This window comes from Muntiacus reevesi, chromosome X (genome assembly GCF_963930625.1).
Source record: "Muntiacus reevesi chromosome X, mMunRee1.1, whole genome shotgun sequence".
NCBI classification, from domain to species: Eukaryota; Metazoa; Chordata; class Mammalia; order Artiodactyla; family Cervidae; genus Muntiacus; species Muntiacus reevesi.
This window is the reverse complement of record NC_089271.1, coordinates 47,148,796-47,220,884: the sequence shown is the minus strand read 5'-3', so window position 1 is coordinate 47,220,884 and position 72,089 is coordinate 47,148,796.

Sequence of the window (72,089 nt, the reverse complement as noted above, 5' to 3'; positions counted from 1 at the left end):
CCAAAACCTGAGAACACTAGAAAATTCCTGAATACATGGAATATTAAGTAATAAGAGACCGTCCAAAAGCCTCCATACCTACACTGAAACCAACCATCACCCAAGAGACAATAAGGTTTAGAGCAAGACATACCACACAAATTCTCCAGCAACACTAGAACATAGCCCTGAACGTCAACATACAGGCTGCCCAAGGTCATGCCTAACACATAGACACATCTCAAAACTTATTACTGGGCACTCTATTGCACTCCAGAGAGAAGAAATCTAGTTCCACGCACCAGAACACCGACACAAGCTTCCCTAACCAGGAACCCTTGACAAGCCAATCGTCCAACCCCACCCACTGGGTAAAACCTCCACAATAAAAAGGAACCACAGACCTCCAGAATACAGAAAGCCCACTCCAGACACAGCAATCTAAACAAGATGAAAAGGCAGAGAAATACCCAACAGGTAAAGGAACATGAAAAATGCACACCAAGTGAAACAAAAGAGGAGAAGATAGGGAATCTACCTGAAAAAGAATTTAGAATAATGATAATAAAAATGATCCAAAATCTTGAAAACAAAACGGAGTTACAGATAAATAGCCTGGATACAAATATTGAGAAGATGCAAGAAATGTTTAATAAAGACATAGAAAAAATAAAAAAGAAGCAATTAAAAATGAATAATGAAATAAATGAGATCAAAAACACTCTGGAGGGAACCAAGAGTAGAATAACGGAGACAGAAGATAGGATAAGTGAGGTAGAAGATAAAATGGTGGGAATAAATGAAGCAGAGAGGAAAAAAGAATCAAAAGAAATGAGTACAACCTCAGGGACCTCTGGGACAATGTGAAACACCCCAACATTCGAATCATAGGATTCCCAGAAGAAGAAGTCAAAAAAGAAAGGCCATGAGAAAATACTTGAGGAGATAATAGCTGAAAACTTCCCTAAAATGGGGAAGGAAATAACCACCCAAGTCCAAGAAACCTAGAGAGTCCCAAACAAGATAAGCCCAAGGCGAAACACCACAAGACACATATTAATCAAATTAACAAAGATCAAACACAAAGAACAAATATTAAAAGTAGCAAGGGAAAAACAACAAATAACACACAAGGGGATTACCATAAGGATAACAACTGATCTATCAATAGAAACTGTCCAGGCCAGAAGCGAATGGCAGCACATACTTAAAGTAATGAAAGAGAATAACCTACAACCTACATTACTGTACTCAGCAAGGATCTCATTCAGATATGAAGGAGAATTCAAAAGCTTTACAAACAAGCAAAAGCTGAGAGAATTCAGCACCACCAAACCAGCTCTTCAACAAATGCTAAAGGATCTTCTCTAGACAGGAAATGCATAAAGGTTGTATAAACGTGAACCCAAAACAACAAAGTAAATGGCAACGGGACCACACCTATCAATAATTACCTTAAATGTTAATGGGTTGAATGCCCCAACCAAAAGACAAAGACTGGCTGAATGGATAAAAAAAACATGACCCCTATATATGCTATCTAAAAGAGACCCACCTCAAAACAAGAGACACATACAGACTAAAAGTGAAGGGCTGGAAAAAATATCTCACCCAAATGGAGAACAAAAGAAAGCAGGAGTCGCAATTAGACTTTCAAATAAAGGATGTGAAAAGAGACAAAGAAGGACACTACATAATGATTAAAGGATCAATACAAGAAGAAGATATAACAATTATAAATATATATGAACCCAACATAGGAGCACCACAATATGTAAGGCAAACGCTAATGAGCATGAAAGAAGAAATTAATAGTAACACAATAATAGTCAGAGATTTTAATACCCCACTCACAACTATGGATAGATCAACTAAACAGAAAACTAACAAGAAACACAAACCTTAAATGACACAATGGACCAGCTAGACCTAATTGATATCTATAGGACATTTCACCCCAAAACAATCAACTTCATCTTTTTCTCAAGTGCACACGGAACCTTCTCCAGAATAGATCACATCCTGGGCCATAAATCCAGTCTTGGAAAATTCAAAAAAATTGAAATCATTCCAGTCATCTTTTCTGACCACAGTGCAGTAAGATTAGATCTCAATTAGAGGGAAAAAATGTTAAAAATTCAAACATATGGAGGCAAAATAACACGCTTCTGAATAACCAACAAATCACAGAAGAAATCAAAAAAGAAATCCAAGTATGCATAGAAATGAATGAAAATGAAAACACAACAACCCAAAACCTATGGGACACTGTAAAAGCAGTGCTATGGTGAAGGTTCATAGCAATACAGGCTTACCTCAAGAAACAAGAAAGAAGTCAAATAAATAACCTAAGTCTACACCTAAAGCAACTAGAGAAGGAAGAAATGAAGAACCCCAGGGTTAGTAGAAGGAAAGAAATATTAAACATTAGGGCAGAAATAAATGCAAAAGAAACTAAAGAGATCATAGCAAAAATCAACAAAGCTAAAAGCTGTTTTAAAAAAAAAATAGACAAAATTGACAAACCATTAGCAAGACTCATTAATAAACAAAGAGAGAAGAACCAAATTAACAAAATTAGAAATGAAAATGGAGAGATCACAACCGACAACACTAAAATACAAAGGATCATAAGAGACTACTACCAGCAGCTCTATGCCAATAAAATGGACAACTTGGAAGAAATGGACAAATTCTTAGAAAAGTATAACTTTCCAAAACTGAACCAGGAAGAAACAGAAGATCTTAACAGAACCATCACAAGCAAGGAAATTGAAACTATAATCAGAAATCTTCCAGCAAAGAAAAGAGCAGGACCAAAAGGCTTCACAACTGAATTCTACCAAAAATTTAGAGAAGAGCTAACACCTATCTTACTCAAACTCCTCCAGAAAATTGCAGAAGAAGCTAAACTTCCAAACTCATTCTATGAGGCCACCATCACCCTAACTCCAAAACCAGACAAAGATGCCACAAAAAAAGAAAACTACAGGTCAATATCACTGATGAACATAGATGCAAAAATCCTTAACAAAATTCTAGCAAAGAGAATCCAACAACATATTGAAAAAATCATACACCATGACCAAGGGGGCTTTATCCCAGGAATGCAAGGATTCTCTAATATCTGCAAATCAATCAACATAATACACCACATTAACAAATTGAAAGATAAAATCCATATGATTATCTCAATAGATGCAGAGAAAGTCCTTGACAAAATTCAACACTCATTTATGATTAAAACTCTCCAGAAAGCAGGAATAGAAGGAACATACCTCAACATAATAAAAGCTATATATGACAAACCCACAGCAAGCATCACCCTCAATGGTGAAAAATTGAAAGCATTTCCTCTGAAATCAGGAACAAGACAAGGGTGCCCACTCTCACCACTACTATTCAACATAGTTTTGGAAGTGTTGGCCACAGCAATCAGAGCAGAAAAAGACACAAAAGGAATCCAGATAGGAAAAGAAGAAGTGAAACTCTCGCTGTTTGCAGATGACATGATCCTCTACATAGAAAACCCTAAAGACTCCACCAGAAAATTACTAGAGCTAATCAACGAATATAGTAAATTTGCAAGATATAACATTAACACACAGAAATACCTTGCATTCCTATACACTAACAATGAGAAAACAGAAAGAGAAATTAAGAAAACAATATCATTCACCATTGCAACAAGAAGAATAAAATACTTAGGAGTATATCTACCTAAAGAAACAAAAGACCTATACATAGAAAACTATAAAACACTGATGAAAGAAATCAAAGAGGACACAAACAGATGGAGAAACATACCGTGTTCATGGATTGGGAGAATCAATATTGTCAAAATGGCTATTTTACCCAAAGCAATCTATGCAATCAATGCAATCCCTATCAAGCTACCAACGGTATTTTTCACAGAACTAGAACAAATAATTTCACAATTTGTATGGAAATACAAAAAACCTCGAATTGCCAAAGTAAACTTGAGACAGAAGAATGGAACTGGAGGAATCAACCTGCCTGACTTCAGACTATACTACAAAGCCACAGTCATCAAGACAGTATGGTACTGGCACAAAGACAGAGATATAGATCAATGGAAAAGAATAGAAAGCCCAGAGATAAATATACGAACCTATGGACACCTTATCTTCGACAAAGGAGGCAAGGATATACAATGGAAAAAAGACAACCTCTTTAACAAGTGGTGCTGGGAAAACTGGTCAACCACTTATAAAACAATGAAACTAGAACACTTTCTAACACCATACACAAAAATAAACTCAAAATGGATTAAAGATCTAAATGTAAGATCGGAAACTATAAAACTCCTAGAGGAGAACATAGGCAAAACTCTCTCCGATATGAATCAGAACAGGATCCTCTATGACCCACCTCCCAGAATATTGGAAATAAAAGCAAAAATAAACAAGTGGGACCTAATGAAACTTAAAAGCTTTTGCACAACAAAGGAAACTATAAGCAAGGTGAAAAGACAGCCCTCAGATTGGGAGAAAATAATAGCAAATGAAGCAGCAGACAAAGGATTAATCTCAAAAATATACAAGCAACTCCTGCAGCTCAATTCCAGAAAAATAAATGACCCAATCAAAAAATGCGCCAAAGAACTAAACAGGCATTTCTCCAAAGAAGACATACAGATGGCTAGGAAACACATGAAAAGATACTCACCATCACTCATTATCAGAGAAACGCAAATCAAAACCCCAATGAGGTACCATTACACGCCAGTCATGATGGCTGGTATCCAAAAGTCTACAAGCAATAAATGTTGGAGAGGGTGTGGAGAAAAGGGAACTCTCTTACACTGTTGGTAGGAATGCAAACTAGTACAGCCACTATGGAGAACAGTGTGGAGATTTCTTAAAAACTGGAAATAGAACTGCCATATGATCCAGCAATACCACTTCTGGGCATACATACTGAGGAAACCAGATATGAAAGAGACACGTGCACCCCAATGTTCATCGCAGCACTGTTTATAATAGCCAGTACATGGAAGCAACCTAGATGCCATCAGCAGATGAATGGATAAGGAAGCTGTGGTACATATACACCATAAAATATTACTCAGCCATTGAAAAGAATTCATTTGAATCAGTTCTAATGAGATGGATGAAACTGGAGCCCATTATACAGAGTGAAGTAAGCCAGAAAGATAAAGAACATTACAGCATACTAACACATATATATGGAATTTAGAAAGATGGTAATGATAACCCTATATGCAACAGATAAAAAGAAACACAGATGTACAGAACAGACTTTTGGACTCTGTGGGAGAAGGCGAGGGTGGGATATTTCGAGAGAACAGCATGTATATTATCTATAGTAAAACAGATCACCAGCCCAGGTGAGATGCGTGAGAGAAGTGCTTGGGGCTGGTGCACTGGGAAGACCCAGAGGGCGGGTAGAGAGGGAGGTGGGAGGGGGTATCGGGATGGGGAATACATGTAACTCCATGGCTGATTCATGTCAATGTATGACAAAACCAACTGCAATGTTATGAAGTAATTAGCCTCCAACTAATAAAAATAAATGAAAAAAATAAGAAAATAAATAAAATAAAAAAATAAAAAATTGAAATATAAAAACCATATGGATATCTCAATAGATGCAGATAAACGCTTTGACAAAATTCAGTATCTATTAAGGATAAAAATCCTTCAGAAAGTAGGCATGGAAAAAACATACCTCAACATAATAAAAACCATATATGATAAACCCACTACAAACATTATCGTCCTTGGTGAAAAATTGAAAGCATTTCCCCTAAAATCAGGAACAAGACAAGGATGCCCACTCTCATGACTCTTATTCAACATAGTTTTAGAAGTTTTAGCCACAACAATCAGAGCAGAAAAAGAAATAAAAGGAATCCAGATAAGAAAAAAGTAAAACTCTCACTGTTTGCAGATGACATGATCCTGTACATTGGAAACCCTAAAGACTCTACCAGAAAATTACTAGACTCTACCAGAAAATTACTAGAGCTCAAAAATTACTAGACTCTACCAGAAAATTACTAGAGCTCAAAATTACTAGAGCTCTAAAATTACTAGAGTCAATATAGTAAAGTTTCAGGATATAAAATTTACACACAGAAATCCCTAACATTCTCATATGCTGACAACGAGAAAACACAAAGAGAAATTAAGGAAATAATTCCATTCACCATTTCGATGCATGGAGTAAAATTCTGAGGAATACATCTACATAAAGAAACAAAAGACCTATATAAAGAAAACTATAAAACACTGATAAATCAAAGAGGACACAAATAGATGGAGATATACACCATGTTCATGGAGCAGAAGAATCAATGTAGTGAACATGAGTATACTACCCAAAGCAATCTATAGATTCAATGCATTCCCTATCAAGCTGCCAATGGTATTTTTCAGAGAACTAGAACAAATAATTTCACAATTTGTATGGAAATACAAAAAAACCTCAAATAGCCAAAGCAATCTTGAGAAAAAAGAATGGAACTGGAGGAATCAACCTGCCTGACTTCAGACTCTACTACAAAGCTACAGTCATCAAGACAGTATGGTACTAGCACAAAGACAAAAAAAAAAAAAATTGATCAATTGAACAAAATAGAAATCCCACAGATAAATCCATGCACCTATCGACACCTTATCTTTGACAAAGGGAGCAAGAATATACATTGGAGAAAAGACAATCTCTTTAAAAAGTGGTGCTGGGAAAAGTGGTCAATCACCTGTAAAAGAAACAAGACCACTTTCTGACACCATACACAAAAATAAACTCAAAATGGATTAAAGGTCTAAATGTAAGACGAGAAAAGATAAAACTTCTAGAGGAAAATATAGGCAAAGGACCCTCCAACATAAATCACAGCAGGATTTCCACCTCCCAGTGTAATGAAAATAAAAGTGAAAATAAACAAGTGGGACCTAATTAAACTTAAAATCTTTTGCACAACCGAGGAAGTTACACACAAGGTGAAAATACAGCCTTCAGAATGGGAGTAAATTATAGCAAATGAAGCAACTGACAAAGAATTAATCTCTAAAATATACAAGCAACTCCTGCAGCTCAGTTCTAGAAAAATAAACAACCCAATCAACAAAATGGGCCAAAGAACTAGACAGACATTTCTCCGAAGAAGACATACAGATGGCTAACAAACACATGAAAGGATGCTCAACATCACACATTATCAGGGAAATGCAAATCAAACTCACAATGAGGTACCATCCCATGCCAGTCAGAATGGCTGGTATCAAAAAGTCTTCAAGCAATAAATGCTGGAGAAGTTGTGGAGAAAAGGGAACCCTCTTATATTGTTGGTGGGAATGCAAACTAGCCCAGCCACTATGGAGAACAGTGTGGAGATTCCCTAAAAAATTGGAAATAGAACTGCCATACTACCCAGCAATCCAACTCCTGGGCATATACACCAAGGAAACCAGAATTGAAAAGGACACATATACCCAAATGTTCATCTCAGCACTGTTTACAATAGCCAGGACATGGAAGCAACCTAGATGTCCACTGGCAGAAGAATGGATATGAAAGCGGAGGTACATATACACAATGGAATACTCCTCAGCCATTAAATAGAATGCATTTGAATCAGTTCTAATGAGGTGAGTGAAACTGGAGCCTATTATACAGAATGAAGTAAGTCAGAAAGAAAGCACCAATACAGTATATTATGGAAGACAGTATACCTGGAATTTAGAAAGATGGTAATGATGACCTTATGTGTGAGACAACGAAAGAGACACAGATGTAAAGAACAGACTTTTGGGTTCTATGGGAGAAGGTGAGGGTGGGATGGTTTGAGAGAATAGCACTGAAACATATATATTAGCATATGTAAATTAGATGACCAGTGCAAGTTCTATGTGTGAAGCAGAGCACTCAAAGCCAGTGCTCTGGAACAATCAAGAGGGATAGAGTGGGGAGGGAGATGGTGGGGGGAGGTTCAGGATAGAGCAACACAAACACACCTATTGCTGATTCATGTCGATGTATGGCAAAAACCATCAAATTTTATATACAAATTATTGTCTAAATAAATTAATTTTAAGAAAGCATGATAAATCAATTATCCTTCAATTAAATATAAGTTTAAACAGAAAGAAAGATAATTTCAATGAGTGGAAAAAAAGAAAGAAAGCCATTAAACTGCAGTGGCTTGAATGACTTAGGAATGTATGTAAACAGACCAAAGCCAAAGTCTGTAATGTCTCAAGGATAACAAACTGAAAACTAAGGACAATGCATCACAAGCAGTCAAGTAATGAAACTGCTTAAACTATAGCCAAGTTATGTTTTTTCTTTTCTTATACCTGCTTTTTCTCTATAAAAGTCTTTCATTTAGCTCCTGTTGGTGGAGCACTCTTAATCATTTTCAGTCCAGTACTGCCAGATTCCAACTAAGTTTTGCTCAAATAAACTCAAAGTTTGTAAAATGCCTCAGTTTATCTTTTAATACTTCCATGCTTCAGAAACTCCAATTCTTCCCATTGTGATTAATGCAAAATCTGAACTTCTCACCTATAATAATATTGTTCTTGCCTACCTCTCCAGTTTTATTTTCTGTGGCACTTTCCTTCATACACTTTGGTATAATAACAATATCCTCTTCAAATCTCTTGAAAATTTTAAGCTTGTTTCTGTTCCGGTGCCTTTGCAAGCTATTTCTTCTACTTGAAGTGCTTTTTGCTCAGGATTTTGTGCAGTTGACAACTTTGCTCCATTCAGGTATCAGCTCAAATATTATCTCTTGTGGTAGTTATTCTCCAAACATGATTCCCCAAGGAATCACACTCTTTCATTATTCTTATTCTTGTATATCTCATCTCTTTAAATCTGAGATGGTCTTATACCTTCCTTGCAACTAATAGAATGCCACAGAAGTGATGCTATATAACTTGTGAGGCTGTATCAGAAGAATATAGCAAGTGTGCGGGACAGTGCTTTGCACAAAGTAGGTCCTCAGTATCTGTACAACTAATGAGTTGCTACACTGGTCTACTGGAATGCTTATTTGAGGTGAAGCTAACCACTGTGTTACTCCACTTGGATTAACAGGCAAATTTGGCCTTCGAGTACAGAATGAAGCAGGGCAAAGTCTATTATAGTTTTGCCAAGAGAACACACTGGTCATAGCAAACACCCTCTTCCAACAACACAAGAGAAGACTTGACACATGGACATCACCAGATGGTCCACACTGAAATCAGATTGATTATATTCTTTGCAGCCAAAGATGGAGAAGCTCTATACAGTCAGCAAAAACAAGACTGGAAGGTGACTGTGGCTCAGATCATGAACACTTTTTTGCCAAATTCAGACTTAAATTGAAGAAAGTAGGGAAAACCACTAGACCATTCAGGTATGACCTAAACCAAATCCCTTATGACTATACAGTGGAAGTGAGAAATAGATTAAAGGGACTACATCTGATAGACAGGCTGCCTGATGAACTATGGATGGAGGTTCATGACATTGTAAAAGAGACAGGGATCAAGACCATCCCGATTGAAAAGAAATGCAAAAAAGCAAAATGGCTGTCTGAGGAGACCTTACAAAAACTGTGAAAAGAAAAGAAGCAAAAAGCAAAGGAGAAAAGGAAAGATATTCCCATTTGAATGCAGAATTCCAAAGAATAGCAAGGAGAGATAAGAAAGTCTTCTCCAGCAATCAATGCAAAGATATAGAGTAAAACAACAGAATGGGGAAGACTAGAGATCTCTTCAAGAAAATTAGAGACACCAAGGGAACATTTCACAGAAAGATGGGCACAAAAAAGGACAGAAATGGTATAAACCTAACAGAAACATAAGATATTAAGAAAAGGTGGCAAGAATACACAGAAGAACTGTACAAAAAAAGATCTTCATGACCCAGATAATCACGAAGGTGTGATCACTCACCTAGAGCCAGACATTCTGGAATGTGAAGTCAAGTGGGCCTTAGGAAGCATCACTATGGAAAAAGCTAATGGGGTTCATGGAAATACAGTTGAGCTATTTCAAATCCTGAAAGATGATGCTGTGACAGTGCTGCACTCACTATGCCAGCAAATTTGGAAAACTCAGAAGTGGTCACAGGACTGGAAAAGGTCAGTTTTCATTCCAATCCCAAAGAAAGGCAATGCCAAAGAATGTTCAAATTACAGCACAATTGCACTCATCTCACATGCTAGTAAAGTAATGCTCAAAAATTCTCCAAGCCAGGCTTCAGCAATACATGAAAAGTGAACTTCCAGATGCTCAAGCTGGTTTTAGAAAAGGCAGAGAAAGCAGAGATCAAATTGCCAACATCTGCTGGATCATCGAAAAAGCAAGAGAGTTCCAGAAAAACATCTACTTCTGCTTCATTGACTATGTCAAAGCCTTTGACTGTGTGGATCACAATAAACTGTGGAAAACTCTGAAAGAGATGGGAATACCAGACCACCAGACCTGCCTCTTGAGAAACCTATATGCAGGTCAGGAAGCAATAGTTAGAACTGGACATGGACAACAGACTGTTTCCAAATAGGAAAAGGAGTACGTCAAGGCTGTATATCATCACCCTGCTTATTTAACTTATATGCAGAGTATATCAAGAGAAATGCTGGGTTGGAAGAAGCACAAGCTGGAATCAAGATTGCTGGGAGAAATATCAATAACCTCAGATAGGCAGATGACACTACCCTTATGGCAGAGAGTGAAGAGGAACTAAAAAGCCTCTTGATGAAAGTGAAAGAGGAGAGTGAAAAAGTTGACTTAAAGCTCAGCATTCAGAAAACCAAGATTACGGCATCTGGCTCCATCACCTCATGGGAAACAGATAGGGAGACAGTGGAAAGAGTGTCAAACTTTATTTTTTTTTTTTTTGGGGGGGGGGGAACTCCAAAATCACTGCAAATGGTGATTGCAGTCATGAAATTAAAAGACGCTTACTCCTTGGAAGGAAAGTTATGACCAACCGAGATAGCATGTTGAAAAGCAGAGACATAACTTTACCAACAAAGGTCCGTCTAGTCAAGGCTATGGTTTTTCCAGTGGTCATGTATAGATGTGAGAGTTGGACTCTGAAGAAAGCTGAGTGGTGAAGAATGGATGCTTTTGAACTGTGGTGTTGAAGAAGACTCTTGAGAGTCCCTTGGACTGCAAGGAGATCCAACCAGTCCATCCTAAAGGAGATCAGCCCTGGGTGTTCATTGGACGGACTGATGCTGAAGCTGAAACCCCAATACTTTGGCCACCTCATTCGAAGAGTTAACTCATTGTAAAAGACCCTGATGCTGGAAGAGTTTGGGGGTAGAAGGAGAAGGGGATGACAGAGGAATAGATGGCTGGATGGCATCACTGACTGAATGGACATGATTTTGAGTAAACTCCGCGAGTTGTTGATGGACAGGGAGGCCTGGTATGCTGCGATTCATGGGTTCACAAAGAGTCGGACATGACTGAGAGACTGAACTGAACTGAACTGAACTGATGGTGAAACTAAAGTTTGATGCTGTAAGATCAATACTGCAAAGGAACGAGGAATGTTATGTGCATGAATCAAGGTAAACTGGAGGTGGTAAAATAGGAGATGACAAGAGTGAACATCGGCATTTTAGGAACCAGTGAACTAAAATGGGCTGGAATGGGTGAATTTAATTCAGATGACCATAATATCTACTACTGTGGGCAAAAATCCTGAGAAGAAATGGAGTAGCCCTCACAGTCAACAAAAGAGTCCAAAATTCTGTACATGGGTACAATCTCAAAAATGACAGAATGAACTCTGTTTGTTTCCAAGGTGAACCACTCATTATCCCAGTAATCCAAATCTGTGACCCAATCACTAATGCTAAGAAGCTGAAGTTGAACGGTTCTATGAAGACCTATAAGATCTTCTGGAACTAACACCAAAAAGTATGTCCTTTACATCACAGGTGACTGGAGTGTAAAACTAGGAATTCAAGAGATACCTAGAGTAACAGGTGAATTTGACCTTAGAGTACAAAACGAAACAGGGCAAAGATTAACAGAATTTTGCCAAGAGAACACGCTGGTCGTAGCAAACATCCTGCTCCAACAACACAAGATAAGATGCTACACATGGATATCACCACATGGTCAATACTGAAGTGAGATTGATTATATTCTTTGCAGCCAAAGATGGAGAAGCTCTATACAGTCAGCAAAAAAAAAAAAAAAAAGAAAAGAAAAAACTAGACTGGGAGCTGACTGTGGCTCAGATCATGAACTCTTTATTGACAAATTTAGACTTAAATTGAAGAAAGGGAAATCCACTAGACCATTCAGGTATGACCTAAATCAAATCCCTTACATTAATACAGTGGACGTGACAAAAAGATTCAAGGGATTACATCTGATAGACAGAGTGCATGAAGAACTATGGAAGGAGACTCATGACATTGTACAGGATGCAGTGATCAAGACCATCCCCAAGAAAAAGAAATACAAAAAGGCAAAATGGTTGTCTTAGGAGCCCCTACAAATAGCTAAGAAAAGAAGAGACATTAAAGACAAAGGAGAAAAGGAAGGATATACCCGTTTGAATGCAGAGTTCCAAAGAATAGCAAGGAGAGATAAGAAAGACTTCCTCAGCAATCAATGCAAAGTAATAGAGGAAAATAATAGAATGGGAAAGACTAGAGATCTCTCCAAGAAAATTAGAGATATTAAGGGAACATTTCATGCAAACATGGGCACAATAAAGGACAGAGATGGTATGGACCTAACATAAGCACAAGATATTAAGAAAAGAATACACAGAAGAACTATACCATAAAGATCTTCATGACCCAGATAATCATGATGGTGTGATCACTCACCTAGAGCCAGACATCCTGGAATCTGAAGTCAAGTGGGCCTTAAGAAGCATCACTGTGAACAAAGCGAGTGGAAGTGATGGAATTCCAGTTGAGCTATTACAAGTCCTAAAAGATGCTGCTGCTAAAGTACTGCACTCAATTTGCCAGTGAATTTGAAAAAAACAGTGCCACAGGACAGGGAAAGGTCAGTTTGCATTCCAATCCCAAAGAAAGACAATGCCCTAAAATGTTCAAATTACTGCAGAATTACACTCATCTCTCACACTTTCAAAGTAATACTCAACATTCTCCAAGCCAGGCTTCAACAGTACATGAACTTTGAATTTTCAGATGTTCAAGCTGGTTTTAGAAAAGGCAAAGGAACCAGAGATCAACTGCCAACACCTGCTGGATCATAAAAAAAAAAAAAGAAAAACAAGAGAGTTCCAGAAAAACATCTACTTATGCTTCATTGACTATGTCAAAGCCTTTGACTATGTGGATCACAATAAACTGTGGAAAATTCTGAAAGAGATGGGAATACCAGACCACCTGACCCATCTCTTGAGAAACCTATGTGCAGGTCAGGAAGTAACAGTTAGAAATGGATATGGAACAACAGACTGGTTCTAAATAGGAAAAGGAGTACGTCAAGGCTGTATATCATCGCCCTGCTTATTTAACTTGTATGCAGAGTTCATCATGAGAAACACTGGGCTGGAAGAAGCACAAGCTGGAATCAAGATTGCCAGGAGAAATATCAATAACTTCAGATAGGCAGATGACACTACCCTTACGGCAGAGAGTGAAGAGGAACTAAAAAGCCTCTTGATGAAAGTGAAAGAGGAGAGTGAAAAAGTTGGCTTAAAGTTCAACATTCAGAAAACTAAGATCATGGCATCTGGTCTCATCACCTCATGGGAAATAGATGGGGAGACAGTGGAAACAGTGTCAGACTAATTTTTGGGGGGCTCCAAAATCACTGCAGATGGTGACTGCAGCCATGAAATTAAAAGATGCTTGCTCCTTGGAAGGAAAGTTATGACCAACCGAGATAGCATATTAAAAAGCAGAGACATTACTTAGCCAACAAAGGTCCATCTGGTCAAGGCTATGATTTTTCCAGTGGTCATGTATTGATGTGAGAGTTGGACTCTGAAGAAAGTTGAGCACCGAAGAATGGATGCTTTTGAACTATGGTGTTGGAGAAGACTGTTGAGAGTCACTTGGACTGCAAGGAGATCCAACCAGTCCATCCTAAAAGAGATCAGTCCTGGGTATTCATTGTCAGGACTGATGCTGAAGCTGAAACTCTAATACTTTGGCCACCTCATGCAAAGAGTTGACTCATTGGAAAAGACCCTGATGCTGGGAGGAATTGGGGGAAGGAGGAGAAGGGGATGACAGAAGATGAGATGGCTGGATGGCATGACACAACTGAGCGACTGAACTGAACTGAAGTGAACCACTGTGTTAAGATGGCTGATTACCCTAAGATCACCATGCTATGAAGAATCCCATGCTAGTCATGTGGAGAAGTCACAGGAAGAGGGAGAGATACCTGTGAAGCCAGTGTGTCTATCCGTCCCATTTTGAGTCTTATTAGTTTATCTGTAGCCCCAGATTAAACACCATCCATGAAAGTAAAGAAGCGATCCTGGACATTTTACTTTCTTCATAGTATGTATCACCATTGAAACTACTCTGGTTTACTAATTATTTTTCATTTCTATTGTATATCTTGTCCTACTAGTATGTAACATCTATGAAAACAAATATCTTTGTATACTCTTATATTCCAAGCAACTAAATCATGCATCGCAGACTTTTTTGTGTGTACAAATCACATAGAGATCTTTAAATTTGGATTCTGATTCAAAAGGTTTGAAATGGGCCCTAAAATTTCAGAGTTTCTAAAAGGCTCTTAAGTGGTACAGATACGGCTGGTCGATAGACCATGCATTGAATAGCATGACAATAGAGAGCTCTAGGTAGAAGTCAGTGAATGGGATCCACCTGAAAGAATTTGTTCCCTTCTGTGTGAGCCTCTGGCTTTCTAGCTTCTCTTGAAAAAACAGAAGATTTAGAATCTCTTGGCTAACATTTCCACCTTGCAATAGTCAACTGGAACTGGGTCCAGCTGCTCTCTTTTAGGGACATAGAACCTATCTTGTAGCTCCTGGTTAGCCCTAGCAGACATCTGAACTTCTACTCTTCAGGGCCCTCTGACCTTCATTTTTACTCTAACTCCACAATTCCAGGAGATCAAAACCAAGAATATCTTCTCCTACAAACAAATGTTTTCCCTAGAAATGATAATATTTGTATATTGTATAATGTGTGTATATTTTAGGAATGTGGTCTCTCTAGAGTAGTGCTTCTCAAACTTTAATGTCCATTGATATTTTTGTAAAAATAAATATTCTGATTAAGTGGTGAGATTGGTGTTCTGTGATGTCAATACCATCGATATGAACCACACTTTGAGGAGCAAGGACCTGGAGCAATTCCTACCACAGAAAAGGACCTCAGTATTTGTTGGACCAGTTAATGTGTTTCATATAATGACCCTATTACAGTAACATTGCCTCAATTTTATAGACAAGGTAACTGAGATTCACAAAATTGAGTGACACATCTAAGGTCACACAGTTAGTATGTAACAGAGTCTACACTCAAAGTGATCCATCTGATAGTAAAGCTGACTTCTAATTTTCTAAAATCTCACCTGGATAACCTTTGAACAATTTTATAATTGGGTATAGTATGATTTTTATAGACAGTACATGGATTGTCAGATTCCCAAACCCCCCTCACTTCCCTAGAGTTTCTTATATAGGCTATAAAATCTTGAACCCCAAGACTAATATTTGAATGCAAATACTTAGAGAAGTTAAGGCCTGTTATAGAAGCAAGATAGCTAAGAACATGTCAGGATCACAAGTAGTCAGTTATATCAGAAAACATTGGGCACAGAGGAACAATATTTAAAATATTTAACAAAATGTATGGCAATGGCCCCCAAATATCTGAATAAATATGTCTGTGATGTTAAAATAATGTTCAAGGAACATTACTCCTTTAGTTGCCATATTCTAGGAAGGATTAGGTGTTCCAGGTGAGAGATTACTGCAGTAAGGGCTATGTAGGGAGCTTAGGGTAGTGACTATTTACCAGCTGGTATAGAAACACTTTAATATTTAAGAGACGATATAACTTTGAATTTCCTGAATATTAGCCCTAAGTATCAGAAAATGAAGGTCTTGCCAGGTGTCTCAGTAGTAAAGAATCCTCCTGCCAATGCAGGAGAAGCAGATTTGATCCCTGGGTCAGGAAGATTCCCTGAGGTAGGAAATGGTAACCCACTCCAGTATTCTTGCCTGAAAAATTCCATGGAGAGAAGAGCCTAGTGGGTTATAGTTCATGGGGTTGCAAAGAGTCTGACATGTCTGTGCACATACACATGCAAGACCCAGATTTTCCCATAGTCAGTCCCTCCCATCAGAAAGGCTTCCACAAGCCTCTTATCCTAATCCATCAGAGGGCAGAAAGAATGAAAACCACAATTACAGAGAGCTAACCAAACGGATTACATCCTTGTCTAACTCAATGAAACTATGAGCCATGCCATGTAGGGCCACTCAAGATGGACAGGCCATGGTGGAGAATTTTGACAAAATGTGGTCCACTGGAGAAGGGAATGGCAAACCACTTCAGTATTCTTCCCTTGAGAAACCCATGAGCAGTATGAAAAGGCAAAAATATATGACATTGAAAGATGAACTCCCCAGGTTTGTAGGTGCCCAATATGCTACAGGAGAACAGTGGAGAAATAACTCCAGAAAGAATGAAGAGACAGAGCCAAAGCAAAAACAACACCCAGTTGTGAATGTGACTGGTGATGGAAGCAAAGTCTGATGTTGTAAAGAACAATATTGCATAGGAACCTAGAATGTCCATGCATCAAGGTAAATTGGAAGTGATCAAGCAGGAGATAGCAAGAGTGAACACTGGCAATTTAGGAATCAGTGATTTAAAAATGGACCAGAATGGGTGAATTTAATTCAGATGCACATTACGTCTACTACTGTGAGCAAGAATCCCTTAGAAGAAATGGAGTGGCCCTCGTGGTCAACAAAAGAGTCCAAAATGCAGTATTTGGGTGCAGTCTCAAAAATGACAGAATGATCTCTGGTCATTTCCAAGGCAAACCATTCAATATCACAGTAGTCCAATTCTATGCCCCAACCACCAATACCAAAGAAGCTTGAGTTGAGCAGCTCTATGAAGACCTACAAGAGGCTCTAGAACTAACACCAAAAAATTTGTCCTTTTCATCATGGGGACTGGAATGCAAAAGTAGGAAGTCAAGAGATACCTGGAGAAAGGGGCAAATTTGGCCTTGGAGTACAGAATGAAGCAGGGCAAAGGTTTACACAATTTTACCAAGAGAATGCACTGGTTATAGCAAACACCCTCTTCCAACAACACAAGAGATGAGTCTACACGTGGACATCCCCAGATGGTCAATACCAAAATCAGATTGATCATATTCTTTGCAGCCAAAGATGAAGAAGCTCTATACAGTCAGCAAAACCAAGACCGGGAGCTGACTGTGGCTCGGATCATGAACTAATCAGGCAGCCATGAAGGCAAAGTGATATTGCTGACTTATGTACAGGGTGGGGTGCTAACACTGTAGCCTCTCTCTCCCACACACCAGTACCAGCAACTGAACAATAGAGAAAGACCGCAGACAGGCTGGCCCTTTAAGCCTCTGATTGGCCGAACAACAGAGAAGGACTCCAGACAGGAGGGCCTTTTAAGTGCCTGATCAGGCCAAGCAAAAAAGAAGGACTAGTCAAAGAGACCCTCTGATCACCAGCTGCCAGAGGCTAGAAAAAGACTCTGACTGGGTCATAGCTCCTGCTGTTGAGGCAGTCAGTGTCCCTACACACTTGGTGCTCCCAGGGTGCCTGTGATCCAAGCAGCTGTGCCACCCCTATACTCAACACTTGCTGGGGCAGAGCTGCCAGAAGCTAGGGGAAAAATCCTAGGATACCACATTTTGTGCTGCTCTAGCTGCTCACTCCTTAGTACCTGGTGCTGCTGGGGCTCTTGTGATCCAAGCACCTGTGCCACCTTCACACCTGGTCCTCACTGAGGCAGACCCGGGTGCTCCAGGGCAGACTCAGGAGCAAAGCCTTTTGGATGACTCACATACAGAGGTGGAGATAAAACCACAGTTGAAACACAGGGACAGTATGGCTAAGGAAGAGGACCCAAATCCTTCCCACTAGCTATACAAGTGGCAGGTTAAATTCAGAAGATCAACTGGGCTGACTCTGTGTCCTGTGGGATGTATAAAAGGACAACGAAAGCTCCCACAAAAGAAAACAAACTGGCTCTGGCACCTGGAGGTGGACATTGGAGGCAAGAATACACAGCAGTAAGACCAGATTAGAGCCTGAACTGCCACCACAGCAGGTCCAGAGACCAGTCTAGTATTGGAGGGCATCCTAGGGAGGAGAGGTGGACTATGACTCACAAAGAGGGAAAAGATACTGACAGCTGAGATTTTAAAAAAAATATACTTATTATTCTTATATTTTTACTTTTTCTTCAGTTGTTTCTTGATTCCCCCCCCCCACTGTTGCTATGTTTGTTGATTTTATTAGTACTATTAAATTCATTTAACCTTCTGATAATTTTTAATTGTACTTTTTAATTCTTTTATATCTTTCTTCTCTACAGTGGCTTTTTGCAGTTCTGTAGTATATTTTTTTCCTTTTTTCTTTTTACAAAATTTTAAAGTTTATTATTTTACTACATTTATTCTTTTGTTTGCCTCTCTTATTGTTATTTTCCTGTTGTGGTTGCTCTAATATATATAAATCTTTATCTACCTCTTTTAACTATGCTTTTCTATTCTTTTTCTCACCATATTGGCTAGTTTATTTTGTTTTCATTGCTTTATTCCCCAGTTGGCATCTTGCTTTGGTTTTGTATTCCAGTTTGTACTTTAGTTTTGTTGTAAAAGGTTGATACTATTTTTGGTTTCCTTTACTTGCCAGGTCAGTCTCTTGAAATTTATTTTCTTGAGGGGGACTGTTTCGGTTTTGTTTATGGGTGTATATGCATATTCCATTATTTTTGTTATTATTTGCCTGATTTTGTATTTGCCACTTGTCTGGGTCTCTCCTTTTGATTCTTGTTCTTTGTTTTTGTGTGTGTGTTTTAATCTTCTTTAATGCCATAACAAACAACCTCTGAAATCTGCACTCCCTGGCCATAAATCAGGCCCTGAGCCTTTAAAGTGTGACCACTGACACCAAGACACTAGATTGCCAGAGAACTCCTAATCCCAGGGAGTGTGAATCAGTAAGAACTCCCACAAAGACCTCCACCTGTGTATAAGACCTGGCATCATCCAACTGCCAGCAGAACTCTGTGCAGGACACATCACCCAAACAACAACAAGACAAAAGCACAGATCCAATCATCAGCAGATAGGGTTACCACCTCACAGAACCCCACCCATCAGAGGAAAAAATAAATAAAAACAAAAACTCATGTTTTTCCACCCTAACACAAGCCCAAGTCACATTGAACGTGAAGCCTACACAATTAGGTCAACCTTACCCACCAAATGGAGAAATCAAAAAGAAAAAGGAATTCAACCTCAAAACCTGGGGAAAGGAAACCTCAAACACAATAAGTTAATAAAAAGAAAATGCAGAGACATACTGTGCAAATGAAGGAACAAGCAAGAAACACAAAACCAGCTAAACAAAAAAGAAATAGGCAAACTATCTTAAAAACAATTCAGAGTAATGATTATAAAGATGGTCCAAAACCCCAAAAACAGAATGGAGAAAATGCAAGAATCAATTAACACATTTAACAAAGACCTAGAAGAAATAAAGAATAAACACACAGAGACAAACAACACAATCACTGAAATTAAAATTACTCTAAAAGAAATCAATAGCATAATATCTGAAGCAGAAGAATGGATAAATGAGCTGGAAGATAGAATGATGGAAATGACTGCTGAAGAGCAGAAAAAAGGAAAAAGAATGGAAGTAACTGAGTATAGTCTCAGAAATTTCTGGGACAATATTAAATGTACACAATTGAAATTATAAGGGTCCCAGAAGAAGAATATAAAAAGAAGAGTTTGAGAAAAAAATTGAAGAGATTATAGTCAAAAATTTATCCAACGTTGGAAAGGAAACAGTCAGTCAATTTCACTAAGCACAGAGAGTCTCATACAGGATCAACCCAAGGAGAAACACAGCTAGACACATACTAACCAAACTAATAAAGACCAAATCCAAAGAAAGAATATTAAAAGGCAGCAAGGGAAAAACAACAAGTAACATACAAGGGAAACCCCAAACAGCTGATCTTTCAGCAGAAACTCTGCAGGCCATAAGGGAATGGCAGGATATATTTAAAGTACTGAAAAGGAAAAATCTACAATCAAGATTATTCTACCTGGCAAGAATCTCGTTCAAAACTGATGGAGAAATCAAAAGTTTTACAGAGAAGCAAAAGTTAAGAGAATTTAGTGCTACCAAACCAGCTTCACAACAAATGTTAAGGGGACTTATTTAAACAGGAAACACAAGAGAAGGAAAGGACCTATAAAAATGACACAAAATAATTAAGAAAATACCAATAGAAGCATATATATCAACAATTACTTTAAATGAAAACGGATTAAATGCTCCAATCAAAAGATGCAGACTGGCTGAATGGATGCAAATGTTGTTGGATGCAAATGCAAATGGATGCAAAAAAAATATATGCTGTCTTCAGACCTAGAGACACATACAGACTGAAACTTAGAGGATGGAAAAAAATACTTCATGCAAATGGAAATAAAAAGTAATTCAGAGTAGCAATCCTCATATCTGACAAAATAGACTTTAAAATAAAGAATATTGCAAGAGATAAGGAAGGACACTACATAATAATCAAGGGATCAACCCAAGAGGAAGATATAACAATTGTAGATATCTATGCACCCAACATAGGAGCACCTCAATACATAAGACAAATACTAACACACAGAGAAGGAGAAACTGACATTAACACAATAATAGTAGGGAACTTTAACACCTCACTTACATCGATGGACAGGTCATCAAAACATAAAATCAATAAGGAAACACAAGCCTTAAATGACACATTAGGCCAGATGGTTCTAATTGATATCTTCAGGACATTCCATCCAAATGCAGACATATACACCTTCTGCCCAAATGCACATGGAACATTCTCCAGGATAGACCACATCACGGTTCACAAATCAAAGCTCAGTAAATTTAAGAAAATTGAAATCTTACCAAGCGTCTTTTCTGACCACAATGCTATGAGACTAGATATCAATTACAGGCAAAACACTGTAAAAACACAAACATGTGGAGATAAAAAATATATATATTTCTAAATAGAAAACAGATTACTGAAGAAATCAAAAGGGAAATAAAAAAATTCTAGAACAAAATGACAATGAAAACAGGACAACTCAAAACCTGTGGGATACCACAAAAACAGTTTTAAGAGGGAGTTTATAGCAACACAATCCTACCTTAAGAAACAAGAAAACCATCGAATAGACAACCTAACTTTACTCCTAAAACAACTGGAAAAAGAAGAACAAAAAAACCCCCAAAGTTAGCAGGAGGAAAGAAATCACAAACATCAGAGCAGAAACAAAATGAAAATGAAATGAAGAAAATAATATTAAAGATTAATAAAATTAAAAGCAGGTTCTTTGAGAAAATAAACAATATTGACAAACTTTTAGCTAGAGTTATCAAGAAAAAATGGAGAAGAATCAAATCAATAAAATTGGTAATGAAAAAGGAGAGTTTACAACAGACAATGCAGAAATACAAAGAATCATAACAGACGATTATGAACAAGAACATGCCAATAAAATGGACAACATGAAAAAAAAAATAGATTCTTAGAAAAGTTCAGTCTCCCAAAATTGAACCAGGAAGAAACAGAAATTATGAACAAGTCAATTACAAGCACTTAAATTGAAACTGTGATAAAAAAATATCTCCCATAAAACAATAGCCCAGGGACAGATGGCTTCCCAGGGGAATTCTATCAAACATTTAAAGAGCTAACGCCTGTCAGAAAACTAAGATCATGGCATCCAGTTCAATCACTTCATGGCAAATAGATGGGGAAACAATGGAGGCAATGAGAGACTTTATTTTGGGGGCTCCAAAATCACTGCAGATGGTGACTGCAGCCATGAAATTAAAAGATGTTTGCTCCTTGGAAGGAAGGCTATGATCAACCTAGACAGCATATTAAAAAGCAGAGACATTACTTTGCCAACAAAGGTCTGTCTAGTCAAAGCTCTGGTTTTTCTAGTAGGCATGTGTGGATGTGAGAGTTGGAATATAAAGAAAACTGAGTTCTGAAGAACTGATGCTTTTGAATTGTGGTGTTGGAGAAGAATCTTGAATATTCATTGGAAGGACTGATTCTGAAGCGGAAACTCCAATACTTTGGCCATCTGATGCGAAGAACTGACTCACTAGAAAAGACCCTGATGCTGGGAAAGATTGAAGGCAGAAGGAGAAGGGGCTGACAGAGGATGAGATGGTTGGATGGTATCACTGACTTGATGGATATGAGTTTGAGTAAGCTCCAGGAATTGGTGATGGACAGGGAAGCCTGGTGTGCTGCAGTCCATGGGGTTGCAAAGAGTCAGACTTGACTGAGTGACTGAACTGAACTGAATGCCTATCCTCCTAAGACTCTTTCAGAAAATTGCAGATGAAGGAACACTTCCAAACTCATTCTAAGAGGCCATCACCCTCATACCAAAACCCGATAAAGATTGCACAAAAAACAAAATTACATACCAATATCACCAACAAATATAGATGCAAAACTCCTCAACAAAATTCTTGCAAACAAAATCCAATAACATATTAAAAGGATCTTACACCATGATCAAGTGAGGTTTATCCCAGTGATGCGATGATTCCTCAATATATGCAAATAAATCAGTGTGATGGACTGTACTAACAAATTGAAAGATAAATACCATATAATCCATTGAATGGATGAAGAGAAAGCTTTTGACAAAATTCAACATCCATTTATAAAAAAACTCCTCAGAATATGGGTATAGAAGGAACCTACCTCATCATAATATAGGCTATATATGACAAATCCACAGCAAGCATTATTCTCATTGGTGAAAAACTGATAGCATTTCCTCTAAGATCAGGAACAAGTCAAGGGTGCCCACTCTCATCGCTATTATTCAACATAACTTTAGAAGTCCTAGACAAGAAAAGGAAATAAAAGAAATCCAGATTGGGAAAGAAGTAAAACTCTCACTGTTTGCAGATGATGTGATACTATAAATCTGTGCATGCACATGCGTGTGTGCTTAGTTGCTTAGTTGTGTGTGACTCTTGGTGAACCTGTGGACTGTAGCCCACCAGACTCCTCTGTCCATGGGATTATCCTGGCAAAAATACCAGAGTGGATTGCCATTTACTTTTCCAGGGAATCTTGTCAATCCAGGGAATGAGTGCACATATCCTGCAGCTCCTGCATTGACAGGCAGGTTCCTTACCAATGAGCCACCTGGGAATCCCAATATTATACACTGAAAATTAAGATATCATCAGAAAATTACTAGATCTAAACAATGAATTTAGTAGTCATAAGATGCAAAATAGAGAAATCTCTTGCCTTTCTATACAATAAAAATGAAAAAAAAAAGTAATCAAGGAAATAATCCCATTCACCATTGCCACAAAAGAATAAAATACATAGGAATAAACCAACCTAAGGAGACAAAATACCTGCATGCAGAAAATTACAAGAGACTGATGAAAGAAATCAAAGACAAAAACTGTAAATACATCGTGTTCTTGGATTACAAGAATTAATAATCTGAAAATGACTACCCTACCCAAAGCAATCTATATAAGCAATACAGTAGTCAAATTCCTACTGGAATTTTCACAAAACTAGAACCAAAGCTATCACAATTTGTATGGAAGCATAAAAGACCCCAAATAGCCAAAGCTTTCTTGAAAAAGAAATGTGGGGCTTCAGGAATTAACCTTCATGACTTTAAACTATACTACAAAGGTACACTGATAAAGACAGTATGGTATTGGTACAAAAACAGATCAATGGAACAAGATAAAAAAAAAAAAACTCTTAGATAAAACCATTCATCTCTTGGTACCATATCTTTGAAAAAGAATGCAAGAATATACAATGGAGAAAAGACAATTTCTTCAATAAGTGGTGCTAGGAAAAGAAAACAGTTACCTGTAAAAGAATGGAATAGAACACTTCCTAACACCATACATGAAAATAAACTCGAAAGGATTAAAGACCTAAATGTAAGGCCAAAAACTATAAAACTGATAGAGGGAAACTTAGGCAGAACACCCTTTGATGCAAATTGCATCAAGACCTTCTTCGACCCATCTCCTAGAATAATGGAAATATAAACAAAAAGAAATGAATGGTACCTAATCAAATTTAAAAGCTTTTGCACAGCAAAGGAAACTACAAACAAGATGAGAAGACAGCCCTCAGAATGGGAGAACATAATTGCAAATGAAGCAACTGACAAAGGATTAGTCTACATAATATACAAGTTATTCAAGCAGGTCAATATCAGAAAAACAACTGAATCAAGGAATGGACAGACATTCGTATAATACAAAAGAGACATACAGATAGCTAATAAATACATGAAAACATGCTCAACATCACTCATTATTAGAGAAACGCAAATCAAAACTACATTGAGGTATCATTTCACACTAGTCAGAATGGCCATCATCAAAAAATCTACAAACAATAAATGCTAGAGAGGATGCAGAGAAACACAAACCTTCTTGCATTGTTGGTGGGATGTAAATTGATATAGCCACTAGGGAAAACAGTATGGAGATACCTTAAAAAGTAAGAATAAAACTACCATATGACCCAGCAATCTCACTACTGGGCATATGCCCTGAGAAAAACAAATTCTAAAAAACACATGTACTCCCAATGTTCATTACAACACTATTTGCAATAGCTTGGACATAGAAGCAATCTAGATGTCCATCAACATATGGATGGATAAAGAGGCTGTGGTACATATATACAATGGAATGTTATGCAGCCATAGAAAGGAACACATTTGAGTCAGTTGTAGTGAGGTGGGTGAACCTAGAGCCTCTTATACAGTGTGAAGTAATTCAGAAGGAGAAAACAAAATATTATGTATTAATGTGTATATATTGAATCTAGGAAAATGCACTGATGAATCTATTTTCAGGGCAGGAATAGAGACCCAGACATAGAGACAAGTATATTCGGGGGAAGGAAAGGGTAAGATGAATTGAGAGAGTAGCATTGAAACATATAGATTACCATATGTAAAATATAGGTAGTAGGAAGTTGCTTTATAAAAAGGGAACTCAATCTGGTGCTCTATGATAATCTAGAGGGGTAGGATAGGGTGGGAGAGAGATTCAAGACCGAGGGTACCTATATATAGTTATGGCTGATTCATGTTGTTGTATGGCAGAAACCACACAACTTTGTAAGGCAATTGTCCTACAATTAAAAATTAAAAAATAAATTAAAAAAAGAAAAAAGAAAAATAGGGGATATGACCAGACATGGGTAGGAAGTGGTGGGTTAAAATTAAGCTCATTTTTGCCTTCCCATTTTTTTAAGCTATATTCAACCTATTATTTATTAAAGTAATAAATTCAGAAACACAAAATAAACATTTATTAAGCATAATAAAAGATGAAAGTTAATAAAAGCAACAATACCAATAACTGAACAAAATGAAACAAAAAAAAGAATATTTTCCTGGGGCCTCTGATGAGAGTGTACTTGCTCCTACAGTGAGCAAGAAGCAACCTCTGCCTCCCCAGGAGGCCTTCCAGTACCTCTAGGTAGATCTTGGGACCTGCTGTCAACTCTGTGGGGCCAACTTAGACTGATCTGGCCCAATTCCTACATGTATTTGTCTCCTAATTCCATTTCTGCAAAGGGTAGACCAGTCTCAATTGTGGGAACAGGAGGCTTACTCAAAGACTTTCAGTGAGATGGGAAGGAGCTAAATTTAGAATCATGTCACTTTCAGTTGAGCTCCTTCCATTGCTCTTTGAAGAAAAGCAATGCACATAGTAGAACAGGATCAGGTTTATTCAGGTATTCCACAGACACAGGATTTACCAAGCTGATCTCGGATTTAACCCATGACTTGTGCAGATGCATGGAAAGATTTTTGTTCTTCCTTAGTTTCACTGCCCCTGGGGCCCACCTTTGGTTTTGACCCCACCTCTGCATGTGCACCACCCTCAGGTGTTTGTTCCCTGCCCAGGCAAGAGGGATAAAAGCAACCCCTGCTTGGGGCACACTTATTCACTCAGACTGGGACATGCATGAGTTACCCGTGGTAACAGGAACTGTCAGTCAGTTGTAACCAACTGTAACAACTTGGTCTAGTGGGAGTCCCTCCCAGTGTCGGTGGAGGCAAGAGTTGGCATATGGGAGTGGTGGAAGCCCTACCCTCCTTATGACTTGCCACAATGGCAAATTTCCAGGCAGATCACACTTCCTCTAGGGGCATTCCTGGCCCACACATCCCCTACCTCTTGTCCCATCTGCTGTATCAGCAGAGTCAACAGTGTTCTTCTCCCCAGATAAGTTCTCCCAACTCTACACTTTAACACTCAGCCCTGGCCAGCATTGGTGGACTCTCATATCAGGCAGGGGTACCAAGGATTGACTCCCAAAGAGACTTTGGTATAGGTGGTATTCAAGCCTCCAGAACCCTCATGGGCAGAAGAGATCCCAGCCTGAGGGGCAGGAAGACTCTGTTCAGAATGGAGCCCCTTCCAGTGGAGTGTAGGGTCTTTAAAAGCAAAGGCCATAACTTCTCTCACTAACTATGTGGCCCACCAAAAGGCTTGACATAGAGAAAGCTTCCCAATGAATGTTTGTTGGATGAATGAATGAAAGGATAGATGCATCACAAAACTTGATAGTATAGTGTAGTGAGGAAAAAGTAGTTTTTAGAGTTAGAAAGAGCTGGTTTCTAGTCTGCCTCGGATTAGCTATGAGACCTTGAACAAGTTATTTAACCTCTTTGAGCTTCAGTTTACTCATACTCATAAAGAAAACATTATCTAACTTTCAGAATGAAGCTCAAATGAGGTAACAGAAAATGCTTCATAGACCATGAAGAGTTATGCATATGTTAAATGTTATTACTATTATCAAAGGAGAGCACAAGACTCAGAAAGCAACAGAAGGAGGCTTACTCAAAGGCATGCAATGAGACAAAAAGGGGCTAAATTTCACTTTCAGTTGAGCTACTTCCATTGCTCTTTGAAGAAAAACAATGCACAGAGTAGAACAGGGTCATGGTTGTTGTTCTACTCCATTGGCTCAAAGAGGAGAAGGTTTTTTAATTTGAAAGTTATATTGTGGTAATTGTGGATTCACATGTAGATGTAAGTGTGAGGTGAGCAGAAGTAACGCAACTTAGATTAGCAGTAGGCCTTCCTACTTGGTAAGATTATCAGGTAGCTTTCGCTTAACAATGACCACTGTTTGCCAATTAGGACCAATTAGCTTTCACTTAATACTGACCGCTGTTTGCCAACTAGGACGTGTAACCAATCCACTTCTCACCCTATAAATTTGTGTAACAGCTTGGGCTTGGGGCTCTCTGACTCGCACCACTGCGTTGGTTGCAGTCGGAGAGTCCTGGCTCGAGTCAGTAATAAACTTCCCTTCCTGCGAGTTGCATTGTCTTGGAAGCCTTCTCTCTTCCAGGTCAGGGATTCGGACATAGGGCATAACAGTAAGAAATAATACAGATTTCTTGTAGACTTTGCCCTGTTTTTCCTAATGGCAACATTTTACAAAACTATAGGATAATATCACAACAAAGATATTGACATTGATGTAATTCACAGATCATATTCACATTTAGCAATTTTATTTGTAATCATTGTGTGTGTCTTTGTGTGTTATGTGTATCCAGCTTCAAATAATTTTATCATGTGTAGGTTTGTGTGACCAACACCACAGTCAAGTCACAGAACTGTTCCATTACCACAAGGATAGTATCATTTTAGAACCATAGATTCCTTCTGTTACCCTCTTATAGCCACCTCTATCTTGCTGCCCTCCCCTCTCCTAACTCCTGAAATTGGAAAGTATGATTTGGTGTTAATTATACTGTAAATGTTTGGTAGAATTCTTGAGTGAAACACCCTAGTCCAAGCAGTTTATTTTTCCAAAGATTTTAATACATTTCTTTAATGATTGTAAAACTATTCAAATTACCTATTTAATTTGGGTGAGTTTAAGTAGCTTGTGGCTTTCAAAGAATTGTCTATTTGTATTAAGTTGTCAAGTTTATGAGTGTAAGACATCTTGCCCCTGGGATATTCCTCAAAATCTAGGGTTTCAAACCATTTAGCCTTTTCTTACTACCTTCCAGGGTTCTCCTTTCTTGCCTCTTTTCATTGTTTCTAGGGCTTGTAGTTTTCCTTAGGAGGGAGGAGCAGAGAGAATGTCATCTTGTCTGATCTATGCCATCTTCTCTGGGCCAGAAGTCTGAGGGGATATTTTTACACCATGTTAAGCAAAATTATTCAGCCATTTGGAGTTTCTCAGGGCCCATCCTAATGCAGCCATTCTACCATACCAGGAGCTTAGATAGAAAAAAGTGGGGGTAGAACTGATCATCCTAAAAGGTCAAGCATGGATGCTGAATTTCTTAGCATTTTAACGTGTAATGGACATGTTGTTGAGGTTCTGGGGCTGGATCTAAGCTCCCATCAAGAAGCATGTTGGGCTGTGGAAGACTGAAGTTTGAGTCCCCATCTATTCCCATAAAACTTTTTCTTCTTTAGAAGGGCCCAAGAAGGCCGTCATCTAGAATGTTCCAGGTTTCTTTGGCTTTTTATCTGGGAGTTTCAGCTCTGTATTTTTAGCCATCACCCAACCTTTAAGCCCACAGGCTGGGATTCCAGGTCTTTGAAACAGTCATAGGCCAGCATTTTCCATATTTCCAAACCACTTGGAGATAAAGGGGTTTGCTGGAGCACAAGAGAAAAGTTACTCTGCTCAGGCATTCCTACCATAAAGCCAGATCTTCATTCTCCATCTGGGTCTAATCTTTTGTCTTAGATTCAAGGAATTTTCTAGCTTGGAAAGCATTCACAATTCATACTGTCTATTTTTTTTTTTTTATAATGGGAGAAGAGTAGAGAAGAGAAGGAGCCCACCTGAAATTACCCAGTAATGCAGTGATAGAGACGAGGCTACGACTTAGGTCTCCTGACTTTTAAATCTCTTCCCACCAAACTAAATATTAATAGGCATAGATTTTTAGTGTGAGAGGATTCAGTGTAAGGAGATTTTGTAGTAAAATGGGAAAACCAGATTTTGTCCAAAAGGGATTAAACAGTCTGGGTAAGGGGCTTCTAATAAGGACCATGACATACTTCTGAAGGAAAAAAAAATCTATTTAGTTTCTGGAGAACAGATTAGGGAGACATGTTCTCTATCTTTAAGTCTTTAAAGAACTATCATGGGAGGAGGGAGCAGATGGGCTCTGGATGGTACCAGGTAATAAAGCTAAGGGCTATAAGTGAAAGCCACAGGGAGATAAAGTTCAGCTTAAGAGAAGAAATAAATATCTAATGGTAGAGTTGTTCAGAGATGGATTGGTCTGTCTCAGAAAGAAGCAAGTTCTCTGTCATTGAAAGTATAGAGGAAAGACAAGAAAACATTTGTAAGGGCTACAGTAGAAGTGATTCAAGGCTTAAATGGGTGTGGTGGGCAGATTGAACCAACAGATCTTTGAGATCATCTCCAACTATTTGTTTATAAATCTGTCATCCTGACTAAACTGTCTACTTATGTGATCTGAAGCAAATTACTTAATCTTTTTGGGATTCTATCACACTATAGTATTCCTCCAAATGAAGCAGATAACTGCATCAGGAGAAAGCAATTGGCAATCCCTGAAAGAGAAAATTTCTTTCCATTGAACTTGGAAAAGAAAAAAAAAAAAGCATGGGTTCCTTTTGAGAACTATGACTCCTCTTCAAGAATTTGACTGAATTTGAGGTCACAATACGAGCCCTGGACTGACTGAAATTCTGGAAGTAGCAGACCACAAACAGACATCATCCTGTACATGGTGAATCTATGCTTCTGGGAACTCAATGGTGCTTCTGCAGAATACAAAATCATTCCCCAGGGTAAGAGGGACACAGGAAGAATGGCTAATCCCTTTATTGAACTTGGAAGTTGATTCTCAAAGAACTAGTCATTTCAGACTTAACATTACATACAAATCTCCCCTCTAGAATCTGATCCCAGCTTAGTTTTGCAATTTTATCTCCTACTTACCTTTTAATTATCACAAAGAGGTGCTCCTTTCTTGACATCTCTCTCTGGTGGCCTGACTGAAAGCTTCAGGACAACAGAAGGCTTTTTTTTCATCCCTGTATTCCTCTAAGGATCCAACACACAGTGAAAAAAGCTTTGATTGAATGTCTTATCTCACTCCAGGGGTTACCCTTACCTTATATCTGATATCTGTGCACACAACTTGGTATTGGGGCACATTCCTGAACCTCCTTGAATGTGTTATCCTGAGTTCTCCAACAGGAGTTCTCCATTCTGCTGAGTGAGAAGACACGACAGTGAGCTTTGCTGAATGCTTTCTCCGTGTTAGACACCACTCTGAGCACTTAAGCGGCAACTCCTTAATCCCTCTCAAACAATCTCCATTTGACAAATGAGAAAAAAAAAAGTGAAACAGAGGTGAAATGACTTGCCAAGTTCATTTTAGAACTAAGAAACTGGCAAAAGTTGTCTTTTAACTACAGTAAATGGCTCCAAAGAATCTTCTAAAAAATATTTTGTAAACTTGTTTCATTAAAAATAGAAAAAAATAGTATAACTGCTAAATATAGCTGATGAGTATATGGGATTTATTATGTTTTATTTTATTTTTTTTATTTTATTTTTTAATTGGTGGAGAATTGGTTTACAATATCGTGTTGGTTTATCTCTTACAGCAATGCAAATAAGTCATAATTATATATATATATCCTCTCCCTCTTGAGCTTCCCTCCCCTCCCACCCCTCTGAGTCATAACAGAATGCCTGGTCTGCCCATGTTATCTATTTCTGTGATCAAAAATCTTTCAACAAACACAGCCCAAGGCCAGATGGCTTCACAGGTGAATTCTATCAAACTTTCAGAGAAAAACTAACATCTATCCTGCTCAAACTTTTCCAAAAGATTGCAGAGAGAAGAAAACTCCCCAAATCATTATATGAGTCCATCATCACTCTGATACCAAAACCAGACATAGATATAACAACAGCAACAGCAACAACAATAACAACAACAAAAACCCAAAATGATAGGCCAGTGTCACTGATGAACATAGATGCAAAAATCCTCAACAAAGTTCTAGCAAACAGAATCCAATACCATATTAAAGGATCATAAACCATGATCAAGTGGGGTTTCTCCCAGGGATGCAAGAATTATTCAATACACACAAATCAATCAATATTATACACCATACTAACAAATTGAAAGATTAAAATGTAATCATCTCAAGATATACAGAGAAAGCTTTTGACAAAAGTCAATGCCCATTTATGATAAAAACAAAATACTCTCCAGAAAATCAGCATAGAAGTAATCTACCTCAACATAATAAATGCCATATATGACAAACCCACAGCAAACATAATTCTCAATGGTGAAAAACTGAAAGTATTTCCTCTAAGATCAGGAGCAAGATAAGGGTGCCCATTCTCACCAGTATTATTCAATATGCTTTTGGAAGTCCTAGCCATGACAATCAGAGAAGAAAAAGAAATAAAATGAATCTAGATTGGAAATGATAAAGTAAAACTCTCACTGTTTGCAGATGAAATGATACTATACATAGAAAACCCTAAAAATGCCACTGAAATGTTACTAGAAATAATCAATAAATTTAGTAAAGTTGCAGGATACCAAATTAATACACAGGAATCCCTTTAATTCCTACAAACTTACAAAGAAAAATAAGGAAGAGAAAATAGCACTTCTGAATATATTTCCAAGTTTGCTTCATCTTTCTTTGTGAAATCTTTAAAACTACAGGCATACTGACATTTCACCTCTTTTAGAGTACATTTCAAAAAATTAGGACATTTTCCAACATATGCACCCAGAAAAGTTAACGATAATTCCTTAATATTTATTACATAGTTCATATTAAGATTTTTCAAATTGGTCTTCCAAAAAAATGTCTATTTTGAACTAGAATCTAATTAAAGTCCATACAATGCATTTGGTTGTTAGACCTCTTAAGTAAGTATCTTAACTTCTATCCTCCTTTTTATTTTATTTTATTATTTGTCCAATTATTTTGTATTAGTTGGAGGCTAATTACTTTACAGTATTGTAGTGGTTTTTGTCATACATTGACATGAATCAGTCATGGATTTACATGCATTCCCCATCCCGATCCCCCCTCCCACCTCCCTCTCTATCCGATCCCTCTGGGTCTTCCCAGTGCACCAGCCCCAAGGACTTGTCTCATGCATCCAACCTGGGCTGGTGATCTGTTTCACCCTAGATGATATACATGTTTCAATGCTGTTCTCACGAAACATCCCACCCTCACCTTCTCCCACAGAGTCCAAAAGTATGTTCTGTACATTTATGTCTCTTTTTCTGTTTTGCATATAGGGTTATCATTACCATCTTTCTAAATTCCATATATATGTATTAGTATACTGTATTGGTCTTTATCTTTCTGGCTTACTTCACTCTGTATAATGGGCTCCAGTTTCATCCATCTCATTAGAACTGATTCAAATGAATTCTTTTTAATGGCTGAGTAATAGTCCATGCTGTATATGTACCACAGCTTCCTTATCCATCCGTCTTCTGATGGGCATCTAGGTTGTTTCCATGTCCTGGCTATTATAAACAGTGCTGTGATGAAATGTCTGTTTAGTTCTTTGGCCCATTTTTTGATTGAGTCATTTATTTTTCTGGAATTGAGTTGTAGGTGTTGCTTGTATATTTTTGAGATTAGTCCTTTGTCTGTTGCTTCGTTTGCTATTATTTTCTCCCAATCTGAGGGCTGTCTTTTCACCTTGCTTATAGTTTTCTTTGTTGTGCAAAAGCAAGGGTGCCCACTCTCATCACTACTATTCAACATAGTTTTGGAAGATTTGGCCACAGCAATCAGAGCAGAAAAAGAAGTAAAAGGAATCCAGATAGGAAAAGAAGAAGTGAAATTCTCACTGTTTGCAGATGACATGATCCTCTACATAGAAAACCCTAAAGACTCTACCAGAAAATTGCTAGAGCTGATCAACAAATATAGTAAAGTTGCAGGATATAAAATTAACACACAGAAATCCCTTGCATTCCTATACACTAACAATGAGAAAACACAAAGAGAAATTAAGGAAACAATACCATTCACCATTGCAACAAAAAGAATAAAATACTTAGGAGTATATCTACCTAAAGAAACAAAAGACCTATACATAGAAAACTGTAAAACACTGACGAAAGAAATCAAAGAGGACACCAACAGATGGAGATGTATACCGTGTTCATGGACAGAAGAACCAATATTGTCAAAATGACTATACTACCCAAAGTAATCTATAGATTCAATGCAATCCCTATCAAGCTACCAATGGTATTTTTCACAGAACTAGAACAAATAATTTCACAATTTGTATGGAAATACAAAAAACCTCGAATTGCCAAAGTAAACTTGAGACAGAAGAATGGAACTGGAGGAATCAACCTGCCTGACTTCAGACTATACTACAAAGCCACAGTCATCAAGACAGTATGGTACTGGCACAAAGACAGAAATATAGATCAATGAAACAGAATAGAAAGCCCAGAGATAAATCCACGAACCTATGGACACCTTATCTTCGGCAAAGGAGGCAAGAATATACAATAGAAAAAAAGACAACCTCTTTAACAAGTGGTGCTGGGGAAAAGGGTCAACCACTTGGAAAAGAATGAAACTAGATCACTTTCTAATGCCATACACAAAAATAAACTCAAAATTGATTAAAGATCTAAAAATAAGACCAGAAACTATAAAACTCCTAGAGGAGAACAAAAGCAAAACACTCTCCGACATAAATCACAACAGGATCCTCTATGACCCACCTCCCAGAATATTGGAAATAAAAGCAAAAATAAACAAATGGGATCTACCCTCCTTTTTAAATCATGCTGCTATATGGCAACCCACTCCAATATTCTTGCCTGGAGAATCCCACTGACACGGGAGCCTGGCGTCCTATAGACCATCGCGTCATAATGAGTCAGACATGACGTAGAGACTAAACAACAACAAATGACTTGTTGAAAAGACTGGGAGAATTGTTCTTGTAAAATGCTGCATCTTTAGTTATCATTCTAATTGCAGACTCCACCCTTAACTGCCTCCCAATGCAACTTCCCCATCCTCTTCTTGTCTTGACTTATTGTTTGGATGTTTTGTTCCCCCAATAACAGGATAGAGATACTTTGATAGCTTTCCATGGCTGTTGGCCTTAAATAGTACCTGTTGAGCATGCCCAAGGTGCTGATATGTCTTTCATTTTTCCAGTAATCCACACCCACCACACCCTCATGCCTTTCATACCTTTCTTCTCATCTCTGCATCTTATCTTCCTGTCTTCTCCCTAGACCAATAGTTCTCAAGCTTAGTTATACATTAGAAGCATCTAGAAAGCTTTGACATGACTTCTTTGATTGTCCAGTGGTTACAATTCCATTTTCCCAATGCAGAGGTCACAGGATCGATCCCTGGTCAGGGAACTAAGATCCTGCATGCTTCACAGTGAGTCTAAAGACTGTATTTGGCCTTAGTTTTGTCATATGGGATCTTCATTGCATCATGCAGGATCCTTTCTTGTGGTGCATGGGCTCTCTAGTTGTGGGGTGGGGACTTGGTAGCTGTGGCGCATGGAGTCCAGAGTGCATGCATTACAGGGTGCAAGCAACAGTAGTTGCAGCACATGGGCTCTTTAGTTGTGCCATGCAGGCTTAGTTGCTCCATGGCATATAGGATCTTAGTTCCTTGGCCAGGTATAGAACCTGCATCCCCTGCATTGCAAGGTGGATTCTTAACCACTGGAATGCTAGGGAAGTCCTCCATCCATGAAATTTTAATAACAGAGTTTTACAGTATAATTATTCATAAAGCTATGATCATTTAGAGGGCCATAAGTCAGTGTAATAGCTAAGATCTTCCCCTCAGCTCCCTAAAAGGCAATTTTCACCTGTTTGAGGGCTATAAAACCCTAGTTGAGAATGCATGCTAGCAACTTACTAATCAAAGTGTGGCCTTAAATCAGTAGCATTGGCCTCGCTTGGAATTTGTTACATATTCAGAACCTCAGTCCCCACTGCTACATACAACTTCTCCTCCTTCCCATAAAGCCGACTATTTCCAGTATGATTACTAGAAGCAGTAACATTCACACAGATTCAAACCTCAGGACTGAGATAGGAATTACAGGCATCCAGTCCAACCCTCTGACATATCCTTTGAGTCCTTCCCCAAAAGCCCTGCCATGTAGTCATCCAGACACTAATGAAAAAAATTTGATGATGGGAAATTCACTATTATTCCAGGTAGACCTTTCCAAGAATTCTCTTTTTTTAAAATTGAAGTACAGCTGATTTACAATATTATGTTAGTTTCAGGGTTATAGCACACTGATTCAGTAATTGCATAGATTACTCTATATTGTAGGTTATTACACAATAATGGATATAATCCCTTGTGTTATACAGTATACCCTTTACTTGTCCTTGACTGTTGTAAATAGTGCTACTATGAACATTGAAGTGCATATAACTTCTCAAATTAGTCCTTTCATTTTATTTGGATATATATACACTATAGTGGAATTGTTGACTCATATTGTAGTTTTATTTTCAGTTTTTTTAAGAACCCCCTATACTGTTTTCCATAGTGGCTGCACAAATTTGCCTTCCCACCAACAGTGTATAAAGGTTCATTTTCCCCCACATTTTCTCCATCATTTGTTATTTGTAGACTTTTGATGATAGACATCGGGCAGGTGTGAGATTATACCACAATTTTATTTTGATTTGTGTTTCTCGAACAATTAATGATGTTGAGCAGCTTTCCATGTGACTGTTAGCCATTTGCACATCATCTTTGGGAAAACGTCTATTCAGGTCTTCTGACCATTTTTTGATTGAGTTCTTTGCTGTTTTGATATTGGGTTGTAAGAGCTGATTGTTTATTTTGGATATTAACCCTTTGTCAAACACATGGTTAGCAAATATTCCATACATTGTTTTTGAGTTCATGATTTCCTTTGCTGTACAAAATCTTCTAAAAGTTTAATTAGATCCCATTATTTTTACTTTTATTTCTTTTACCTTAGAAGACTGACCCAAGGACATATTGCTACAATTTATGTAAAAGAATGCTATGCTTATGTTATCTTCTAGGATTTTTGTAGGTCAAGTCTTACACTGAGATTTTTAAACTATTTTCAGCTTATTTTGTATATAATGTGAGGGAAAGTCCTGATCTCTATTTTATATGTGACTTATTCCCAGTGCCACTTACTGAAGAGACTGTCTTTTCTCCATTGTATATTCTTGCCTCCTTTTCCTCTTTGTAGATTAATTTAACCTAGGTGTACGGGTTTATTTCTGGGCTCTCTATTTTGTTTCATTGATATATGTGTATGTTTTTGCACCAATGCCACTCTGCTTTGATAACTGTAGCTTTGCACTATAGTCTGAATCTGAGAATGCTATACCTGTACCTTTGTTATTTTCTCTTATGATTTCTTTGGCAATTCAGTGTCTCTTGTAGTTCATATGAATTTTAGAATTATTTGTTCTAGTTCTGTGAAAACTGTCTTGGACAATTTAATAGATATTGCATTAAATTAGTAGATTTCTTTGGGTGATATGGCCATTTTGCTGTTGTTGTTGTTGTTCAGTCACTAAGTCATATCTGACTTTTTGTGACCCCATGAACTGCAGCACACCAGGCTTCCCTGTCCTTCACTATCTCTGAGAGTTTGTTCAAACTCATATCCATTGAGTCAGTGATGTCATCCAACCATCTCATCCCCTGTCACTCCCTTCTCCTCTTGCCCTCAATCTTTCCCAGTATCAGTCTTTTCCAGTGAGTTGGTTCTTTGCTTATGGTAGCCAAAGAATTGGAGCTTCAACTTCAGCATCAGTCCTTCCAATTAATATTCAGAGTTGATTTCCTTTAGGACTGACTGGTTTGATTGCCTCACAGTCCAAGGGACTCTCAAAAGGCTTCTCCAGCACCACAGTTCAAAAGCATCAATTTCTTTGGTGTTCAGCCTTCTTTATTGTCCAGCTTTCACATCTGTACATGACCACTGGATAAACCATAGCTTTGACTATATGGACAATCGTCAGCAAACAGATGCCTCTGCTTTTTAACATGGTCTTTTAACAATATTAAATATTTCAATCTAAGAGCATGTACTATATTTCTATTCCTGTGAATCATATTCAATTTCTTTCATCAATGTTGCACAGTTTTCAGAGTATAGGTTTTCCATCTCCTTGGTTAAGTTTATTTCTAGGTATGTTTTAATGTAATTATTATTGTAATGACTCTTTTTACTTTTTCTGATATTTCATTATGAGCATTAATATATAGGAACTCAACAGATTTGCATATTGCTGAGTTTATTTATTAATTCTAATATTTTTTATGTGGAGACTTTCAATTCTCTATGTAAAGTATCATGTCCCTCTATGTAAAGTATTTGCAAAATTGAGAGTTTATTTCTTCACTTCCAGTTTGGATACCATTTGTTTCTTTTTCTCATCTGATTGCTATGGCTAGGATTTTCAATATTATATTATATAAAAGTAGTGAGAGTTGGCACCCTTGTCTTTTTTCTGAATTTGGCATTAAGGCTTTCTGCTTTTCATCATTGAGTATTATGTTGGCTATAAGTTTGTCATAAATGGTCTTTATTGTGTTGAAATATGTTCCCTGTATACCCACTTTGGTGGAAGTTTTTATCATGAATAGATGTTAAATTTTGTCAAATGCTTTCTCTGCATTTCTTGAAATGATCATGTGATTTTTATCCTTCCTTTTATGACTGTGGTATATCATATTGATTGATTTGCAAATGTTGAACCATCCTGGTGGCACAGTGGTAAAGAATACACCTGCAATGCAGGAGACACAGGTTAGATCCTTGGGTTGGGAAGATCCCTTGGAGTAGGGCATGACAATCCACTCCAGTGTTCTTGCCTGAAAACTCCCATGGACAGTGGAGCCTTGTGGGTTGCAAAGAGTCAGACATGATTGAAGCAACTGAGCATGGCATGATGAGCCTGGAATAAATCCAAAATTTTCATAATGTATTGTTGGATTTGGTTTGCTAGAATTTTGTTGAGGATTTTTGCATCTATATTTACCAAAGATACTGGTAATATCATCACCAAGATATTCATCAAGATATTTCTTTTTTTTTTTTCCCTAGTGCCTTGTTTATTTTTTGTATCAAGGTAATGGTAGCCCATACAACGAATTTGGGAATTTTCCCTCCTCTTCTATTTTTGGAATTGTTTGAAAAAGAAAGGTATTAGTTTTTCTTTATGTTTGATATAGGTCCTCTGTGAAGTCATTTGGTCCTGGACTTTCAATTGCTGGAAGTGTTTTGTTGTTGTTGTTGTTTTTTAATTAGTTGGGGGTTAATTACTTTACAATATTGTAGTGGTTTTTGCCATACATTGACATGAATCAGCCATGGATTTACATGTGTTCCACATCCCGGTCCCCCCTGCCGCCTCCCTCCCCATCCCATTCCTCTGTGTCTTTTTTTAATATTATAACTTAATTCTCTTCTAGTAATTGGTCTGTTGAAATTGTCTGCTTCTTCTTAACTCAGGCTTAGAAGGCTATATGTTTCTAAAATTTTTCCATTTCTGTTATGTTGTTCACTTTTTTGGTATATAAATTTGGTTCACAGTATTCTCTTAATAATATTTTGCATCTCTATGGTATCAGTAGTTATATGTCTTCTTTCATTTATTTTCTTTATTTGGATCATTTTTTCTTCTTGGTGAGCCTAGTTAAAGGTTTTTCAATTTAATTTATTTCTTCAAAGAAATTGGCTCTTATATTCACTGATGTTTACTATTGATTTTTTGGTCTCTATTTTATTTACCCCCTGACCTTTATTATTTCCTTTCTTCTGCTGACTTTGAGCCTTGTTTGTTCTTTTTCTGATTCTATTAGGAGGTAGGCAAGGTTGTTTGAGTTTTTCCTTGTTCCCTGAGGAAGACCTGTATCATCATGAACTTCCCTCTTATAACTCCTTCTGCTGATTCCCATAGATTTTGGAAAGTTGTGTTATTTTCACTTGTATACAGGTATTTTTTTATTTCCTCTTTGCTTTCTTCATTGACACATTGTTTTGTTAATAGCATGTTGTTTAGTCTCCACTTGTTTGTTCCTATCCAATTTCTCTTTCTGTAGTTGATTTCTGTTTTATACTGTCATGGTTGGGGGAAAAGCTTGACATAATTTCTATCCTCTTATGTGACCTATCCTAGAGAATGCTTCATATGCAATTGAGTGTGTATTCAACTGTTTTTGGATGTAATGATCTGAAGATATCTATGAAATCTAGCTGGTATGGTTTTTTTTTTTTTCATTTAAAACCATTTTTGCCTTATTGATTTTCTGTCTGGATGATCTGTCCATTTATGAGCGGAATGCAAATATCCTACTACTATTGTATTATTGCCAGTTTTTCACTTTATACATGTTACTATTTGCTTCATATATTTAGGTCCTCCTGTGTTGGGTGTGTATATGATAATTTATCATTATATAATGTTCTTCTTTGTCTTCTGTTATAAATTTCATTTTAAAGTATTTTTTGCCTGACGTGTATTGTTACCCTTGCATCATTGTCATTTCCATAAGATATCTTTTTTCATCCCCTCACTTTCATTCTGCACATGTCTTTAGTGAGTCTTCTGTAGGCAGCATATTGAAGGATCTTTTTTTAATCAATTAGCTACTCTATGTCTTTTAATTGGAGCATTTAGCCCATTTGACATTTAAAGCAATTATTGATAGGTATGTACTTACTGCCATTTTATTATTTTCCAGTTTCTTTGTAGTTCTCTTCTACTTTTTACTTCTCCTGTTTTGGTTTGATAAATTAGTTGGGTTCCTTTCTCTCTCTTTTTTGTACCTATTGTAGGTGCTTGATATGTGGTTACCATCAGGTTCATATATATTGACTTATAATTAAATCTACTTGATATAAACTGATAGTCACTTAAGTTTAACTACATTCTAAAAGATCAACATTTTTTACTCCCCTCCCCCATATTTTGTATTTTTATCTCATATTTCACACATTCATGCTTATCCCTTTATTGTTTGTTGCAGTTGCAGTTGCTTTTACATTTGTTTGTTTTTAATCTATGTATTGGCTTAAGTGATCTTCAATCCTTACTATAAATTTGCCTTTCCTATTGGAGTTTTCTCTTTCCTACAGATTCTTATTCCTTTCCCATTTAGAGATGTCTTCAATATATTTTGGGGATGTGTTTTGCATTGATGAATTATTTTAGTTTTTGCTTGATTGAGAAGTTCTTTTATGTTGCCTTTTACTCTAAATTATAATCTTGCTGAATAGAGAACCTAGGTTGCATTTTTTCCCCTTTCAGAACTTCAAATACCATGATGCTCTGCAATGATTCTGCAGAAAAATAGCTGATAGCCTTATGGGGATTGCCTTGTATAAGCCTGTTTTTATCTTGCTGCCTATAGAATTCTCTTTTTAATTTTTGCCGTTTTAATTATGATATGTTTGGTAATTTTGATACTCTTCTCTCTTCTCCTTCTGGAACTCTATAATGCAAATGTTGGCACAGTTAATGTTATTCCACAGATACCATTTGTTGCTTTTTCTTCCATTTGTCTATCTGCTGTTCTGCCTGGGTGGCTTCCTTTATTCCATCTTCCAGATCACTTATGCATTCTTCTGTGTCATTTAGTCTGCTATTCATTGCTTCTAGTGAGCTTTTTAGCTCAGATACTGAATAAACTATTTTGATTTCTTCTTCTTTATATTTTCTAGGTTTTTTCTTAAAGCTATCTGGATTTAGATCAATTCTCTTGCCTAATTCAACTAGTATTTTTAATACTGATTCTTTGAATTATTTGCCTGGTGGAGTGATTACTTCTGTTTCATCATTTATTTTTTCATAGGTTTTCTCTTGTTCTTTCTATTTAGACACAACTTAGAGACTAACACTTTCACTTTTCTACTTGGAACAGTTCCTCTACATTTTTGTTTTAGTTAACTTTGTATCTATGAAATCAGGTGAGACAGTTACCTATTGTGGTTTTGAAGAGGTATTCTTATGTAGGAGCACCCCTATGTAGACTGCATTTGCCAAATACCTTTGATGGGAAGGATAGATTTTATGTGAATGCCAGTCATGTTTTTCCTCAGGGTGTGCTGGCCAATGTCACCTTGATAAATGGTGTGGCTGGTGATGGAGGAGCTAGTTCCTGCACAGGATGCAATGTGAGACTTCCTCTCTGCTAAGGGGCCATCACCGCCTTGTAAGGATCAGGGTATGTTCCCAAGTTTTGGAGTGGAAGTCCTGAGTTTCAGGCTCAGACTGACTTCATTTGCTTTGTGTGATTTTCCTTTTCCATGAACTAGGACTTTTGCCCCAAAGGAGGAAAGTGTGACAGCAAGTGTGGCCTCTGCACTTACAGAGGTCTCATGTGCTGCCTGTGTAGGCATCTGAGGCTTCATTCAGTTGCCAGCAGTGGTAGCATCTTTTCCCATGTTGTGGCCATCCAGATTTCTAAGTTGTGAGGTGAAATAGGTGAGGCTGGAGCATGTACTCTGCTTGAGCTGGGGTACACAGTGAGGCAGTCACAAGAATTCTGTCAGTCATGCTGCTGTCCAAAGTCTAATCTGTTTAAGTAAATGCCAACTATGGCTGCTGCTGTCCCACCTGGCCTACACCCCAGGCTCCTGGGTTGCCTCTGTGTACCTCAATTAGTTGTTTTCTCTGATCCTGGCTGCCCTAAGTCCAGGGCTAAGCTGTGGCATGGACTAAGTGGAAGTTCATTTGATCAGCTAGGGTGACAAACTAGCACCTGTGCACTCCTCGGCGTTGGAATTAGGCTTCTCCGGACTTTTTAATCTGTCCTAGTAGTTCCCCAGCCAAGAAGGCTTGTGTGTAGAACTTGAGAACTGGGAAGCCTAATTTTTGACTCAACACTCTCCAGGGGGAGTGTTCATCTGTGTGAACTCCCTTTTCCTCTTATTCCCCTCTGGGGGGCACAGGTTCGAACCCAATGCTTTCTTTCCATCCTACCCAATTACATGTGTCACTCTTGGCTGTATAGGAGTCCTTCTGCCAGTTTTAGTTAGTTTTCTATAAGAATTGTTCTGCATGTAGATGTATTTTTGATTAATTACTCTACCATCTTGATCTTTCCCTCCCTAGATTTCCTTTAGAGAGAGAGATTCCTTGTATTAAACTGAAATGGTTCTTCCTGTGGCATTTGCTTCTGTATTCTGCTCTACGTTCTGGGACCAACAAGAATGTGTGTACTCTGTTCCATGACCATTCCGAGCTCTGAATACAGAGCGCTATCTACCTGAGTCTTCTGTTCTTCTAAGCTCATTCAGTCGTTCTTTATAAAGTAGATTTCCCCTTAGTTCTCTGGACTTCTCACCTTCTTCTAGACACATATTAGTTTCTGTCTGGGTCACTACTAAGGGACTGGGACTCTCAGCAGATTCAAGCTATGTCCCTGGTATAGATTAATTAAAGACATCCATTTCCTTATCTAAGCCACATTTAATACAGTTTATCAGAATTTGTCTAAATAAGGAGACTTAGGGCATGCCACTTGAAAGCAGCTGCAGCAACATAGTTATATGAGGGAGAAAAAATAAAACAGCTTGAGAATTAAGAAATCTTATTTACAATATCTGTTCTCTTTATGTCTGTGGCCTTAAGCAAATAACTAACATTCTCTGGGTATCTTTTTCTACATCTGTAAAATGAGCTGAAAAATAAACTTAACTGAGTAATTTATGAGGTATTTTCCAACTCTAAGGTATTTTGAATGTGGGCTTTGAGGGCATTGATGGGCCAGGAGAAAGCTGACAAAATTGTTATGCCAAGTGACAGATAGAAGGATTGATCAATATTTGATATTTAAAGTATAGTAAAATGTTTAAGATATAATTTAGGTGGAGGGCATGGAGATGTTCACTATAAAATTATTTTAACTCTTGTATACATGAATATTTTAATAACAAAATTAGGGGTTGATAATCCAACAACCAAGAGAAATATATTTTTTCTTTGACATTGATGGTCACCTATTTATTGTTCTTAAAACCCTATGATTCCAAGAAAACATAGGCAGAACACTATGACATAAATCACAAAAAGATCCTTCATGACCCACCTCCTAGAAGAATGAAAATAAAACCAAAAATAAACAAATGTAGCCTAATTAAACTGAAAAGATTTTACACAGCAAAGGAAACTATAAGCAAGGTGAAATGACAGCCCTCAGAATGAGAGAAAATAATAGCAAATGAAAAAACTGACAAAGATTAATCTCCAAAATATACAAGCAGCTCATGCAACTCAATACCAGAAAAACAAATCACCCAATCAAAAAGTGAGCAAAAGACCTAAACAGACATTTCTGTAAAGAAGACATATAGTTGGGTGTTAAACACTTGAAAAGATGCTCAACATTGCTCATTATTAGAGAAATACAAATCAAACCTACAACAAGGTATCACCTCACACTGGTCAGAATGACCATCATCAAAAAATCTGCAAACAACAAATGCTGAAGTGGGTATGGACAAAAGGGAACATTCTTGTACAGTTGGTGGGAATGTAAATTGACACAACCACTATGGATAACAATAAGGAGATTCCTTGAAAAATAGGCATAAAACTACCATATGACCCAACAATCCCACTGCTACACATATATCCTCAGAAAAACATAATTGACAAAGATATACATACTCCAGTGTTCATTGCAGCACTATTTACAATCCCTAGAACATGGAAACAACCTAGATGTCCATCAATAGATGAATGGATAAAGAAGCTGTGGCACATATTTACAATGGGATATTACTCAGCCATATAAAAGTCCACAAGCAACAAGTGCTGGAGAGGATGTGGAGAAAAGGGAACCCTCTTGCACTGTTGGTGGAAATGTAAATTGATACAACCAATATGGAAGACAGTACGTGGATTCCTTTAAAAACAAGGCATAAAACTATTATATGATCAGCAATCCCACTACTAGGCATACACCCTGAGGAAACCAAAACTGAAAAAGACACATATACCTCAATTTTCATTGAGGCATTCTTTACGATGGCTAGGACATGGAAGCAAACTAGATGTCTATCGACAGATGAATGGGTAAAGAAGTTGTGGTACATATATATATATAATGGAATGTTACTCAGCCATTAAAAAGGAATGCATTTGAGTCAATTCTAATGAGGTAGATGAACCTAGAGCCTATTATACAGGGTGAAGTAAATCAAAAAGAGAAAAATAAATATCATATGTTAACTAATATATATGGAATCTACAAAGATGGTACTGATGAACCTATTTGCAGAGCAGCCATGGAGATGCAGATATAGAGAACAGACTTATGGATATGGGAAGTGGGGAGGAAGAAGAGGATTGGATGAATGAAGAGCGTAACCTGGAAACATATACACTACTATATGTAAAATAAATAGTCAATGGGAATTTGCTATATGACTCAGGGAATTCAAAGCAGGGCTCTGTAACAATCTAGAGGGGTGGGAAGCAGGAGGGAGTTTCAAGAGGGAAGGACCATATGTTGATGTGTGGCAGAAACTAATGCAATATTGTAAAGCAGTTATCCTTCAACTAAAAATAAAGAAAATTTTAAATAATCCTATGATTCCTATTACTTCCAGTTCATTGTACAGCTTTTACTTTCCATTGGTAGTGGTATATCAAATCTTCTCTACCAATTGGACATTCATATTAAAATAACTACTGACAACCAAAGGAGCATTGAAAGAAACTAAATACTCCAAGGAGGGATCAAGAATACGAATTTTCTAGATGGCTTTTGAGTGAGACCTGCCAGTAGTGGGTAAAGTAGTGATTGAAATATTAAATCTAGCTCAATTCAGAACAGCAAACATTTAGGATACATTTTCTGTGTACCAGGCACTTCACTATATCTGGGAACTCTAAGATAAAAAATGTATATTTGGCCCTTGACCTAGAGAAGCTCTAGCTATAACTGATCAAACTGATACATAAATGACTTGACTCTAATATTATTTCAGCCCAAATATAAGAGAATAACTTTAAAATAATATGTTTTCTGTTTTACACTGATGCTGCTGTGCTGATGATAAAACGAGAATGTAAAAAAGATTGTATCATGTAAAATGAGGCCAAACTGACAGTGAAATGTTCATTGAAAATTCATTGGCTAGAGAACTTATAGAAATGTGCTAATGCTCCATATACACTGGTTTACATTTCAGCGTGACTTACCTTAGAAATAACAAGCAAAAGTGATTCTAAAGACACTAATTTCATAATTCACTTCACTCAAAGATTTCCTTTACATCAGAGCAGTAAGAAAACAAGAAAGAAAACAGAATTCAAACAATACTTCAATGAAATACTTCAGTGAAATAAGGCTCTCTCAAACCTGCTTAGGATTGGAACACAAGACACTCTAACAAATAGAATGTTTTTTGGAATATTATCCATTCTAGTCATTCATTAAAAAAATATGTATATAATCAATATTGTATCAGTTAGTGAATACTTGTTATGTACTAGACAATTCTCCTTCACTGTACATACATTGGTCCATAAAATCCACCTAACCTACTTAAAAGTTAGAAAGATAGATATCATCTCTACTTTTTTGAATGAAGAAATTGGAGCACAAGGACATTAAGATCTTGCCCATTGTTACATAGCTAGTAAGTATTTGACATATGATTTGAACCTACTCTGCCTAACCACAGACTCCAACCCTTAACCAGTGTCTCAAATCAGATTTTACTTATTTTTTACATTATTTGAACTCCCCTCACAGGTAAGCGGGACTTCCCAAGTGGTGCTACTGATAAAGAAACCACCTGCCAATGCAGAAGACCCAAAAGATACAGGTTTGATCTCTGGGTTGGGAAGATCCCCTGGAGGAGGGGATGGAAATCCACTCCAGTATTCTTGCCTGGAGAATCTCATGGACAGAGGAGCCTGGCTGGCAGGTTACAGTTCACAGGGTCACAAAGAGTCAGACACCACTGAAGCAACTCAGCACACACATAAACACAGGTAAGCTGGGGGTGAGATGAGCAGTCTACACTTTCAAGAAAATACTGAATGATTTTGGGAGGTGGAGCAAGGAGAACATATTAAAGGTAGAGGTACTTTGTAGAAAACACACTTCATAAGTTACTTGTCAACATCATCAGGAACTTGAAATCATTTTTGTTGTTGTTGTTCAGTCACCAAATCGTGTCCAACTTTTCATGACCCCATGGACTGCAGCACATCAGGCTTCCCTGTCCCTCACCATCTCCCAGAGTTTGCCCAAGTTCATGTCCATTGAATCAGTGATACCATCTTTTGTCACCTTCTTCTCCTTCTGCCTTCAGTCTTCTCCAGCATCAGGGTATTTTCCAATGAATTGGCTCTTTGCATCAGGTGGCCAAAGTCCTGGAGCCTCAGCTTCAGCATCAGTGCTTCCAATGAGTATTCATGGTTTATTTTCTTTAAGATTGACTGGTTTGATCTCCTTGCTATCCAAGGGATCCTCACAAGTTTTCTCCAGCACCACAGTACAAAAACATCCATTCTACTCTGCCTTCTTTACAGTCCAGCTTTCACATCTGTACATGAGTACTGGAAAGATGATAGCCTTGACTATACAAACTTTTGTTGGCAAAGTGATATCTATGCTTTTTAATACTTTGTCCAGATTTGTCATATTTTTCCTGACAAGAAGAAATCTTCTAAGTTCATGGCTACAGTCACCATCTGCAGTGATTTCAAAGACCAAGAAAAAGAAATCCATCTCTGCTTCCACCTTTCCCCCTTCTATCTGCCATGAAGTGATAGGACCAGATGTCATGATCTTAGTTATTCTTTTTTTAGTATTGAGTTTTAGGCTGGGTTTTTCAATCTCCTCCTTCACCCTCATCAACAAGTTCTTAGTTTCTCTTTGCTTTCTGCCATTAGAGTGGTATCATCCATACATCTGAGGTTGTTAATATTTCTCCCGGCAATCTTGATTCCAGCTTGTATCTCATCCAGCCTGGCATTTTGCATGATGTGCTCTGTATATAAATTAAGTAAACAGGGTGACAATAAACAGCCTATTCATACTCCTTTCTCAGTCCTGAGCCAGTCAGTTGTTCCATATAAGGTTCTAACTTTTGCTTCTTGACCCTCATACTGGTTTCTTAGCAGACAGGTAAGATGGTCTGGTATTCCCATCTCTTTAAGTGTTTTCCAGTTTGTCTTACTCCACACAATCAAAGGCTTTAGTGTAGTTAATAAAACGGAGGTAGATATTTGTCTGGAATGTCCTTGCTTTCTCTGTGATTCAGCAAATGTTTGCAATTTGATATCTAGTTCCTCTGCCTTTTCTAAAAGCTTGAACATCTGAAAGTTCTCAGTCAATGTAATTCTGAAGCCTAGCTTGATGGATTTTGAGCATAACCTTACTAGCACGGGAGATGAGTGCAATTGTCTGGTGGTTTGAACATTCCTTAGTACTGCCATTCTTGGGAATTAGGATGAAGATTGACTTTTTCCAGTCCTGTGGCCACTGCTGGGTTTCCCAAATTTGCTGATAGTGCAGAGTGCAGCACTTTAATAGCATCATCCTTTAGGATTTTAAATAGCTCTGGTGGAATTCCATCACATTCACTAGTTTTATTGGCAGCAGTGCTTCCTAAGGCCCACTTAACTTCACATTCCAGAATGTCTGGCTCTGGGTGAGTGACCACACCATCACGGTTATCCAGGTCATGAGGATCATTTTTCTAGAGTTCTTCTGTTTATTCTTGCCATCTCTTCTGCTTCTAGTAGGTCTTTACCATTTCTGTGCTTTATTGTGCCCATCTTTGGATGAAATAGTTCTTTGATATTTCCAATTTTCTTGAAGATATCCCTAGTCTTTCCCAGTCTGCTGTTTTCCTCCATTTCTTTGCATTTTTCTTTGAAAAAGGCCTTCTTGTCTCTCCTTGCTATTTTCTGAAACTCTGCATTTAGTTGGGTGTACATTTACCTTTCTCCCTTGTTTTCTGATTCTCTTCTTTCCTCAGCTATTTGAAAAGCCTCCTCAGACAACCACTCTGAGTTCATGTATTTCTTTTTCCTTGGAATGGTTTTGTTCTCTGCCTCCTGTACAATATTACAAACCCCTGCCCACAGTTCTTTAGTCACTCTGTTTACTAGATCTAACCCCTTGAATCTATTCACCACTTCCACTGTATATTCATAGGGGGTTTGAATATAGTTTGAATAGTCATACCTAACAGGTTAGTGGCTTTCCCTGTTTTCTTTAGTTTAAGCCTTATTTTGCTATGAGGAGCTGATGATCTGAGACACAGTCAGCTCCAGGTCTTGTTTTTGCTGAATGTGAGCAGCTTCTCCATCTTTGGCTACAAAGAATGTAATCAATCTGATTTCAGTACTGACCATTTGGTGATGTTCATTTGTAAAGCAGTCTCCTTTGTTGTTGAAAAGGGTTGTTTCCTATGACCAGTGCATTCCTTGGCAGAATTCTGTTAGTCTTTACCCTGCTTCATTTTGTACTCCAAAGCCAAGCATGTCTGTTACCTAATTATCTCTTGACTTACTACTTTTACGTTCTAATCCCCTGTGATGAATAGGACATCTTTTTTGGTGTTAGTTCTAGGAGTTCTTCTAGGTCTTTATAGAACTGATAAACTTAAGCTTCTCTAGCATTGGTGGTTGGGGCATAGACTTGAATTACTGTGATGTTGAATGATTTGCCCTGGAAATGAACCAAGTTCATTCCATAAATTTTGAGATTGGACCCAAGTATTGCATTTCAGACTCTTTTGTTGATTATGAGGGCTACTCCTTTTCTTCTATGGAATTCTTGCCCACAGTAGTAGATATAATGGTCATCTGAATTAAATTCACCCATTCCCACCCAGTTTTGTTCACTGATTACTAAGAAATCAAAATTTACTCCAGCCATCTCCTGCTTGACCACGTCCAATTTACCTTGGTTCATGGACCTAACATTTCAGTTTCCTATGCAAAACTCTTATTTACAGCAGTGAATTTTACTTTCATTACCAGACACATCCACAAGTGAGCATCATTTCCACTTTGGCCCAGTCACTTCATCCTTTTTTTTCCCATTTATTTTTATTCGTTGGAGGCTAATTACTTTACAATATTGTAGTGGTTTTTGTCATACATTGACATGAATCAGCCATGGATTTACATGTGTTCCCCATCCTGACCCCGCCTCCCACCTCCCTCTCCATCCCATCCCTCTAGATCTTCCCAGTCCACCAACCCTGAGCACCCGTCTCAGTTCTAATGAGATGGATGAAACTGGAGCCCATTATACAGAGTGAAGTTAGCCAGAAAAATAAAGACCAATACAGTATACTAACGCATATATGTGGAATTTAAAAAGATGATAACGATAACCCTATATGCAAAACAGAAAAAGAGACACAGATATACAGTCACTTCATTCTTTCTGTATCTATTAATATTTGTCCTCTGCTCTTCCCCAGTAGCATACTGGACACCTGGCAGTTCATCTTTCTGTATCATATCTTTGTGCCTTTTTATACAGTTCCTGGGGTTTTCACAGCAAGTATACTAGAGTCATTTGCCATTCCCTCCTCCAATGGATCACGCTTTGTCAGAACTCTCCACTATGACCTATCCATCTTGGGTGGCCCTCTTTGGTATGGCTTATAGCTTCATTGAGTTATGCATGCCCCTTTACCCGGACAAGGCTGTAATCCATGAAGGAGTGCACTCGTTTAAACCCAAGCCAAACATTCAGGTCAATCTATGTAGGAAAAAAATATATGAATTAACATAATAATCTGAAAAGGAAGTGCAATTTGAGCTCATTATTTTCTCTTCCTGGAGTTTATCTTAAGGAAACAACAATTAATGTGTGAAGATGTATATACTTATGTAATTGAATATTCATTGAAATGCAAATTTTAATACCAACAATTTTGAAAATAAAAGTCTAAATATACACTAGTGTGGAGTTGGGTAAATATTATCTATAATGTTTATGGATATAAACATATCTACTATATCCATATAAGAATAGCCAATGTTTATGGAGTATCTATAAAATCAGTATTGCACAGCCTTTACAAATATTGCAGTAGAGCTATATACACATGGAAAGATGATAAGACATGTTATTCAGATTATAGAAAAATATATGACAAGTTGAAAAGGTTGATTTCTAACATATTAATATGAAGAGTTCCACAGATTTGCACCCAATTGTAACTGATAAAAATATGAGAAAGCAACCATTTAAAATCTGTAAATAGCCTAAAGGCACATAGAAAACTTTTAAAAATTCATTCAAGAAAATCTATGAAAATTCTCTATGAAAGACAAATCTACACTATTTGAACTACAACCAGTCTCTCCCTTCTCCCTTCCAACTCAACCAGGTGGAGACTACACTATACAACTGCAGCCAAAAAAGCAGGGTTCCCTCTCTCCCCAGTTCCCAGTAAGAGGGCTGTCTTCCTGGGAGGAGTAGGATGTCATTGTTTCTCATCCTGTCTCCAGCTACACTTTGCGGAGGATAAATACCAAGTGAGTCAGGAAATGAGACTTCGCTCATCTGTCCATCTTTATCTCGTGGAATGAAGGCTATACTTTAAATGCAGCATGCTGAGACTGCTGGGGCCCTAGATCTGTGGCTGTATATGTCCTTTATCCATTTCATGAGATAGGGTTTTCATGCCAAGCAGGACAACAATCTAATAGGATCATAGGTGACTGCCTTTAAACATTACAGTGAACTCAGTACCCACTCAGAAAAAAGCTTGCCATTGTCCCCAAGCTCTGTTCCAGAGCCCTAGACCAGAGTTTTGACAGAACAAACACCAAAAGATGACCTTAGCCACTTCTCTTCAAAAGAGGTAGAATTTGACAGGACTAGTTTTCAGAAAGATGTATGCCCTACAGAACTGTTGAAAACAACAGAGAAATCAGTCTATAATTAGTGGAGTTTAATACCAGAGTGTGGTAATATATAAAGGGGAGGAGGGGATAGAAAAAGGTATTCCATACAAAAGGAAATCAAGAGAAAGCTGGAGTAACAATTTTCATATCAGACAAAATAGACTTTAAAATAAAGACTGGTATAACAGACAAATAATAATACTACATAATGATCAAGGGATCAATTCAAGAAGTTATAGCAGATATAAATATATATGCACACAACGAAGGAGCAGCTCAATATATAAGACAAATAATAATAGCCATGAGGGAAGAGATTGACAGTAACACAATATTCAGTCAGTTCAGTTCAGTTGCTCAGTCGTCTCTGACTCTTTGTGACCCCATGGACTGGAGAACACCAGGCCTTCCTGTCCATCACCAACTCCCAGAGATTGCTCGAACTCATGTACATTCTGTAGGTGATGCCATCTAACCATCTCAGCCTCTGTCGTCTGCTTCTCCTTTTGCCTTCAATCTTTCCCAGCATCAGGGTATTTCCAAATGAGTCAGTTCTTCACATCAGGTGTTAAAGTATTGGAGTTTCAGCTTCAACATCTGTCCTTCCAATGAATATTCAGGACTGTTTTCCTATAGGATGGACTGGTTGGATCTCCTTGCAGTCCAAGGAACTCTCAAGAGTCCTTTCCAACATCACAGTTGAAAAGCATCAATTATTCCATGCTCAGTTTTCTTTATAGTCCAACTCTCACTTCCATACATGACTACTGGAAAACCCATAACCTTGATTAGATGGACCTTTGTTGGCAAAGTAATGTCTCTGCTTTTTAATATGCTATCTAGGTTGGTCATAACTTTTCTTCCAAGGAGCAAGTGTCTTTTAATTTCATGGCTACAGTCACCATCTGCAGTGATTCTGGAGCCCCCAAAAATAAAGTCTGACATTGTCTCCCCATCTATTTGCCATGAAGTAATGGGACCAGATGCCATGATCTTAGTTTTCTGAATGTTGAGCTTTAAGCCAACATTTCCACTCTCCTCTTTTACTTTCATCAAGAGGCTCTTTAGTTCTTCTTCACTTTCGGCCATAAAGGTGGTGTCATCTGAATATCTGAGGTTATTGATATTTCTCCAGAAAGTCTTGGTTCCAGCTTGTGCTTCATCCAGCCCAGCATTTCTCATGATGTACTCTGAGATAAATAAATATAAGCTTTATTTATAAGTTAAATAAGCAGGGTGACAGTATACTGCCTTGACATATTCCTTTTTGGATTTGGAACCAGTCTGTTTTCCATGTCCAGTTCTAACTGTTGCTTCCTGACCTGCACACAGATTTCTCAAGAGGCAGGTCAGGTGGTCTGGTATTTCCATCTCTTGAGGAATTTTCCACAGTTTCTTGTGATCCACACAAAAACTTTGGCATAGTCAATAAAGCAGAATTAGAATTTTTTTTCTGGAACTCTCTTGCTTTTTTGATAATTCAGTGGGTGTTGGCAATTTGATCTCTGGTTCCTCTTCTTTCTCTAAAACCAGCTTGAACATCTGGAAGTTCATGGTTCATGTACTGTTGAAGCCTGGCTTGGAGAATTTTGAGCATTACTTTACTAGTGTGAGAGATGAGTGCAATTTTGTGGTAGCTTGAGCATTCTTTGGCATTGCCTTTCTTTGAGATTGGGATGAAAACTGATCTTTTACAGTCCTGTGGCCACTGGTAAGTTTTCCAAATTTGTTGGCATATTGAGTGCAGCACTTTAAGAGCATCATCTTTTAGGATTTGAAATAGCTCAACTGGAATGCCATCACCTCCACTAGCTTTGTTCATAGTGATGCTTCCTACACACACAATATTAGTGGGGGATTTTAGCAACCTACTTTAATCAATGGACAGATCATCCAGACAATCAATAAGGAAACAGAGGCCTTAAATAACACATTGGACCAAAAGGACTTAATTAATATTTAAAGAGCATTCCATTCAAAAGCAGCAAAATACATATTTTTATAAGAACACACAGAAGATTCTCAAGAATTTACCATATGCTTGACCAGAAGGCAAGTAACAGTAATTTAACAAAATTTAAATCATATTATACATCTTTTCTGATCACAGTGCTATGATATTAAAAATAAAAGAAAAAAGACTATAACACACATCAATGTGTGGAGACTAAACAGTATGCTACTGAACAACCAATGGGTCACCAAAAAAATCAAAGAGGAAATTAAAAAAAAAAAAAAACCACCAAGTGTAAAAATGAAAATGAAATCAAAACAATCTGAAACTTATGGGATTCGACAAAAACAGTTCTAAAAGGGAAGATTATAGCAATACAATGTTAACTCAGGAAACAACCTGACCCTAAAAGAAATAACCTAACCCTTGTAGTTGTTCAGTCACTCAGTCAAGTCCGATCTTTGCAACATCATGGACTGGAACACACCAGGCTTCCCTGTCCTTCACCATATCCCAGAGCTTGTTCAAACTTGTGTCCATTGAGTCACTGATTCCATCCAACCAACTCGCCCTCTGTCATCCACTTCTCCTGACTTCAGCCTTTCCCAGCTTCAGGGTCTTTTCTAATGAGTCAGCTCTTCACATCAGGTGGCCAAAGTTTGGATCTTCAGCTTCAGCATCAGTCCTTCCAATGAATATTCAGGAATGATTTCCTTTAGGATTGACAGGTTTGATATCCTGGCAGACCAAGGGACTTGCAAGAGCCTTCTCCAAAGCCACAGCTCAAAAACATCAGTTCTTCAGGGTTCAGAACACTTTGTGCTCAAACTCTCACATCCATACATGACTACTGGAAAAAAAAACATAGCTTTGACTATACAGACCTTTGTAGGCAAAGTGATGTCTCTGCTTTTAAATACACTGTCTAAGTTTGTCATAGCTTTTCTTCAAAGGATCAAGCATGTTTTAATTTCATGGCTGCAATCACCATCTACAGTGATTTTGGACAATCAAGTCTGTCACTATTTCCATTGTCTCCCAATTTATTTGCCACGAAATGATGGGATCAGATGCCATGATCTTCATTTTTTGAATGTTGAGTTTTATGCCAGGTTTTTCACTCTCCCCTATCACTTTCATCAAGAGGCTCTTTAGTTCTTCTTCATTTTCTGCCATAAGGGTAGTGTCATCTGCATATCTTATGTTATTAATATTTGTCCCAGCAATTTTGATTCCAGCTTCTGCTTCATCCAGGCAGGCATTTCGTATGATGTACTCTGCATAGGAAAGGTTAGCTTTCATTCCAATCCCAAAAAAAGGAAATTCCAAAGAATGCTCAAACTGCCACACAATTGCACTCATCTCACACGCTGGTAAAGTAATGCTCAAAATTCTCCAAGTCAGGCTTCAGTAATATGTGAACTGTGAATTTCCAGATGTTCAAGCTGGTTTTAAAGGCAAAGGAACCAGAGATCAAATCGCCGACATCCATTGGATCATTGAAAAAGCAAGAGAGTTCCAGAAAAAAACACCTATTTCTGCTTAATTGACTATGCCAAAGTCTTTGACTGTGTATCACAATAAACTGTGGAAAATTCTGAAAGAGATGGAAACACCAGACCACCTGACCTGCCTCTTGAGTAATCTATATGCAGATCAGGAAGCAACAGTTAGAACTGGACATGGAACAACAGACTGGTTCCAAATAGGAAAATGAGTACATCAAGGCTGTATATTGTCACTCCGCTTATTTAACTTATATGCAGAGTACACTATGAGAAATGCTGGGCTGGAGGAAGAACAAGCTGGAATCAAGATTGCTGGGAGAAATATCAATAACCTCAGATAGGCAGATGACACCACCCTTACGGCAGAAAGTGAAGAGGAACTAAAGAGCCTCTTGATGAAAGTGAAAGAGGAGAGTGAAAAAGTTGGCTTAAAGCTCAACATTCAGAAAACTAAGATCATGGCATCCGGTCCCATCACTTCATGGGAAATAGATGGGGAAACAGTGGAAACAGTGTCAGACTTTATTTTTTTGAGCTCCAAAATCACTGTAGATGGTGATTGCAGCCATGAAATTAAAAGGCACTTACTCCTTGGAAGGAAAGTTATGACCAACCTAGATAGCATACTAAAAAGCAGAGACAGGGAGAGGAGCCAAGATGGCAGAGGAATAGGATGGGGAGACCACTTTCTCCCCTACAAATTCATCAAAAGAACAATTGAACGCTGAGCAAACTTCACAAAATAACTTTTGATCGTTGGTGAGGTCATCAGACTCCCAGGAAAGCAGCCCATTATCTTCAAAAGGCGGTAGGACAAAATATAAAAGACAAAAAGAGAGACAAAAGAGCTAGGGAGGGAGATCCACCCTGAGAAGGGAGTCTTAATAGAGGAAGTTTCCAAACACCAGGAAACCCTCACACTGGTGGGTCTGGGGGAAATTTTTGAATCTCGGAGAGCAACCTGACTGGGATGGGAAAAATAAATAAAACCCACAGATTACGTGCCTAAAAGCAACTTCCAGCAGAAAAGTACCCCAGACACCCGCATCCGCCACCAGCAAGTGGGGGCAGAATGGAGAGGAGCGGGTGGCATTGCTTAGGGTAAGGACCGGGCCTGAGTGCCCTGAGGGCAATCGGAGGGAGCTTTTGTGAGTTACCAACTTAAACTGGGGGACAGCAAAAGAGAGAGAGAGAAAATTAACCAGCCCGAACATATTGCCGGCTGTTCACAGAACAAAGGGACCGAGCAAGTCCAGAGGAGCTAGATGGCTGCGAACTGGCCCAGCTCTGCTGGTGGCAGGAGGCAGGGGGGAGGGGAAAGGGGCAGGCTCGGCCCCAAGGACTGCATCCCCTACCACACTGCACACAGGCCTCCAGTTTCTGACCAAAGACTTCCTGAAATTCTGGATGGTTGACATCTGCCAGGAGGGTGGTGGCTAGACACAGGGCTCACACACCCGACCGGCGTGGATGGGGACTGGGGCTGGGGACGCGGAAAGGAGAAGGCGCACGCACCCAACTGGCATGGGAGGAAACTCAGGCTGAGACTGCAGAGGGGAGAAGGCGCGCCGCACCCGGGGAGAGTGCGCCCGTCAAGCTCCTGGTTGCCTGAGCTGCTTGGGCCGGGGAAGGCACAAAACGCAGGTGCAGCCGAGTCCAGGCTTTTGTGGAACACCCGAGGACTGGAACGACGTGCAGCAAAGGGCACGCTCCATATAGAGCAGCCAGGAGCCTGAGCAGTGTAGACAGGGAAAGCAGCGACAGTCCCTCCCCACAGGGCGACAGAACTAGCAACCTGAACAAGAGACCTCCTCCGCCCGCCTGTGTCACGGCAAAAATTAGGCACTGAAGAGACCGGCAAACAGAAGCCAAATAAAGGGAACTGCATCAGAAGGGACTGGTACGGCAGATTAAAATCCCTGTAGAGAACACTGACTACACCAGAAGGGGCCTATATATATTGAGAAGTGTAAGCTGGAACGAGGAGCTATCTGAAACTGAACTAAACCCACACTGACTGCAACAGCCTCAGAGAAATTTCTAGATATATTTTTACTTTTTATTTCATTAAAATATCTTTTCCTTTTCTTTTTTATTTTTCCTCTATTATTTTCTTTTAAAATTTCCTATTACTCCCGCATTACTCTTTAACTTTCATTTTCATAGATTTTTATGATTTTTTTAATTAGGAAAAAAATTTTTTCTCTTGTTTTTTTTTTCTTTTTTCTTTTTTGCTAATTTCCTTTTAAACTCCTCTATTACTCCTCTACTACTCCTTAATTTTCATTTTCATTACACTATAACCTTGCAAAAAAAAAAAAAAAAAAGAGAGAGAAGCCCTATTTTTAAACTGAACTTCATATATATTTTAAATTTTTTTATGTTTTTGTTTTGTTTTTAATATTGTATTTTTAAGAGTCTAACCTCTACTCTAGATTTTTAATCTTTGTTTTTCAGTATGTGATATAAATTTTGGACATTTAAGAAACCAATATTCAGCTCCAATTTTGATTCAGGAGTGTGTTGATGACTCTCTCCCAATTTTGACTCTCTGCTTTCTACCTCAGAACACCTCTATTTCCTCCTTTCCCCTTCTCTTCCCAATCCAATTCTGTGAATCTTTGTGGGTGTCTGGGCTACGGAGAACACTCTGGGAACAGACAACTTCGTAGATCTGTCTCTCTCCTCTTGAGTCCCTCTTTTTCTCCACCTGCTCATCTCTATCTCCCTCCTCCCTCTCCTCTTTTTCATGTAACTCTGTGAACCTCTCTGGGTGTCCCTCATAGGGGAGAATCTTTTCACCATTAACCTAGAAGTTTTATTATCAGTGCTGTATAGATGGAGAAGTCTTGAGACTACTGGAAGAATAAAACTGAAATCCAAAGGCAGGAGACTTAAGCCCAAAACCTGAGAACACCAGAAAACTCCTGACTACATGGAACATTAAGTAATGTTAATGTTAAAGAGACCGTCCAAAATCCCCCATACCTACACTGAAATCAACCACCACCCAAGAACCAGTAAGTTTCAGAGCAAGACATACCATGCAAATTCTCCAGCAATGTAGGAATATAGCCCTGAGCGTCAGCATACAGGTTGCCCAAAGTCACACCTAACACATAGACCCATTTCAAAACCCATTACTGGGCACTCCATTGCACTCCAGAGAGAAGAAATCTAGTTCCATGCACCAGAACACCAACGCAAGCTTCCTTAACCAGGAAACCTTGACAAGCCAATCGTCCAACCCCACCCACTGGGTAAAATCTCCACAATAAAAAGGAACGACAGACCTCCAGAATATAGCAAGCCCACTCGAGACACAGCAATCTAAACAAGATAAAAAGGCAGAGAAATACTCAACAGGTAAAGGAACATGAAAAATGACCACCTAGTCAAACAAAAGAGGAGGAGATAGGGAATCTACCTGAAAAAGAATTTAGAAAAATAGTAATAAAAATGATCCAAAATCTTGAAAACAAAACGGAGTTACAGATAAATAGCCAGGAGACAAAAACTGAGAAGATGAAAGAAATGTTTAATAAAGACCTAGAAGAAATAAAAAAGAGTCAATTAAAAATGAATAATGAAATAAATGAGATCAAAAACACTCTGGAGGGAACCAAGAGTAGAATAATGGAGACAGAAGATAGGATAAGTGAGGTAGAAGATAAAATGGTGGAAATAAATGAAGCAGAGAGGAAAAAAAAAAAAAGAATCAAAAGAAATGAGGACAACCTCAGGGACCTCTGGGACAATGTGAAATGCCCCAACATTCGAATCATAGGAGTCCCAGAAGAAGAAGACAAAAAGAAAGGCCATGAGAAAATACTCGAGGAGATAATAGCTGAAAACTTCCCTAAAATGGGGAAGGAAATAACCACCCAAGTCCAAGAAAACTAGAGAGTCCCAAACAGGATAAACCCAAGGTGAAACACCCCAAGACACATATTAATCAAATTAACAAAGATCAAACACAAAGAACAAATACTAAAAGCAGCAAACGGAGAAACAACAAATAACACACAAGGGGATTCCCATAAGCATAACAGCTGATCTATAAATAGAAACTGTCCAGGCCAGAAGGGCATGGCAGTTTATACTTAAAGTAATGAAAGAGAATAACCCACAAGCTAGATTACTGTACCCAGCAAGGATCTCATTCAGATATGAAGGAGAATTCAAAAGCTTTACAGACAAGCAAAAGCTGAGAGAATTCAGCACCACCAAACCAGCTCTTCAACAAATGCTAAAGGATCTTCTCTAAACAGGAAACACAGAAAGGTTGTATAAACGTGAACCCAAAACAACAAAGTAAATGGCAACGGGACCACACCTATCAATAATTACCTTAAATGTTAATGGGTTGAATGCCCCAACCAAAAGACAAAGACTGGCTGAATGAATACAAAAACAAGACCCCTATATATGCTGTCTACAAGAGACCCACCTCAAAACAAGAGACACATACAGACTAAAAGTGAAGGGCTGGAAAAAAATATTTCATGCAAACAGAGAACAAAAGAAAGCAGAAGTCGCAATACTCATATAAGATAAAATAGACTTTCAAATAAAGGATGTGAAAAGAGACAAAGTAGGACACTACATAATGATCAAAGGATCAATCCAAGAAGAAGATATAACACTTATAAATATATATGCACCCAACATAGGAGCACCACAATATGTATGGCAAATGCTAATGAGCATGAAAGAGGAAATTATCAATAACACAATAATAGTGGGAGATTTTAATACCCCACTCACAACTATGGATAGATCAACTAAACAGAAAATTAACAAGGAAACACAAACTTTAAATGACACAATGGACCAGCTAGACCTAATTGATATCTATAGGACATTTCACCCCAAAATAATTAACTTCACCTTTTTCTCAAGTACACACGGAACCTTCTCCAGAATAGATCACATCCTGGGCCATAAATCCAGTCTTGGAAAATTCAAAAAAATTGAAATCATTCCAGCCATCTTTTCTGACCACAGTGCAGTAAGAATAGATCTCAATTACAGGAAAAAAATGTTAAAAATTGAAACATATGGAGGCTAAATTACACGCTTCTGAATAACCAACAAATCACAGAAGAAATCAAAAAAGAAATCAAAGTATGCATAGAAATGAAAGAAAATGAAAACACAACAACCCAAAACCTATGGGACACTGTAAAAGCAGTGCTAAGGGGAAAGTTCATAGCAATACAGGCTTACCTCAAGAAACAAGAAAAAAGCTAAATAAATAACCTAAATCTACACCTAAAGCAACTAGAGAAGGCAGAAATGAAGAACCCCAGGGTTAGTAGAAGGAAAGAAATCTTAAACATTAGGGCAGAAATAAATGCAAAAGAAACTAAAGAGATCATAGCAAAAATCAACAAAGCTAAAAGTTGTTTTTTTTTTTTTAAATAGACAAAATTGACAAACCATTAGCAAGACTCATTAATAAACAAAGAGAGAAGAACCAAATTAACAAAATTAGAAATGAAAATGGAGAGATCACAACCGACAACACTAAAATACAAAGGATCATAAGAGACTACTACCAGCAGCTCTATGCCAATAAAATGGACAACTTGGAAGAAATGGACAAATTCTTAGAAAAGTATAACTTTCCAAAACTGAACCAGGAAGAAATAGAAGATCTTATCAGACCCATCACAAGCAAGGAAATTGAAACTGTAGTCAGAAATCTTCCAGCAAAGAAAAGACCAGGACCAAATGGCTTCACAGCTGAATTCTACAAAAAATTAGAGAAGAGCTAACACCTATCTTACTCAAACTCTTTCAGAAAATTGCAGAAGAAACTAAACTTCCAAACTCATTCTATGAGGCCACCATCACCCTAATTCCAAAACCAGACAAAGATGCCACAAAAAAAGAAAACTACAGGCCAATATCACTGATGAACATAGATGCAAAAATCCTTAACAAAATTCTAGCAAACAGAATCCAACAATATATTTAAAAAATCATATACCATGACCAAGGGGGCTTTATCCTGGGAATGCTAGGATTCTTTAATATCCACAAATCAATCAACATAATACACCAGATTAACAAATTGAAAGATAAAATCCATATGATTATCTCAATAGATGCAGAGAAAGCCTTTGACAAAATTCACCACCCATTTATGATTAAAACTCTCCAGAAAGCAGGAATAGAAGGAACATACTTCAACATAATAAAAGCTATATATGACAAACTCACAGCAAGCATTACCCACAATGGTGAAAAATTGAAAGCATTTCCCCTGAAATCAGGAACAAGACAAGGGTTCCCACTCTCACCACTACTATTCAACATAATTTTGAAAGTTTTGGCCACAGCAATCAGAGCAGAAAAAGAAGTAAAAGGAATCCAGATAGGAAAAGAAGAAATGAAACACTCGCTGTTTGCAGATGACATGATCCTCTACCTAGAAAACGCTAAAGACTCCACCAGAAAATTACTAGAATTAATCAATGAATATAGTAAAGTTGCAAGACATAAAATTAACACACAGAAATCCCTTGCATCCCTATACACTAACAATGAGAAAACACAAAGTGAAATTAAGAAAACAATACCATTCACCATTGCAACAAGAAGAATAAAATACTTCGGAGTATATCTACCTAAAGAAACAAAAGACCTATACATAGAAAAGTATAAAACACTGATGAAAGAAATCAAAGATGACACAAACAGATGGAGAAATATACCGTGTTCATGGATTTAAAGAATCATTATTTTCAAAATGACTATACTACCTAAAGCAATCTATAGATTAAATACAATCCCTATCAAGCTACCAATGGTATTTTTCACAGAACTAGAACAAATAATTTCACAATTTGTATTGAAATCCAAAATACCTCGAATAGCCAAAGTAATCTTGAGAAAGAAGAATGGAACTGGAGGAATCAACCGGTCTGACTTCAGGCTCTACTACAAAACCACAGTCATCAAGACAGTGTGGTACTGGCACAAAGACAGAAATATAGGTCAATGGAAAAGAATAGAAAGCCCAGAGATAAATCCACGAACCTACGGACACCTTATCTTCGACAAAGGGGACAAGGATATACAATGGAAAAAGACAACCTCTTTAACAAGTGGTGCTGGGAAAACTGGTCAACCACTTATAAAAGAATGAAACTAGAACACTTTCTAACACCATACACAAAAATAAACTCAAAATGGATTAAAGATCTAAATGTAAGATCGGAAACTTTAAAACTCATAGAGGAGAACATAGGAAAAACACTCTCCGACGTAAATCACAGCAGGATCCTCTATGACCCACCTCCAAGAGTATTGGAAATAAAAGCAAAAATAAACAAATGAGACCTAATGAAACTTAAAAGCTTTTGCACAGCAAAGGAAACTATAAGCAAGGTGAAAAGACAGCCCTCAGATTGGGAGAAAATAATAGCAAATGAAGCAACAGACAAAGGATTAATCTCAAAAACATACAAGCAACTCCTGCAGCTCAATTCCAGAAAAATAAATGACCCAATCAAAAAATGGGAAAAAGAACTAAACAGACATTTCTCCAAAGAAGACATACAGATACAGATGGCTAACAAACATATGGAAAGATACTCAACATCACTCATTATCAGAGAAATGCAAATCAAAACCACAATGAGGTACCATTACACGCCAGTCAGGATGGCTGCTATCCAAAAGTCTACAAGCAATAAATGCTGGAGAGGGTGTGGAGAAAAGCGAACCCTCTTACACTGTTGGTGGGAATGCAAACTAGTACAGCCACTATGGAGAACAGTGTGGAGATTCCTTAAAAAACTGGACATAGAACTGCCATATGACCCAGCAATCCCACTTCTGGGCATACACACTAAGGAAACCAGATCTGAAAGAGACACGTGCACCCCAATGTTCATCGCAGCACTGTTTATAATAGCCAGTACATGGAAGCAACCTAGATGCCCATCAGCAGACAAATGGATAAGGAAGTTGTGGTACATATACACCATGGAATGTTACTCAGCCATTGAAAAGAATTCATTTGAATCAGTTCTAATGAGATGGATGAAACTGGAGCCCATTATACAGAGTGAAGTAAGCCAGAAAGATAAAGAACATTACAGCATACTAACACATATATATAGAATTTAGAAAGATGGTAATGATAACCCTATATGCAAAACAGAAAAAGAGACACAGATGTACAGAACAGACTTTTGGACCCTGTGGGAGAAGGCGAGGGTGGGATGTTTCGAGAGAACAGCATCGAAACATGTATATTATCTATAGTGAAACAGATCACCAGCCCAGGTTGGATGCATGAGACAAGTGCTCGGGCCTGGTGCACTGGGAAGACCCAGAGGAATCGGGTGGAGAGGGATGTGGGAGGGGGGATCGGGATGGGGAATACATGTAACTCCATGGCTGATTCATGTCAATGTATGACAAAACCCACTACAATATTGTAAAGTAATTAGCCTCCAACTAATAAAAATAAATGAAAAAAAAATAAAAAAAAAAAAACATAAAAAGCAGAGACATTACTTGGCCAACAAAGGTCTGTCTAATCAAGGTTATGGTTTTTCCAGTGGTCATGTATGGATGTGAGAGTTGGACTGTGAAGAAAGCTGAGCACTGAAAAATTGATGCTTTTGAATTGTGGTGTTGGAGAAGACTCTTAAGAATTCCTTGGACTGCAAGGAGATCCAACCAGTCCATCCTAAATGAGATCAGTCCTGGGTGTTCATTGGAGGGACTGGAGTTGAAGATGAAACTCCAATACTTTGGCCACCTCATGCGAAGAGTTGACTCATTAGAAAAGACCCTGATGTTGGGAGGGATTGGGGAAAGGAGGAGACGGGGACGACAGAAGATTAGATGGCTGGATATCATCATCGACTTGATGGACATGAGTTTGAGTAATCTCTGGGAGTTGGTGTTGGACAGGGAGGCCTGGCATGCTGCGATTCATGGGGTCGCAAAAAATTGGACACGACTGAGGGACTGAACTGAACTGAACTGAACTCTGCATATAAGTTCAAGACCAGGGTGACAATTTATAGCCTTGTCATACTCCTTTCCCAATTTGGAACCAGTCTGTTGTTCAGTGTCCGGTTCTAACTATTGCTTCTTGACCTGCATACAGATTTCTCAAGAGGCAGGTCAAGGGTTCCGGTATTTCCAACTCTTTCAGAAGTGTCCATGATTTGTGGTGATACACACAATCACAGGCTTTGGCATAAACAATAAAGCAGAAATAGACGTTTTCTTGAAAATATAATAAAATATATAAAAAATAAAATATAATAGTCGTCTGTATTCATTTCATCCATTCCAGATCACTGCTTCCTTAAATGTGGGTGCTCACTCTTGCCATCTCCTGTTTTAACACTTCCAGTTTACCTTGACTTAACATTCCAGTTTGTGCTTCGTCCTCAGTCCTGTCCGACTCTTGCAACCCCATAGACTGTAGCCTGCAATGCTCCTTTTTCCACTGTATTCTCCATACAGGAATACTGGAATGGATTGTCATTTCCTTCTCAGGGGATCTTCCTGTGCTAGGAATTGAACCCAAGTCTCCTGCATTGCATTGCAGGTAGACTCTTTATCAACTGAGCTATGGGGGGAGCCCTAACATTCCAGATTCCTATGCAATATTGTTCACGATTCCTATGCAATGTTGTTCTTTATAGCATTGGACTTTACTTCCTCCATTAGACACATCCACTACTGGGCATTGTTTCTTCTTTGGCTTCCTCATTCCTTCTCAAGCTATTTTTTCTGTTTTTCTCCAGTAGCCTATTGGACACCTACTTGACCTGGGGAGTTCATCTTTCAATGTCATATCTTTTTGTCTTTTCATACTGTTCATGGGGTTCTCAAGGCTAGAATGCTGAAGTGGTTTGCCATTCCCTTCTCCAGTGGGTCACATTTTGTCAGAACTCTCCACCATGGCCCGTCCATCTTGAGTGGCCCTACATGGCATGGCTTATAGTTTCAATGAGTTAGACAAGATTGTGATCCATGTGATCAGTTTGGTTAGTTTTCTGTGATTGTGGTTTTCATTCTGTCTGCCCTCTGATGGATGAGGATAAGAGGCTTGTGGAAGCTTCCTGATGAGAGGGACTGGCTATGGGTAAAACTGGGTCTTGCTATAGTGGGCAGGGCCATGCTCGGTAAATTTTTAATCCAACTTTTTAAGGTTAGATAAACAAACTAGAGAAAGAATAAATAAAATCTAGTGTTAGTAGAAGGAAGAAATCATAAAGATCAGAGAAGAAATAAACACAATAGAGACAAAGAAACAATAGCAAAGATCAATGAAAATAATACCAGTTCTTAGTGAAGACAGACAAAATTGATACTACTTTAGCCAAACTTATAAAGAAAAAAGCTAGAAGAATCAAGTCAGTAAAGTTAGAAATGAAATAAGAGAAGCTACAATGGACACTGTAGAAATAGAAAAGATCATAAGAGGCTATGACAAGTAACTATGGACTTCCCTGGTGGTTCAGACTTTTTTTCTTTCTTTTTTAATTTTTATTTTTTAATTAATGCATTTATTTTAATTGGAGGTTAATTATTTTACAATATTATAGTGATTTTTGCCATACATTGATATGAATCAACCATGGGTATACACGTGTTCCCCATCCAGGATCCTAGGAAGACTTGGTTAGCATCTGGGAGCCTGCTCACAGTTTGGTGAAAGATACCATCTCTGGGGCCGAAACTGCCCCTTGCCTTCTGGATCTGGCTGTCGCCGGCCTGCCTCTCTGCCTCCGGTGGGAGGATGGGCCGATCCACAGCCGGCTAGCTTGCCTTTGGTATTCTCTCAATTATTTCTGCTGCGAGCGGACCAGGCTGCACCTTAGGTTAGAGCTTTCCATGGGAAAGGTCTCTCTCTCTCTCTCTCTCTCTCTCTCTCTCTCTCTCTCTCTCTCTCTCTCTCTTCTCTCTCTGGATATCACACAGTTTAGGTTGCTATCTCACATTAGCTCCTTCAGATTGTCCTCAGAGCATTCAGGCCCAGTCCTTACCCTAAGCATGCAACACATGTCTCCCTTTCAGTCCCCACTCACTTGTGACAGACACAAGTGTCTGGGCTACTTCTCTGCTGGGAGTTCCAGTTAGGCACGTACTCTGTATTTTTTCCCCCTCCTAGTTATGTTTCCCTCTGAGATTCCAAAACTCCCCACAGACCTGCTGGTGAGAGGGTTTCCTGCTGTTTGGAACTTCTCCTTCACGACTCTCTCCCCTGGAGAGGTCTCCATTCCTAACTCTTTTGTCTCTCTTTTTGTCTTTAATATTTTGTCCTACTTCCTTTCAAAGAGAATGGGCTGCCTTTCTAGGTGCCTGGTGTCCTCTGCCAGTGGTTCAGAAGTTATTTTGTAAAAGTTGCTCAGCATTCAAATGATCTTTTGATGAATTTGTGGGGGAGAAAGTGGTCTCCCCATCCTATTCCTCTGCCATCTGGTGGTTCAGATTTTAAATAATCCACCTGAAATTCAGGAGACCTGGGTTTGATTGCTGGGTTGGGAAGATCCCCTGGAGAAGAAAGAGAACAACTACTGACTCCAGTATTCTTTCCTGGAGAATTCCATGCACAAAGGAAGCTAGCAGGCTACAGACTATGGGGTGGCAAAGAGTCAGACACAACTGAAGGGCTTTCACAAGCAACTATATGCCAATAAAATGGACAGCCTAGAAGAAATGGACAAACCCTTAGACAGACACAACATTCCAAGGCTAAACAAGGAAGAGATTTTTTTTTTTAATGTTAACAGGTCAATCACAAACAGTGAAATTGAAATTGTTATTTAAAAACTTCCAACAACCAAGGTCCAGGACATGATGGCTTCACAGGTGAATTCCATCAAATGTTTAAAGAAGAGCTAACACCTATCCTTCTGAAACATTTCCAAAAATTGCAGAAGAAAGAAAACTCCCTAACTTATTCTATGAGGCAAGTATAACCTTGATAACAAAACCAGACACAGATATCACAAAAAAGGAAAATTACAGCCCAATAACACTGGTGAACATAGATGCAAAAATCCTCAACAAAATACTAGCAATCAATATCCAACAGTACATTAAAAGAACTATACACCATGATCAAGTAGGATTCATCCCAAGGATGCAGATTTTTCAGTCTCTGTAAATGATACATCACAGCTACAAATTGAAGTGTATAACCATATGATAATCTCAGTAGATGCAGAAATTTCTTTTTTTTTTTTTTTTTTTTTTTACAAAATGTAGCAACCATTTATGATAAAAACTCTCCAGAAAGTGGTCATTGAGGGAACTTAACTCAATATAATAAAGGCCAAATATGACAAGCCTACAGCTAATGTCATACTCAGTAATGAAAAGCTGAAGACATTTCCTTGATCATCTGGAAGGAACTCTTGCCACTTTTATTTAACAAAGCTTTGGAAGTGCTAGTTAAGGAAAGTAGAGAAGCAAAAGAAATAAAAGAACTCAAAAGTGGGAAAGAAGAAGTTAAACTGTCACTGTTTGCAGAAAACATGATAGAAAATACTAAAGACACACCATAAAACTACTAGAGCTCAACAATGAATTTGGTAAAATTGTGTGATACAAAATTAAAAAACAGAAATCTGTTGTATTTCTATACACTAACAATGAAAGATCAAAACTATAAATTAAGAAAGTGATACCGTTTACCATTGCAAAAAAGAATAAAATACCTAGGCATAAATAAGTGATCACCTTCGCCCCCTTGTGTTAAGGCGGAAATTAAACACTTGAGAGACTTGCAAACAGAGGAACCCAAAATAAACAAAGAGGAGGGAACGGCACTGGAAGTGACAGGTGAAACAGATTAAAAACCTGTAGTTAACATTGACTAAGCAATGGAAGGGCCCTATAGACCTTGAGAAGAACTATAAGCTGGAGAAAGGAACTATCTGAAACTGAACTGACACCACTCTGCCCTCAACAGCTCCAGAGAAAACCGTAGATATATTTTCACTATTATGTTTTTAATTTTTAAGTTCTTTATTGCTCCTTTAATTTTCATCTTGATAATCTACTATCACCTTGCAAAAACAAACCCTAATTTTAAAGCAAATTTCATACACACACACATTAAAATTTTTGTGATTGATTTTGTTTTGTATTTTTAATATTATATTTTTGAACATCTAACCTCTACTCTAGATTTTTAAGCTTTGCTTTTTGGTATTTGTTATCAATTTTGAATCTTTAAGAATCTAATCTTCAGTACCAAATTTTACTTGGCGGTGTGACTACAGGTTTGATTGCTCTCTCCCCTTTTGACTCTCCCTTTTCTCCCCCAGGCCACCTCTATCTCCTTCCTCCCCTTCTCATCTCTACTTAGCTCTGTGAATCTCCCTGGGTGTTCCGGGCTCTAGAGAACACTTAGGGAACTGATTGCTGGCTCGATTGCTTTCTCCCCTTTGACTCCCCCTCTTCTTCTCCTGGTTACTTCTATCTCCCTCCTCCCTCTTCTCTTCTCCACATAACTCTGGGAACATCTCTTGATGTCCCTCACTGTGTAGAGTCTTTTCACCATTAACCTAGATGTTTTATTATCTGTCCTGAGTGGATGGAGAAATCTTGAGGCTACTATAAGAATAAAACTGAATGCCAGAGGCAGGAGGCTTAAATCCAAAACTGAGAACACCAGAAAACTCCTGACTCCAGGAACATTAATTGACAAGAGCTCATCCAAAAGCTCCCATAACTACACTGAACCAAGCTCTACCTAAGGGACAACACGTTCGAGAGCAAGACATAGCATGCTAATTCTCCATCAATGCAGGAACACAGCCCTGAGCATTAAAATACAGGCTGCCCAAAGTCACACCAAACCCATAGACACCTCAAAACTCACTACTGGACACTTCATTGCACTCATAGAGAAGATATCCAGCTCCATCCACCAGAACACCAATGCAAGCTTCACTAACCAGGAAACCCTGACAAGCCACTCATCCAAACCCACCCACAGGGAACAACCTCCACAGTAAAGAGGAGTCACAAACTTCCAGCCTACAAAAAGGCCAGCCCAAACACAACAATCTAAACAAAATGAAAATGCACAGAAATATTCAACAGGTAAAAGAACATGATAAACGCACACCAAACCAAGCAAAAGAGGAGGAGATAGGGAGTCTACTTGAAAAGTTATTCAGATTAATGATAGTAAAGATGATCCAAAATCTTGGAAACAAAATGGAGTTACAGATAAATAGACTAGAGGCAAGGATTGAGAAGATACAGGAAATGTTTAACAAGGATCTAGAAGAAATAAAAAAAAATCAGTCAATAATAATAATGCAGTAACTGGGATCAAAAGCATTCTGGAGGGAACCAACGGTAGAATAGCTGAGGCAGAAGATAGGATAACTGAGGTGAAAGATAGAACGGTGGAAATAAATGAAGCAGAGAGGAAAAAAGAAAAAAGAATTAAAAGAAATGAGGACAATCTCAGAGACCTCTGGGACAATGTTAAATGCCATAACACTTGAATTATAGGAGTCCCAGAAGAAGACAAAAAGAAAGACCATGAGAAAATACTTGAGGAGATAATAGTTGAAAACTTCCCTAAAATGGGCAAGGAAAGAGGCACCCAAGTCCAAGAGACCCAAGAGAGTCCCAAACAAGATAAACCCAAGGCAAAATACTCCAAGACACATATTAATAAAATTAACGAAGATCAAACACAAAGAGAAAAGATTAAAAGCAGCAAGCTAAAGGAAACAAATAACACATCAGGGGATTCCCATAAGGATAACAGCTGATCTTTCGATAGAAACTCTTCAGGCCAGAAGGGAATTGGCAGGACATACTTAAAGTGATGAAAGGGAAAAACTTACAACCCAGATTACTATACCCAGCAAGAACCTCACTCAAATATGAAGGAGAAGTCAAAAGCTTTACAGGCAAGCAAAAGCTGAGAGAATTCAACACCACAAACCAACTCTCCAACAAGTGCTAAAGGATCTTCTCTAGACTGGAAACACAGAAAAGGTTTACAAACTTGAAGCCAAAACAACAAAGTAAATGGCAACAAGATCATATTTATCAATAATTATCTTAAATGTAAATGGGATGAATGCCCGAAACAAAAGACAAAGACTGACTGAATGGATACAAAAACAAGGCCCCTATATATGCTGTTTACAAGAGACCCACCTCAAAAGAAGGGACACATACAGACTTAAAGTGAAAGGCTGGGAAAAAAATATTTCATGCAAATGGAGACAAAAAGAAAGCAGAAGTAGTAATAATTATATCAGATATAATAGACTTTGAAATAAAGGCCATGAAAAAATAAAAAGAAGACCTGTGGTGTTGGAGAAGACTCTTGAGAGTCCCTTGGATTGCAAGGAAATCAATCCAGTCAATCCAAAAGGAGATAAGTTCTGTGTGTTTGTAAGAAGGACTGATGTTGAAGCTGAAATTCCAATATTTTGGCCACCTGATATGAAGAGCTGACTCATTACAAAAAACCCTAATGCTGGGAAAGATTGAAGGCAAGAAGGAAAGGGAATGACAGAGGATGAAATGGTTGGATGGCATCACCAACTCAATGAACATGAGTTTGGGAAAATTTCGGGGAGATGGTGGTGGACAAGAAGGCCTGGCTTCTGCTCTCCATGGGGTTGCAAAGAGTTGGACATGACTGATCGACCGAACGGAACTGAATGTAATGATCAAAGGATCAATCCAAGAAGAAGATACACCAATTATAAATATATATGCACCCAACATAGGGGGGCAGCATTATGTAAGGCAAATGCTAACCCAACAAGTAACACTGAAGAAGCTGAAGTTGAACAATTCTATGAAGACCTACAAGACCATTTAGAACTAACACCCAAAAAAGATGTCATTTCCATGATAGGGGACTCAAATGCAAAAGTAGGAACTCAAGAAATACCTGGAGTAAGAGGCAAATTTGGCTGTGGAGGACAGAATTAAGCAGGGCAAAGGCTAATAGAGTTTTGCCAAGAGAACGCACTGATCACAGCACCACTCTTCCAACAATACAAGATAAGACTCTACACATGGACATCACCAGATGGCAACACCGAAATCAGATTGATTAAATTCCTTGCAGCCAAAGATGGAGAAGCTCTATACAGTCAGCAAAAAGAAGACCAGAAGCTGACTGTGGCTCATATCATAAACTCCTCATTGCCAAAGTCAGGCTTAAACTGAAGAAAGTAGGGAAAACCACTAGACCATTCAGGTATCATTTAAATCAAATCCTTTACAATTATACAGTTGAAGTGAGAAATATATTTAAGGGACTAGATCAGATAGAGTGCCTGATGAACTATGGAGAGAGGTTTGTGACATTGTACAGGAGACAGGGATCAAGACCAACCCCAAGAAAAAGAAATGCAAAAAAGCAAACAGTTGTCTGAGGAGGCCTTACAAATAGCTGCGAATAGAAGAGAAGTGGAAGGAGAAGGAGAAAAGGAAAGGTATATCCATTTGAATGCAGAGTTTCAAGAAAAACCAAGAGGGGTAAGAAAGCATTACTCAACGATCAGGGCAAAGAAATAGAGAAAAGCAAAAGATTGAGAAAGACTAGAGATCTATTCAAGAAAATTAGAGATACTAAGGGAATATTTCATACAAAGATGGACACAAAAATGGACAGAAATCATATGGACATAACAGAAGCAGAAGATATTAAGAAGGGGTGACAAGAATACACAGAGGAACTATACAAAAAAGATCTTCACAACCCACATAAACATGATGGTGTGATCACTCACCTAGAGCCAGGCATCCTGGAATGTGAAGTCAAGTGGGCCTTAGGAGCCATCACTACAAACAAAGGTAGTGGAGGTGATGAATTTCCAGTTGAGCTATTTCAAATCCTAAAAGATGATGCTGTGAAAGTGCTGCACTCAATATGCCAGCAAATTTGGAAAACTCAGCAGCAGCCACAGTACTGGAAAAGACCAGTTTTCATTCAAATCTCAAAGGAAGGCAATGCCAAAAAATGCTCAAACTACCACACAATTGCAGTCATTTCACATGCTAGTAAAGTAATGCTTGAAATTCTCCAAGCCAGGCTTCAGCAATACGTGAACCATGAACTTCCAGAAGGTCAAGCTGGATTTTAAAAAAGCAGAAGAACCAGAGATCAAATGGTCAACATCCGCTAGACCATCGAAAAAGCAAAAGAGTTCCGGAAAAACATCTACTTCTGCTTTATTGACTACGCCAAAGATTTTACTGCATGTATCACAATAAACTGTGGAAAATTCTGAAAGAGGTGTGAATACCAGACCACCTGACTTGCCTGTTGAGAAATCTGTATGCAGGTCAGGAAGCAACCGTTAGAACTGGACATGGAACAACAGACTGGTTCCAAATAAA